Here is a 72089-nt window from a genome sequence, read left to right as displayed (position 1 = left end):
GAAGGTTATGAAGGGTACCGACATCCAACCATGCCCAGGAGACGATGGCGAACAACAGGGCTTCCTGATATCATAATCAAAATAAGGAACAAGAAATACTCAAAGCCATTGCAAACCCATTGTAATTTCAGTCACAACAGGCCATTAAAAACTAACAATACTTCCATAATAAAATTAAATAAAAAAATCCCCTTAATCTAAACAAAAGGCACACGCATACAATCTCCCATCATTCTACAAGCTTCACCTCTTAGCCCTAGCTAAGAGGTTTTAGCCTGACATGGATGGACTAAACAAAACAAATGATAATAGAGAAAAGAAAGAAAAGAACGAGAAGGGAAAAAAACAGCTTAAAAAACTTCACATCCTCCTTTCCTGTCTTCTCTATTTCTTCTCTCAAACCCAACCTCTTGCTCACGTCCACCTGCCTCCAGCCACACAGCTTCCCTCCTTCTTTTCTTCCTCGTTTTCCTCCTGCCCTTCAACCCAAACCGAGACCTCTCCTTTTATCTTTCTTCTCACCTCCCTGCTGTGGAGTCCTGGCAGGACTCGGCTGCAGAAGCTGGAGACTCCTGTATGTAGAGCAGGAGGTCCGTGCGAAAGGCCGGAGTCCGCGGACGAGTTGGTTGCGGAGACGTCTTCACGCACAGCAGCCAAACTCGGAGTCTTCTCCTCTTCTTCTTCTTTGCTTTCCTTCCAAAAGGACAACGTCCTCTGGGAGCTTTCTGGCCCACCTATATGATGAACGGTTCAAATCAGCTGTCCGACCGCGCCCAAGGGCGTACAATCCGCCGTAAAAACTGGACGGCTTCCGGTTGCGAAAACAGGGTAGCGTCATTGACGCTGTGACGATGGTGGGCCCCATTTCACTGTCTTTTTGAAAAATCCGAGCCGTCCACTGCGTTCTACTCGAAAAATCAGGTGGGAAGCACTACTTTTGGATTAAATTCCATGTGACCCACGTTATCTTTCAAGTCACCGTTAATCATCCGTTTTAACAGCTGAAATTCACTCTCCATTATCTTCCGAGATTACGCCACCTAGGCGATGTTCACGCCCACCCTCTTGATACAATGGACGGTTCGGATCATCACTCCAGGTGTCGAGTGGGCCCCACTGAGGAGGACCGGCGGACGACAGCGAAAACGCTGTTGCGTTTTTGAAGAGGATGCGGGTCAGCGGTGACTGACCCTTTTGTAGGAATTCGGTGCACCACAGGAGTGCACCGTCTATGCACTCGCATGCTCCTTATGGGGTCCATCATGATGTATATATGAAATCCACTCCGTCCATCCATTCTGTCACATCATTTAGACCGTGGAGACCGGAGATGAAGCAGATCCAAACAGCAGGTGGGCCCAGAATCATGATTCCGAGGGATGATCTATCCATTAGGCCACTTCCACCAGGATACAACGGCCGAAATTCTGCATGTACGGTTAATTTATGTTCTTCAGGTCGTGTATGAAATTTCGGGACAAACGGGTGGTGAGAAACCTATGATCTTGTATTCTGGCTGACTTTCGGGCCACTTGAGCTTCAGTTTCTCGATTTTTTCCGGATCTCGGCTGTGTAAAATCGTCGATCCCAATCCCCAGGAGTCCGTCCCCTGCTTTTGTGACATCGGAGTGCCGAATCCACGCTTTTAATACCCAATTTCAGTTTAAGCTCCTGATTGCATCCTGCAACAAAACATAATTAAAACCGGGCGTTAAACAGAGTCATGCTCATAAATCCAGGTAATAAATGGGGTCTGATATGCAATATTTGACCCTCAACAATTCTCTTGGATATTTTTACTCCGAAGTCGCGGTCGGAATCTAAGTTCAAGGTTAGATAAATAGCCTGGTCGAGATGGTCAGGTCGGTTGATAAATCTTATTGCCAAGCTTGAAGATTGACGGACTCAGGTCAACAAACGGATCCTTCATTGGAGCTTAGACCGGCTTCTCCAGTGGTAGCCACATCGATGGCTCGAGGAGTTAGCCCTGTCGGTCTTTTACCATGTGTCTCATATGGTTGGTCAGTTCGATTTTTCCCATAACATTTGCCCCATACTTCCGAGTTCCATGTATATGAGCTCGAAAGTACGGATTTGAGTTGATGCATGAGAATTTTGAAATTTTAACTGTGGGTGGTTAGCTTGTTTCGTTAGTCTTTCTTGATTTTGCCGCCTAGTATTTTGCCGCCTAGTGTGAGCGCGGGAATTGAAAATGACGGCACCTATCGCGGGGATTGAAAAAGGTATTATGATAGTTTTGTAGTATGAGGAGTCGTGCACAGAGAGACGAGTGTTGATTCGTCTTCCAGGTGACTCACAAGCAGACACTTGTCTTTGCTTCATTAATGTCACTTTCGAGCGAACCCTATGTTGCCACGTGGTGGAGATCGTGTGTCAAGGCATCTCTTCATGCCCTCATGAATGATGATTAAAGGCATTACCCCCTGAGATGCTTATAAATAGAGGCTTCTCCCTCATTCTTCACCCACCAATCTAAAGAGTCCAAGCTGTGCCGACCTGTTTCTTTCTTCCTCTGTCCTGGTTCTTCTCTATTTACTTATATAGTTTGTCCGAAGACTTGATTTTTTCGGTACGTTTCTTCTGTGTCTCTCCCTCTTCTCCTTTCCTCTCCTTTTCCGGCTTTTCCTCTTGTTGTCATGTCCTCCGAGGATCTTTTAAGGAGCGTTTCTGTGTTAGGAGCCTTCTACGGGAGTCCGTCCGTGATAGTACGGATTCTAGGTTAGCCACATCTTCGAGGGAAACATCGTCGGCGATGGTACCTCACGATGAAAAGGCTTCTCCGCCTCAACCGGATGTGACTTCCTCGTCTTCTCATGGAGCGGCCTTATCGGCCAACATTTTTTGCTTCTCAACTGCGCCAAAGGATTTACAAGCCCTTCGGTCAGAGTTTGTGATTCCTGACTTGGTGGGGCTACGGTTACACCGGGTTAGGAAACTTTCGAGTCAACTTTTTACGGGGAGGTGGCCTTTTATCCAATTTTCTTTTCTTGCGGTTGCCTTTCCATCCCATGGTGAGAGAGATGTTACACCGCTTGAGGCTTGCCCAAAGACAGCTTAACCCTAACGTGTGGCGAGCTGTCTTTGGATGCTATATATCTTATGGCACCAGGTCGGCCATTTTGAGCTCTTTGTAGACTAGCTCTTATGCTTGTACCAGACCAAGAGCAGCCCGGGCTCTTGCAGCTGGTATTATTGTTCCTCCTGGCCAAGTAAATATTAGGCCATTATTACCAACAACCCCTCTTCCAATAAGAACTGGAAGGACAAGTGGTTTTTTACTACAGGAGAGTGGGAGGCCCCTGCATCGGATCTGGGTAGGTTGCGGGCTCGAGTTTCCACCGTATTTGCTTCCCAAGTTGTGTAACGTCTTGAAAAATCCGTACAAGGACCCGAGTACCACCTCAGGCAGAAATCACCCAGGACCAAAACCTTTAGAAATTAGGTTAATGTTAGCAAGTGCTAAACTAGAGTGCTTATGAAATTAACACTAATCACTTTAAATATGATCTGCAAAACCCAAACCGTGCAGCATCATTGACGCTACGTTACCCTGAAATCTAGAATCCATCTCAAAACCCACCGAAACTCCGTATCGGACCTGGACCGCACATCGAAAGTCCGATTACCCCGAAACTATACGGATAGGACTGCATTACTGGACTTGACAACCCCCTTGGAAATCAAGTCCTAATTGTGTCTAGAAATGCACAACTTGAGACCGGAGCAAAGTATGTGAGAAACGTGAAAATATTTAGAAATAAAATTCGAATTTAAGTAATCTGAGTCGTGTCGCCTGTGGGCCAAATATAAGGATTTAGACTGTCAGAATTTGACCCAAACTCACCCTCGGATCAGGAGAAATGTCCCACACATGTCGGTGTACTTGTGACCCTGATCGAGTGACCGTGACCGTTGAACTGAAACTGTTCCGCCACGGCTGACCTACAAACCCTATGGGAACAAAAACTCAGCCTAACCTAGATCCATGGTCAAGGAACTTAAGTCCTTCCGCACATGGAAAAGGGGCCACCAGAAGTGCTCCGTTGGACTGGAACAGTCCGTATTTAGATATAACCTAAGTATACCTTGGCCCTGGGGCCATTTCCATCAAACCTAGGCCTATATAAGGACCTTAAACCTTCACTCTCTCACCTCATACGAATTTGAGAAACCCTAGGAGAGAGAGAAGAGGAAAAAGAAAGGAAAAGAGAGAAAGTGAGAGTGAGAGTTGGAAATACTTCCTGGGATTCGATCCCGCTACTCCACGCACTCAACCGCCACTCCTGTATCGCTATACATGCGATTTCGACTTCGTATGTAGGTAAGAAAGCCTAACCCTAACTTGTCTTAGGGTTTCTAACTATTGTAATAGATGAAATAGCTGACCTATTCCCTGATATAGGTTATTGTGGTGCCGTAGACAAAGACTTAGCTTTAAAACTGAGTTCGTTACGAGTCTACTGGCGAAAGGTACAGACTATAAATGTATATGTTATGGTTTTCAAGGCTTTCAATGTCGGTTAATGGTTTATTACTGATGTGGGTACTATTTCATATGCTAAATGCGATGTTTGTTTCGCGTTTCAAATATGTATGAACTATGTGGAGTTTAGTGTATTCCATGTATTTGTAGAAAAGACCGTATACGTATGGAATTTGAAATTATGTTTGCCATGATTAATTATCATGTGATTATGCTAGTTGTATGTGTAACAACTCTTTGATGAAAGGATTTGCCCAAATACATGTTATCCCAACATACGTTGTGTATGTTAAAAAGGTGTAGTCTAAGTGTTCGTGAAAATGTCTGAATGAGCAAGTACTTGGCATCAGGTACTTTATTTGGGTGTTGAGATAAGATTCTTAACTACCTTGACTATGTGTATGATTTCCTCTATGCAACTTATATTATATCGTCTGTTTTACTTATCAAATGCGCATGTGTGAATTCCTATGTATGTTGTACTTCATAACATGCTCAAATGGTTGTAGGATTGGAATTATATGTTTATTACTGCTTTGACTATTTCATACGAATACTTGTTATAATTGAATGTGTTTGGGCCTGTAATATAGTCCAGGCAATCGGTAACAGGCCATGATTTGGTGGATGAGGTTGTTTTCACCACATAGGACATGATCGATGAATCCGAGCTGTACTTCAGTTGTCGACAGTGGTTAGGCCACACGAAGTACTCGTGCATTTCATGTCGATCAACTCAACGTGCGCTCGTACTAGTCGAGCTTGTCAAGTAACCCGATTGACCCGATGTATGTTCACCATGTATGGACGCTACTACTTGAATCTAAGGTACCAAACTCACCAGTGAAAACCCATTTAACCTTAGTACCTCGATCCGCTAAGACTCATGAGCCGGGCATGGTGGTATGGATACCGTGGTCGAGCTATCGGCCCGTAGTGTCCAGTGAGCAACAAAGCCTCGTGAGCCAAATACGGTGGTATGAGACACTGTATTTGAGCTGTCGACTTACACTGATAAGGTGACGAGCCCTTTGTAGTGACCTCGAGTATACTCTAAGACTGCGTAGAGGCGACGAGCCCTTACGCAATAACAAGAGTACACTAGGCCTGCACTGATAAGGTGACGAGCCCTTTGCAGTGACCTAGAACCGTATCATCGTATGAGATTTACTAGGACTGATGACCCTAGAATGGATCATTATTTGAGAATTGATACAAGGGATGTATCTTAGCTTCCTAATCCTGCTGTATGAAAAGGACTAATAAGAACTTGGTAATCACGTTCATGCACCGCACTGCATATGCCATTTGGCGTTGGGCAGAGCACTGAGGAAGTGACTGACATGCACGACCGTTAGTTGAAGATGGCAGAGGGAGTGCAGGCGAGGGCATGCATCATTTATTCATACCATTCTTGCATTAATCAGAGTACTTAGGAATGTTTGATTGTATTGTTTTATCATTACTGCTTGACTTAATTAAGAACATGTTAACCTTTGCTTTATTGTTCCACTGAGTTAGTCACTCACTCCCACGTTACGGGACAATGTTGTACACACCAACCAGACTCTGTCTTAGCTGCAGATGGAGACCCGACTGATGAGGCAGAGGCGGACTTCGTAGACGATGAGGATGCCTTCTCATATATACAGTATTCAGGCGGATTTGCATAGATCGTTCTGATCGGCGGGGCTTCAGGGTTATACTTATCGTGGACGATTACCTTTTTGACATTTTTATAATTTGAAACAATACATATAATTATTGACTTGGCAATGCATACATACTTTGGGGACCTATACTGAGTTATAACGCTATACATATTTGAGTAAGTCTTCCGCTTGCGTATTACAACTGTCCATGGATTATGTTTTGCTGATTTGGCTTAATCTTATTCATGTTTTATGCACTAATACAGACAACATTTAATCATCATTAAATATGTTGCATAAGTGATGCATTGGAACTCGAGAGTTGGACTTCTACTCGACCCCTGATTTTCAGGGCGTTACAAGTTGGGTCCTAAGTTGTGGGTTATATATTTGTAGTCTGTCTTTAATTCCTCATTTCGTATTTTTTAACTTGTCTGATGACTCTTTTTTTTGCAACTCTTCCTCGATCTTGACCTGATCTCTTAGAGGCCCTCCTTCGCCAAGTTAGGATCGCTCGAGAGCATCCTGCAGCCCAGCGGGATTGTAGGAGGTTGATCACTTCGACTGTCTTGGAGTAGGTCCACTTATCAGTAGTCAGGTCATCAAGTATATATTTTTCCTGACAAGTTTTTTGTATGTGTATGTGCATTTTTCTTTACTTATTATTACACACACATTTCTTTGGCAAAAATGGCAGATCGTCCCCGGGCAAAGAGGTTGAAGCTCCCCTCTGCAGCGGAGATGGAGTGACCAAAGGCTGCTACTAGGAAGATCGCTCCTCCAGCACCTACGGTTGAGGTTGCGGAGATCTCAGCAAAGAGGTTGGCAATGGAGCACGCCCTCAAGATTCTCCCCTCGACTATGTAGGCAGAGGCGAACGCTGTGGCAGGAGTTGTCATGGAGGTAGATCACATGGTGCTCCAAAAAGTTGCCCTGGTTGCGATTGCATAGAGCTCTCCTCTCCCGAGCATGCCCTCAAGGGAGGTAGTAGACTTAGAGTCATCTCCCTCCCGTATTGAGAAGGAATGGGCGAAGGGTGCTGTTGGGGATGCTTCTGAGCACCAGAGCTCTTCCCCTAAGGGGGTTGTGGGTGCTGGGATGTCGGGGACGACGATCCATGCACGTCTCCCATGACACACGGTCGTGCTGGCTAACTGGGGCCATAGTCATGTGCCCAAGGAGGAGGTCAATGCGATGCTCTCCCTACACCCTGAACTCCTATTAGGCATGATGGTGTCGATGCAGATTAAGGTAATATCATCAGTACTCTTTTATATATTCTCTCTTTTTTTTTGCACTTCCTGACCTCTGTCCGTTTACTGTTCGCAGAGAGCCATTAGGGCTCTTGCCACCTGCCACCTTTTGACCGACCTGAGGGACCGCATGGGAAAAGCAATCCGGAGGCTCGAGTCCACTAGGGTCGAGCTCCAGGCCAAAACTAGGAGATAGAAGCAGTTGCAGAGGCCCGGGGGGGGCATGCAGAGGTTAAGGCCCTCCATGAGGCCTTAAGGGTCTCCAGGGAGGACCAGGCCACCAACGCCTCTTTGCTAGCCATGGAGTAGCGGGAGAAGGTCAACCTGATAGCCCATGTGGTTGTGGTGGAGGTGAGGACCTCTGAAGTGGAGACCCACCTTGTCGAGGTGGGACTTCAGGTGGCCAAAGCGAAGGCCAAGCCGGTAGAAGTCGAGGCCACGATTCCTATGAGGGAAGCAGATGTAGTGGAGGCCTTCAAGGCATTTGAGGATCATGTGGCTGAACTGGAGGAGACGTTCAACATTAGTTTCCATTGTTGCCAGGAAGATGTCTAGCACCAGTACCCTGATCTCAACTTAGGGTGCCTCAATGACCCTCCAAGGCTGCTGCTCCTAGGGCCGAGGAACTCCCCTAGGGATAGGCTCTTTTTTGTAAGTGTAGATTTTATTTATTTTTTGTTGAATAGTTATATAAACTCTCCCTTATAAATAAGAAGAATTCTTTTTCTCTAGCTTGGTGTCTTTAATTTTTTATGGATGTGCATGATTACTTAGTAAATAAGATAGTCGTCTTAACTTAGTGACCTGATTGTCAAGCATGTGAACTTTAGTTACGAAGTTAGTAAAAAAAAAGTCTTATTCCTTCATAAATGGAATCTTTTAGATGTAGCAATTGCTCGATGGTCGGTATCTTGCTCCTGAGGTGAGCAGTCGATGCAATGTAGATTCCCTCAGGTTCGCCCTTATTGATAATAGATTTTCAAGTGCTTGGCATTCCATGGATAGGGTAAGAGCTGACCCTGCATGTCTTCTATTCAATATGTCCCTAGGTGGACCATATTGGCTAGCTTGTATGGTCCTTCCTAGTTTGGTCCTAAGGCTCCTGAATCGGATTCCTTGGCATTCTAGAAGATTTCTCGGAGGACCAAGTCCCCTGCTTAGAATCTGCGCACTTTGACCCTTGTGTTGTAGTGCTAAGCAGCCCTATGTTAATAAGCGGCGAACTTTGGTTGTGCCTTTTCCCTTAGTTCTTTGATCAGATCTAGACCCAAAGTTAGTTGCGCGTCATTCTCTTCCATGTTGAACAGCTCGGTCCATCCCGAGCTCAACTGGGACCACTGCTTCTACGCCAAAGGCTAGGGAGAATGGGGTTTTCCCTTTGTTGTATGTGTCGTGGTTTGGTACGCCAATAGGACATGTGACAGCTTGTCAGCCTAGTCTCCTTTGAACTTTTCGAGCTTGGTTTTTAAGTGGATTTTTATGATTTTATTGATAGCTTCCACTTGTTCGTTAGTCTGGGGGTGTCGAGGTGAAGCGAAGGCATTGCGAAGCTGAGCTTTTCACACAGTCCCTAGAAACAAGCAATGTCGAATTATCTATCATTATTAGTAACAATGGCGTGGGGGATACCGAACCTGGAAATGATATTCTTCTAGATGAAGTCGGTGGTCTTCTACTCGGTAATCTTTCCTAGGGGCTTAGCCTCGACCCACTTGGTGAAGTAGTCAACAACGACGATGACGAATTCAGTCTGTCCCCTGCCCATTGGCATCCATCCTATGATGTTGACCCCCCACTACGCGAAGGGTCAAGGACCACTCATTGGGGTCATTTGCTCAAGTGGTTGTCGCGGTACTGCAGTGAAGCATTGGCACTTTTTGTACTTCCTTGTATATTTCTTTGCGTTTTCATGGATGGTCGGCCAATACTATCCTTGTCGAATCACCTTGTGAGATGGGGCCCTTCTGCCTGAATGGTTTCCACAAATGCCTTTATGGACTTCCCTTACGATACATTCAACTTCATCATATTGTAAGCATCTCAGATACGACAATGAGAATCCTCCCTTATATAAGACATCTCCTAGAATCGTGTACTAAGCAGACTGATTTTTTATTTTGTGGGTTTCTAGCTTGTCCTCAAGTAGCTCGCCCTATTACAGATAGCGTACGATGGGGTCCATCCAGCTCGGTGATTGGTTTATCGGGAGGGTCTCCTTTTTGGTCAAGTTGGCTAATACTGGGCTCGGGCAAGAATTTGATTGGCACAGTCTTGGCAAGGTTGTCGTCGAACGCCACAACTAACTTAACTAGGGCATTTGCCTTGGAGTTTTCTAACCTGAGGACCATGATGACCTCGTACTTGTCGAATTCTTTGAACAAGTCCTGTGCCTTTTGCAGATTGGTGATCATTCTCTCTCCTCTGGCTTGATATTCCATAGTGACCTGGTTAACTATGAGCTAGGAGTCATTGTAGATTTTCAATGCTCGGGCTCCCATCACCTTGGCTAGTCTAAGCTCGGTAAGGAGTGCTTCGTATTTTGCTTCATTGTTGGAAGCTGGATACCCAAACCTCATGGTGTACTCTATATTGGACTAGTTAGGTGTGGCGAGGATCAATCCTTCCCCGCTTCCCCGGGAGTTTGATGACACGTCCACGTGAAGGGTCCATTCTTACAGGTTGACATCCTACTCATCTTGTCTCCTGCGGAGGAACAATGTAAGTAAATTCGGCGATGAAGTCGGCAACAACTTGGCCCTTGATCTCTGTCATTGGTCAATATATGATGTCAAACTCACCGATCTCGATTGCCCACTTTACCATCCTTCCTGATACCTCAGGTTTCTGCAAAACTTAGTGGAATGTTCGATCAGTTAGAACCATAATAGTGTGAGCCTGAAAGTATGGTCGGAGACGTCTAGATGATAGGAACAGTGCTAGCGCTAACTTTTCTATGTCTAGGTATCGCTCCTCGGCTTGGACCATAGCTTTGCTCATGTAATAGACTGGTAGCTGCTTGTTTTTCACGTCGCATATTAGGGCTAAGCTGACCATTATGGTCAACACTGCCAGGAATAGTAGTAGTGGCTCCCCTAGCTCTAGCTTGGAGAATAGTGGGGGGCACCCTGAATACTCCTTGAGTTGTTGAAACGCTTGCTCGCACTCATTCATACAGGTCGGCTTTGTATTTCTCTTAACTTGTTTGAAAAATGGTAAGCATATGTCCATGGCCCTAGACACGAACTTGTTTAAAACTGCTACCCTGCCTGTCAGGCATTGAATCTCTTTTGTTGTTTTTGGGGAGCTCATCATTAGGAGAGCTCGAATCTTATCGGGGTTTGCTTTTATTCCTCTCTAGTTGGCCAGGAAACCTAAGAGTTTTCCCAAGCTGACGCCAAAGGCGCACTTGTTCGGGCTCACTTCATTCAATACTTCTTTAGGATCGCGAACATTTTCTTCTAATTTGCCATGTGGTCTCTTGCTTTGATACTTTTAATGAGCATGTTTTTGACATAGACTTCCATCGTGTTGTCGATCTGTTTAGCAAACATTTTGTTGACCGAGCGTTGGTAGGTTGCTTTGGCATTTTTCAGCCCGAAGGGCATTACTCGATAACAATATAGCCCTTTGTCAGTGAAAAGGCCATTTTTTGCTTATCGTGTTTGTGCATGACGATTTGATTATATCCCTAATATACATCCATGAAGTTGAGGAGCGCATGCCCGGCAGTACTATCCACAAACTGGTTAATCATCGGGAGGGAAAAACTATCTTTTAGACATGTCATATTCGGGCAGGTGTAATCTACACAGACCAACTATTTTTCGATGGCCTTTTCTACCAGCACAACGTTGGCCAGCTAGTCGAGATAAACCCGGCCTCAAGGAGTTTATTGACTTCCTTGCTAATGGTTCGACCTCTCAGGGTTGAACACTTGCCTTTTTTGCCTTATTGGTTTGTGGTCGGGGGCCACATTCAGTCGATGGACCATAACTTTTAGCTCCATCCCAGGCATATCCTGGTGGGACCAAGCAAAGACATCAACATGTTGTCTTAGTAGGTCAGTTATCTTCGTTTGACATCCTAGATTGATTAATGATCTGACCTGAATGGTGCGAGATGGGTCGGACTTGGAGAGTTATATTGCGACGAGGTCTTCCACCGACGAACCTCTTTCGACAGTCTCTCCTCGTGGGTCCAGGGAGGTAATTTACATTGCCTGTTATCATTGTTCTTTTGCTCGAAGCGCTATTGAGTAGCATTTTTGGGCTTCATGCCGATCACCCTTGACCTAGTTAGCCCCGTGTTCGGTTAAAAATTTCATGGCGAGATGATAAGTGGACACTGCAACCCTCATGGTATTCAAGGATGCCTTGCCCATAATCATATTGTAAACTGAGGGGCAGTCTACCATAAGAAAATTGACCATGGTGGTGGTCTGGTTAGCACCCTCGCCAACAATTACATGTAGTAAGATGCTTCCTTTAGAGGTCACCTTCTCCTCCGCGAAGCCGAGCAACGACGTTTGGATCAGTCGCGGTATGGATCTTCCGACCCCCATCTTGTCAAATGTCGTGGCAAATAGAATGTTGACTGATCTGCCAGTGTCGACCAATATCCGATGTACCTTGTGATTGGCCATGGTCATTGTGACTACTAGGGCGTCATCGTGTGAGTGGTGGAGTTCTCAGACACACTCTTTAGTGAAGGTAAGGCTGTATGAGTTCAACATTGGTTCATTAATGGATCTGCCAGCAAGGTAAACATGATGCTCTCTTTCGTTGTTGGTCGTGCTTCGAGCATGAGCTCGGTGTGCCCGATTTTAGTCTCCACCTTTGGTGGGTCCGCCAAAGATGGTGCGTATTTCACCCGTCGCTTCGTTGTTGTTTTGTTGATTGTGTCGCTTTGGTTGCCTAGCCGGTTGATCTTCCCTTTCTTTGTCGATGAATTCGTATAGATGTCCCTTACAAATAAGGGACTCAATTTCTTCCTTCAAGTCAAAGCACTCATCCGTATTATGAACATGATCTCGATGAAAATGATAGCACTTCCTCTTATCTCTCTTCTCGGAGTTGGCCTTCATCTTGCTCAACCATCTTAAGATCATTTTGTCTCGTACTTCCATAAGTACTTGTTCCGGCATGGTGTTCAAGGGAGTGTGTTTTGAACAAGAAACAAATGCATTCAATTTGGAGGATTTCATTCAATGATAATAAAGAAAGAATGAGAGAACAATGATCATAAAGTATTCTATTTATTCTGAGTTCATTTACATCCTTTGATTTTCCTTGATTCTAAGATAGATTATAATGAATAGACATAATGAATGAAAGAGAAAGATAGTTCAATGACAATTTTAGTAGCATTTTGACGCTTTTTTATTCATTGTAAAGGCAGATGAGTCATGAAGACTTAAAGCCCTTGATTTGGTTGTGCAATAGGCATTGATCGTTCTTTCACTTATCATTTCAGTTATACGGACGTACTCTTCTTTCTCCTAAAGCTCTTTCTCTGTGCTTCATATTTCCTTTACTTTCCCTTTATGAATCCGGCAACTGGCGCACTTAATCAAGGAAAGGGCATTTTGGGCAAGCATACTGGTGCACAATCTAAGAAGAGATTGAAACTTCATGAACTTGGGTTGTGTCATAATTCCGTTGTGCCATAATTCCGTTGTGTTATAATTCCGTTGTGCTATCCATTGTGATATAATTCCATTGTACCATAATTCCGTTGTGCCATAATTCCGTTGTGCCATAATTCTGTTGTGCTATAATTCTGTTGTGCCATAATTCTGTTATGTTATAATTCCGTTGTGCGGATCTTCCATCATGCTCCACTTTTCTCTCTCCTCTGGGAGTTCCTTGAGACTCTCCAACTTCTATCTGTCCAAATGAAGATGGGAGAGGGGTATTTATAGGCGTCTCACACGTGTGAGAGGGCTAATTGCGCACAACAGCTTTCGGCGCGCAACAGCTTTGCACAGCAGCTTCCAGCGCACAGTAGGTCTTCAGCAGGGGTGGCACGCAACAGGAGTCCAAGCAGGGGCACACAACAGGAATCCAGGTAGGGACGCACAACAGGAATCTAGGTAGGGGCGCTCAACAGGAATCTAGGTAAGGGCGCACAACAGGAATCTAGGCAGGGGGTGCACAACCAGGAATCTAAGCAGGGGCGCAAAACAGGAGTCCAGGCAGGGGGCGCACAACAGGAGTCCAAGCAGGGTCGCACAACCCCGGACGCATAACAAGGAATCTAGGCAGGGGTGCACAACAGGAGTCTAGGTAGGGGCGCACAACAGGAATCTAGGTAGGGGGCGCACAACCCTGGGTGCACAACCAGGGGCTTCTCAGCAAGAGCCTCTTCACTCTAACAAGCATCACAATGGAATTTCCACATTGAGGCAATGGATGCGCAATGAGACTTCTAGAGAGAAATATATATATATTTGTGCCCCAACAGAGTGTACCTGTGGAAGCAACTTGCCGGACGTCGGATGGGCCGTTGGCCGCTGCTCTGGTCGTTTTCCTTTTTCTTCATGGAGTTTGTAATGGGCGGCTCTCTCTCTTCCTTTTGCTTCCTATCTCTTGCCGACCTATTTCCGCCTTGAGTAGCATTCCGCGCACTAAACAACTCTGCATTCAATACTTTTGAGCTCGGTTGAGCAGGTCAGTGAGAGCAGTTGGAGGATTCTTCTCGATTGAGAAAAAGAAATTTTCCTTGTTTAAGGCCAACCATCATGGCGGTAAGAGCTATATGATCGGAGTAGCTGTCCTCTTCAACAACTTCAACGTTGAAGCGCACAATGTAGTCCCTTAAAAGCTCATCCTCTCTAAGTGTTATCATGAGGATGTGAGTTGTAGGCTTCATCATGTCCTTTTCGCTGATGAATTGAGTAATGAAAGCTTTACTGAGCTAGGTAAACGAGCTGATGGATTTGGGCTTCATGTGTCTATACCATTTCCGTGCAACCCCTGTCAATGTCAGGGAATTCACTCTACATATTACAGGTCTGGAAGCATCGTGGAGTTCCATCCATTCGCAGAAGGACTCTAAATGCTCAGGTGGATCCCCTAATCCTGAGTATGAAGTTATTTGGCACATTCATAATCTAGATGGTAACTGGGACTTCATAATGTCATCCGTAAAATGGAGGCTCGATTTCTTCAAGTAGGGCATCCATGGAGGCAAGAGCCTTAGCATGAAAAGCCTGTTGAATGTCCCTGAGTGATCTAGGATTTTTTTTCAGTTCTGTCCCCCATGGGACCTCATTCTTTGTTGTGACTTTTGGGACTTTTCCTCGGCCTCACCTTCTTTTCTCCAGTGTATGTTGCAGATCTGACTCAACAAGTTCGTGGTTCCCACAGTTTGCATGGGAATGCACATGCTTCTCATCGGCCAATCTTTTTCTACATATGATTCAGGAGGCACAAGCTGGGGGTGAGATTGCTCGGACGCTACCCCAAACTCTATGTTTTGGCTATCGGGGAGAGGATGCTGTCTTTCCAGTATTCTCATGATACAATCGATATTGCCAATTAGAGCTTCGACTTAATTTTTTAAAGAGACAAGCTGACTTCCCCTATTTTAGGATCTCTGTGCGATCACCGGGGAGGAGGCTCGAGTTGAGAGTTTGATTGTGAGGCCTAAGGGTTTTTAGGTTGTTCTTCCAGTATTGGCTCGGCGGCGGCTTCCAATGTTCTTCTTCTTCCCTTAGCTATTAAAATGGGAGAAATAAAATGGTGGTTAGGCTCGTTGATATTAGGGGGAACTTTTTATGTCTTTACTGTCGTTTCCACAAACGACGCCAAACTGTTATATCATGAATCTAGTTGAACCCGCGGCTTCACTTGTAGGCTGCTGGATACATGCACTTAATGGAAAAATGATGGACAATGGGGGCACTGGTTGTGGTTGGGGACCCTCTGATGCCTGAGTTAGGTTAACGTACCTAGGGTAGATGTGGCTAGAACCGGGATTCTTATGCATATCTTTTCCCCAATGTGGAGTGGTGTATTTATAGGATTTCTCCACATATGAGTAGATCCATTAGATACGCTGGAGGAGCCCATATTGGAGTTAGAATCTTATCTCGAGAACATCTCTAATTTTACGTCGATTGGCGTGATTTTCGGCTAGGATCTCGTCGAATCGATCCTGATCTCATACGATACGAGATTCTCTTGGATATTTTCACTCCAAGGTCGAGGTCGGTATTTGCGGTCGAAGTTGGATAAATAGTCTGGTCGAGATGGTCAAATGGGTTGATGAATCTTATTATCGAACTCGGAGATTCAGGTCGACAAATAGGTTTTTCATCAGAGCTCAGTCTGGCTTCTCTGGTGGTAGCCAGATCGGTGGCTCAGGGAGTTAGCGTTGTTAGTCTTTTACCACATGCCTAACGTGTCTCATATGACTGATCAGTTCGAGCTTTCTCATAACATAGATCACAAAATTTTTAGATTAATATGATCCCTGTATTTTCCATTCCTTCGTATCTTCTCATTGTTAGGTAGGATGACAAATACGCATCACGAAAACCTCACCATGTGCCCTTTGGAAATTTTAACACTGATGCATTCAATCAACACTATTTCCTGTGGTGTGGTCTACCTGATATTTGTATTGCTTAATTTTTGGGAATCCATCCTTAACCGGGCTGAAGAAACGGACGGATGGTGTGGATATAAAACACGTTATCAAGGTGGGCCGCACGGTATGGATAACACCCGCTAAGCTGTTACCCGGGTAACACATAATCCGCACCCTATAAGACGATTGGGTAACTAGTAACTGCTTCACCTGAGATATACCTGATTCGAAACGACCGCATGGATGGCAACTTATTTATTGAGCCTGTGGCGACGGAGCAGAAGCAGATGATGATGCAGGAGAGGTCCGGTGGCGGAGAGGGAAGCGTCTTGCGTACTGTGTAACTAAGTGTACTCGGAAAACTCTGTGAGCCCACGATGATATATGTATTTTATGCGCTCCGTCGTCCACATTACCAGATAATTTCAGGGCTTGAACAAAAAATGACGCATATCCAAAACTCAACTGGACCACACTACAGTAAACAACGAGGATTGAACTTCTATTTTTGCGACCACATGAGGTTTGGATCGAGTTTATATTTGTCTTTTCCCTTCATCATGCCGGTGTGGCCTAGGATGGTTTCAATGCTGGAAATCATTACTCCCACTGTTTCCTATGGTGTGGTCCACTTGAGCATTCGAAATGCTTCCATCTTAGGATCAATCCCTAAAATGGGAAGGGGATTGCGTATCGAGTAAACTTTGTGGGGTCCACCATAATTTTTATATTTTATCTATTCCGTTCATACATTTTAAAAGATAATTTAATGGCTTTAGCCAAAAAATGAAATATATCCAAATAACAAGTGGACCACACCAAGGGAAACAGTACGAATAGAAATTCTACCGTTGAAAATTTCTTGGGGCCCACAGAATTTTTGGATCAAGCTGATATTTCTGTTTTCCCTTCATCCATGTCCGTATGATCTTATGAATAGGTTGGATGACAAATAAACATCACTGTGGGCCCTAGCAAGGTTTCCACGGTGGAAGTCATTATTCCCTCTGTTTTCTTTGCTGCGGTGAACTTGGGCTTTGTGCGTATTTTTATTTTGGACTCAATCAGTAAAATTATCTGGAAAAACCGATGGACGGCGTGGATAACCTACCTACATTCATAGTAGGCCTAGCTGAGTTTACTCAGTACGATAAAAGCGCACTGAGTTACTCAGTATGCAATCCTATTTCCCTAAAATGATCGGGAAAAACGAATGGACGGCGTGTATAAACCAGATACGTTCAAGGTGGGCTCAATAGAGTTTACTCAGTACGATAATGCGTACCGAATCCGATTTCGTGAAGAGAGATGATCGTGGGATGGTTGTACGACTGGAAGAGGGAGATCTTTTGAAACGGGAAGATGGATTTCTGAGTGTGGCAGGGGTTTAGATAAGAAGAAGCAACCGCGACTACCGGTTAGCATGGTCCGCAGGAGTACCGGAAGTCGAACAGTCGCCTCAACCGGGAGCCGATTAGGTGCGACCCCGGCCTCATCCAACACGGTGCAACCCTTACCGTGGGGCCCACCTTGATGTATGCACTGTATATCCATGCTGTCCATCTATTTTTCGAGATAATTTTGGGGCATGAGCCCAAACATGAGATGAAGCAGATCCAAATCTTAAGGGGGATACACCACAGGAAACAGTGGTGATTGATCATTAAAAACCAATTCTCGTGGGCTACGAAAGTTTTGGATGAAGCTGATATTTTATATTGACATTAATCCAGGTCTTTGTGACATTATCAACAGGTTGGATGGAAAATAAATATTACTTTGGGTATTACAGTGGCCCCATGGAATTTTTAATGGTGAGTGTTAATTCAATATTTTTCTTATGGTGTGGCCCACCTGAGATTATTAATTTCTTAATATTTGGGATAATTCTAGAAAATGATCTTAAAAAACAAATGGAAGGCATGGATATACAATATGTAGATCAAGGTGGGCCCCAGAGCAAGGGCCACACCCGTTGGCTAAGGCCGGGGTCGCACCAATCTTTCCCGCCTAAAATACAAGAATATGTTGATGATTTCCTCGGGAATCGTGTACTGTCATTTTCAGCTGAGATTGACAAACCAAACAGGCCCTTACAATAAGTTTACTCAACGAGTCAGTGGCATCGGATAAGAGGCGGAAAGAAGAAAGTAGAAGTTGAAATGGCAGAGAAAACAGTGCAGTATTCTGTGGTAAATCGCACACTTACGCTTCTCGTTATTTGAGAGAGAGAGAGAATCTCATTCCATTCGCTTTCATTGTTTTTTTATGCCATAAACTCTCTTCAGATTCTGTAATTTGGTTTTTCTCAGTTTCTTCTTCTTTCTATCATGACTGTCGATTTCTCCATCAGATCGATGCATTCACCCAATCTCCCTTCAAGGGGAATCCGGCCGCTGTCTGCCTCTTGGAAGAAGAGAGAGATGATGCGTGGATGCGGTCGGTTGCGCTGGAATTCAACATAGCACTTACCGCTTTCCTGACACGGATTACCCCATCCGTCGATTCGGAGAACCACGATCGGAATCAGAGATTCGGTCTCAGATGGTTCACTCGGGGCACAGAGGTCAGTCCTTAGTTTTACCAAACACGATTGGCAGGTTTCAAATCTCTGGGAATTCAAATCGTGGATTTGGCCTCTCAAGTATTTTTCCAATTCCAGGTTGCCAAACGGCCACATGTAAACTGTTTCGCTGGTATAGAGTTTCATCTATCGTGTTGGGGTAAATTCTGTTGGCTGTACTAAGCCTTAGTACCGTACACGCACCACAAAGAGAAAGAGAATACTAAAACACTATCTGCATTGAATTGTCCAGCTGCTTGCTTACATACAACGTGCAACACTACAACCCTTTATATAGATATTTGCTACCTTACGAAAAGACCAAAATGCCCTCATTCTGGATGAGTCTATGTGAGGCAAGGGCAATAAAATTAATTACTTATTACAAAACAAAAAAAAATGCCTATTTCCAAAGCATTGGAAAACCAACAGCTTCCATTCTTAGCTACAGGGAGAATGGATCTGGATGAATCTGGAAAATACCAGGGAGAATGGATTTGGATGAATCTGGACTGGTTTGGTTTGGACATTCCAACAAATTCTCACTTATAATATAAGCATTTGACTGTGTTTGAGTGGTGGTAAAGGCGGCATGAACGAATAGAGTTCTCTCCAAAGAAAAAAAGGGCTGTCAGTTGGTACTGTAGTTAAAAGACTCGGTGACTTGAAGGGACTCGTTCTTTCCTAAGTCGCTGATGTAGGACGTGGAGCAAGCATGTTCCTATCACAAATGGACTAGAAGAACAAAGGGAAATCAACAAAATTTCAGCATAGTTTGATCAATCAAGGTCAATCAATCAATCAACCGATTGGGTCGGTCGATCGATGGAAGATTTAGGTGAAAGCTTACTGGATATATATATATATATATATATATATATATATATATATATATATATATATATATATATATATATATATATATATATATATATTGCTCAGTTCGACGGTCGAAACAAATAAAATTTTTGGGATTTAGTCTCTGACATTTTTGTGCCCTTTTGATCGATCGATCGACGATCTGATCGATTGATGACGGAAATTTGCGTGTTTTTCAATTTTTGTTTCCATATTTGTTTGGGTCTTTTCTAATTGCGTCTTAGGGCTTGTTTAAGAGTATTTAAGCATGCAAACTCATTTATTTTGATAGTTTTTCAATAAAAATTTTCTAAAATTCTAATTTCTCTTGTGGATTCGAGAAAATTCTCTTGTGGATTCAAGAGGGCCTTATGGATTCAAGGTGTTTATTTTTCGAGGAAAACGGTGGTCATCCTCATCACGCCATTCCCCACGTCAGTTTGGTATCAGAGTGAGGCTTTTCCTTGGATTGATGGCTTCTAACGACGGATTGGGCAACAATAGCATGGATGGTGCTTCAAGGAATTATCCTGTATAGCGGTGGCTTTCGAGGTGGCACAACGGGAGAATCGACAAGTCTTGTAAGGGCTACAGGCTGCTCTCGACCGCTTGATGAAGGCCTTAGGGCAACTCCGTGTTTGTGGCGATGATTTGCCTCTTGTAGGTGTTGGAATTCGCAATCGTGTTGGTTGTGGGGCAATGCTAGTAGTGAATAATAGAATCATGCTTGAGGAGATGGGATCCAACGATGAAGACATTGATGATATGATCCTCCAACACCCCGGACGAGGTAGCAATCGGGTATATCGGATGGATCGGGCAACAATCCCATGGACGGTGCTCCAAGGAATTATCCTGTAACAGTGGCGGCTTTTGAAGTGGCGCAGTGGGAGAATCGACAAATCATGTAAAGGCTACAGGCTGCTCTCGACTGCTTGATGAAGGCCTTAGGGAAACTTCGTGTTCGTGGCGATAATCCGCCTCTCTTAGGTGCTAGAATTCACAATCATGCTGGTCGCGGGGCAATGCCAGTGGTGAATTGCAAAATCACGCTAGAGGAGATGGGATCCAACGACCAAGACATTGACGACATAATGCTCCAAACCCCCGGATGAGGCGACAATAAGGTATATTGGACGGATTGAGAATTCAAGATGAAAGTCGATCTTCTCAGCTTTAACAATCAACTCCACATCGAGGACTTCCTTGATTGGCTACTTGAAGTTGAGTACTTCTTCAACTATATGGACATCCTTGAGGAGAAGAAAGTTAAACTTGTGGCTTACAAGTTAAAGCGTGGAGCTTTGGCTTGGTGGGAACAACTTTAGCTTGCGCGGAGAAGATAAATGAAGGCACTAATCTGCACGTGACAGCGGATGAAACAACTGATGCGTGCACGATTCCTGCCCAGCGATTACGATCAGGTATTGATCTAACAATACCAAAATTGTCAGCAGGGTAGTCAATTGGTGAGAGATTTCATAGAGGAATTCTACAGTTTGGCGGCGCGAAATGATTTAGTTAAGATTGAATCGCAGCAAGTCACTCGATTCAACAGTGGTTTGTGTGCTGTGATCTAGGATCGGGTTTAGATCCAACTCGTTTGGACGATGAATAAAGTGATTAAGCTGGCCACCCGAGTGGAAGTGCAGCTTGAGCGATCCAACACATGGGCCTATCCTGCTAATAGATTAGCCACTGCGGGTCCTTCGTAGGGAACATCACAGGCCAAGGGGAAAGAACTTGTAGTGGGCGCCCTTAACCTCCTACACTCGCTAACTGAGAGTATGCGAGCTGACAAGCGAGACTCCAAAGAGCAGCGACTATGATTGCTTGTCCAAGCAGGATCCCAAACCCCTATAGTTGGCCAAGGCTAAACCATTGTTACCGATGTGGCTGGCCGGGTCACCTATCAAACATGTGTCCTCAGTGGCAAGTGGCTAACCTCACTATTAATGATGGAAACACTGAAAATACAGAGGAAGACTTGGGGATTGATGAAGAACATGTCGTGAATGATGAAGTAGATGAAGAAAATTGGGTTCCACAAGATCACGGTGAATCTCTAATAGTGAGTCGGCTATTGTATACGCCTAAGAAGGAGATACACTCATAGTGACATAACATTTTTTGAATAAGGTGTACTATGAATCAGAAAGTCTGTGATGTGATCATAGATAGTCAGAGCAACGAGAGTATCGTCTCTAAAGCCATGATGGAGAAGTTGCAACTGAAAACAGAAAGACATCCTTCCTTATACACAATTGGCTGGATTAAGAAGGTCAGCGAGATGAAGGTAACTAAAAAATGCATTATCTCTTTCTCAATTGGTAAACATTATAAGGACTGAATAATATGTGATGTAGTTGACATGAAGGCTTGTCATATATTACTTGGTTGGCTATGGCAATCAGGTCGTGACACCACTCATAGAGGACGAGATAATATATACATTTTTGTTAAGGATGGTCGAAAAACCATATTTGCCTCCATGGACCCGGATGAACAACCCGAAGCTTCTAAAGGAGAGAGGCGTTCTCTCCTAGCCATATGAGGCTTTGTGGAGGAATCTAAGGAAACAGAACAAGTTTATGCATTGGTTGTGAAAGGTAAAGAGGCAGAGCCTATGATTATTCTTGAAACACTGAAACTGTTGTTACGAGAATTTAAGGCAATTTGGCCCAATGACCTTCCTAATGGGTTGCCTCATGATATACAATAGCATATTGACATTGTCCCAGGGTCTAGCTTACCTAATCGGTCTCATTATTAGATGAGTCCAAAAGAGTGCGATATTTTGCAAGGACAAGTGGAGGAATTGATCCATAAGGGTCTAGTGCGAGAGATAATGAGCCCATGTGTTGTACCAACTCTATTGATACCTAAGAATAAGGTGTACCGTTGCGATAACAGTGGGTGTAACGGTGCCCACCCTTACCATACGGTTACGGGCTGTATTGGCCATTACGACCGATACGGGCCCTATAACGCTCTCTCTCTCTCTCTCTATATATATATATATTTGTTCTAAAAAAATTTGAAAAAATATCCATTAAATTCAAAAAATTATAAATATTCCAAATATTCATTGATTTATAATTCTGAACGTGTTTATGGTGGTGTAATGGTCTACTTTTCGGTTAGAAAGCTGTATCAGGTGGTTTAATGAATTTATGAACCTAATAGCCTAGAATTAACTGCAAAACTCGTACATTTAATTTTCTAACTATCTAATACTAATGATAGATATATTAGAATAACTTAATATCAAAATATCTCATGTGTAAGTGTTTTCTAATTTTTAAAAATTGACAGAAAATAGGTAGGAAAAAAAAGAAAATAGAAAATCAGTTGCATAATATGTAAAATGCACATACATATGTTCTAATTTGAATAATGCATCATATTCAACCATAACAACGGATATTAAAAAAATGTATAAATACCAATTTTTATTTTTTTTAGAAAATGGCCTAAGAAGCTTCGATTCAACAAAATCCTTGAAATAATTTGTTTTGATCTTCAAATTCAAGATAAGAGTGATCGGAATTTGCAGTAGAATAGTTTAGGAAAGAATTTGGAAGGAAAAAGTGCTAAAAAATGAGAAAACTTGCAACTTAAAAAGATAAAAAAAACTAGTTATTTATGACTGTTATGGGATGTATCGGCCGTTACGGTTGATCTAAGCCAAAAATTGGAGGGTTATCGTTTCGATCCTTGTTTTGCGTAACGGACTCGTCCGTAATCTTTACGTATTGCCCGATACATAACCGATTTAGTACACCTTGCCGAAGAAGGATGGGAGTTGGTGCATGTGTATTGACAACTGAGCAATAAATAAAATAACTGTAAAGTTCAGATTTTCTATACCACGACTGGACGATTTATTGGATACGGTAGAGGGGGGAAAACGAATTTCTAAACTGGATTTGAGGTGCGGCTACCATCAGATCCGTATTTGGTCGGGGGAAGGGGGGTCTGCATAAATGGTTGGTCATGCCCTTCGGACTTTCGAATGTGCCAGTACGTTTATGAGGTTGATGAACTAGGTTCTGAAACCATTCATTGGGCGATTCATGGTGGTTTATTTCGATGATATCTTGATATACAGTTAGAACGAGGCAGACCATGTGGGGCATCTCAGACAGCTGCTTCAAGTGCTCGTAGAGGACAAGTTTTACCTCAATCTAAAGAAGTGCAACTTTTTGACAGAGAGCCTCTTGTTTTTGGACTTTGTCGTGACTTCCACGGGCATCCGTGTGGACGAAGAGAATGTGAAAGCCATCAGAGAATGGCCGGTTCCGACAAACATTCATGAAGTGCGAAGTTTTCATGGGTTGACGACGTTCTATCGTCGGTTCGCGAGGAACTTCAATACCATCTTGGCATTGATCATCGACTGGATGAAGAAGGAACATTTTTAGTGGATTGACGAGGCCGACAAAAGTTTTGCTGAAATTAAGCGGAGGTTGTCCACTACTCCGGTCCTTGTACTTATCAACTTTGATAAATTATTTTAAGTTGAATGCGATGCTTCATATGTTAGCATTGGGGGTATGTTGTCTTAAGAGGGCAGGCCGGTAGGCGGTAGCCTTCTACAACAAGGAACTTAGTGATGCTCGGAAGAAATGGTCAACGTATGAGCTAGAATTCTAGGCAGTGGTTTAGGCTTTGTGGCATTGGAGGCATTATTTGATTCAGTGGAAATTTGTACTCTATACGGACCAGTAGGCCCTAAAGTTTATTAACAGCCATGCTAATTTTAACTGTGTGCATGCTAGGTGGATTTCTTTCTTGCTGGTATTTACATTCGTGCCGAAGCATGAGGCCGGGCAACAGAACAAGGTAGCTGATGCACTTAGCTGGTGTGTAGCCTTGTTAATCACCATGAATAACAATGTTGTCAGTTTCGAATACCTCAAGGGCCTATATGCTGATGACGACAACTTCAAGGATGCGTGGATTAGATGTCAAGAGGGTCAATCCAGTGACCTCCATATTTAGGATGATTTCCTTTTCAATGGAAATCAGTTGTGCATTCCACACAGTTCGTTACGAGAACATGTCATCCAAGAGGTACATGTTGGTGGCCTCGGTGGGAACCTAGGGCGAGATAAGACGATAACTCTCTTGGAGGAGCGTTATTATTGGTCACAGTTGAAAGGAGATGTTGGAAAAGCGGTGCAGTGACGCCATACGTGTCGGGCCTCCAAGGGACGATCACGGGACACGGGCCTATACACTCCATTGCCGGTCCCTGACGATCCTTTGGAGGATTTGTCCATAGACTTTGTGCTAGGTCTTTCGCGGACCCAACGTGGAATGGATTCAATGTTTGTTGTGGTTTCTAGATTCTCCAAGATGGCTCATTTTGTACTGTGCAAGAAGACTCTTGATGCTACACAAGTCGCAAATTTGTTCTTCCGAGATGTTGTACGACTACATGGTGTCCCAAAATCTATCACCTTAGATCATGACACTAAGTTCCTCAGTCACTTTTGGAGAACCTTGTGGAGGCGATTCGACACTAAGCTACAATTCAGTAGTGCATATCATCCACAAATAGGAGAGCAAACCGAAGTGGTGAATCGTACACTTGGGAACCTTATACAATGCATCTCGGGTGATAAGCCCAAATAGTGGGATTTTGCCCTGGCTTAGGCGGAATTCGTGTTCAACAATATGCGAAACTGTTCCACCAGCAAGTCCCCATTTAAAGTTGTGTACGGACAAGTACCTAAGCATATTCTTGATTTGCTTCCATTGCCCAAGCTTGCAGGCGTGGGCATTGCTACAAAACACATGGCGGACCGAATCATAAGCATACAAGCTGATGTTCAGGCCAAGTTGCAAGCATTTAACGACAAATACAAGTAAATGGCTGATGCACATCATCGTCTGAAAGTGTTCAATGTGGGCGATAACGTCATGGTTCACCTCCGCAAGGAGAGATTCCCGATTGAGACGTATAACATATTGAAGAATAAGAAGATCAAGCCGGTACCTATACTCCGTAAGATCAATGACAATGCCTATGTTGCTAATCTTCCTGAAGATATGGAGATCTCATGCACGTTCAATATAGCGAACATGTACGAGTATCATGAATCGGAGCCGGAGCATGATTCAGGGATGAGTTTTTTTTTTTCCAAGTGGATGATGTGGAGCAAGCATGTTTCTGTCACAAATGGACCAGAAGAAGTCCAAAGGGAAATCAACAAAATTTCAGCATAGTTCGATTGATCGAAGTCAATCGAGCAGATTGATTGAGTCATTCGATTGATGGCAATTCGGATTTAGGTGAAAGCTTATTGGACGTTTTTTGCTCAGTTCGATCGATCGACTGATCGGGTCGATTGATTGGATTTTTTTTTTTTTTTTTTTTGGGATTTAGCCTTTGGACATTTTTGTGCCATTCCGATCGATCAATCGATTGACGGACAACGGAAATTTGCCTATTTTTTAGTTTTTGTTTCCGTATTTGTTTTGGGTTTGTTTAAGAGTATTTAAGCATGCAAACTCGTTTATTTTGATAGCTTTTCAATAAAATTTCTCTAGATTTCTTATTTCTCTTGTGGATTCGAGAAAATCCTCTTGTGGATTTAAGAGGGTCTTGTGGATTCAAGGCGTTTATTGTTCGAGGAAGACGGTGATGAGGACATCGTGCACACGCACGCCCGCACACCACCACCCCTACGCACGTACGTACGCAGAAGGACTCCACCATCGATCTAGCTTGATGACAACATCCAGGGAGGGCCTACTAGCTAGAAGACAAGTTTTGGTTTAAAAAAAGTGGGCCCGATAGTCAAGAAAAGCCCATAGTCAAGAAAAGCCCATCATGGGATCTCATGATCGTGGCCCACTCGTCGGATTGATTTCATATTTTAGGTTTTGCTTATTGTTATTATTTAGAGCATCGTGAACGCTTTAGTTTTCTTTGTTTGGTTTTTATTTTAGTTTACTTCATCGTAAGTAATAGGTTGCGCACATGGTGCGAGTTTTTGGGGTACAGGGTTTTTCCTATAAATAGGCACCCCTTGTAGTTCTTTTCATTCATTCAAGTTTAATAAAAATTCCTGCATTATTTTTCTGCTCTCTTCGTGAGTTGTGGAAGAATTCAAGAGTGGGTGTGAAGCCCTCCCTTTTCGAAGGGCTAACTACGTGGTGTGAAGCCACATCTATCCCCACTCATCCCTACCCTATCCCATCCATATATCTCATCTTCTATCATTATTATTGTTTTGAATTTCTCAGCTTTTGCAGCTATTTATCCCCCTACAGCCGGTTTCCAGAATCTGGACCTGTAGGAGGGCTGAAACTTTGGCGGAGCACTACACCTCGACCTTACATCGGATTGTCGTCAAACTTGGAGGGATTGGAGGTCTCCCCTGGCCGACCAAGGCTTAGGTGTCACTTTAGGGAGACGGGCTTCCATCACACGTGGGACCAGCCCACCCGCGCACGTTCGTTAGCCCTGGGCCACCATCTGCACGCAGGAGCTTTCTCTGGGTCAGGTTTTCCTCTGGTTTTCATCTTTTCATTCCTATTTCCTAAACCCTAGCCTTAGTTTGCATTAACCCTAGTTTATTTGCCCATTTTTTCATCCTAGGGTTCCTTGAATTGAAATTGGGGAATCCCTTGGATTAGGGACTGATTTTTATGCATGTGTGGTTGATTTCTATTTCCCTTTGACATCGTTTGGTTTAAAATTTTTTATTGGTCCAGTCCTAGCTTGTGTCGGCCTGGACCCGCATAGATTCCCCTTTTAATTGAATGATCTGGACTGTCATGTGGGATGTGGAATTTGTGTAACTGTTTCTGAATTGGTATTATCTAAGCCTGAATTCTTGCATCTCATACTTTAATTTCATGTCCTGCATCAGACGGTGATCATCCTCATCACGCCCTTCCCTGCATCAGTTGAGTCGGGATTTGCACTAGTTAGGGCTGAGTTGGTGTTAAGGACATGACTCATGTGTTGCATGTAACCAATTTCTTTATTTATTTCTGTCTCCTTAATTAGAGTTTGTTGGCTAGAAGTGAGGAGGTTATTAGCTATATGTTATCTCCAAGAATAGCATGTCATTTAGGATTGTAATATCTATATATTGTTTGATTGAGAATGAGAATCATATGTTGAATTATTCCTAAACTATGTATCTCTACATAAGAGGATGCCCTTCCCCTCTTTCACGTGGGCATTGGTAGGGTTGGTATCGGAGCCACGTCTTCATGAGCATGCCAAGGAAGACCAAGAAGACCATGTAGATGGAGTGACATTGGAGAACTTGGAAGAAACCATGGGCTAGGTAAGCACCAGGCTTGACTTGATCCATTCCTCTCGCCAATAATAGGGACGACATAGGGACTAGAGACTCAGGTATTGGGAACTTAAACGTGCAGAGTGACAGAAGATTCAGCCATTTTTTATGAATTGATTTTCCAAACTTTGATGGGCATGATCCATTAGAGCTCATCTATAAATTTGAACAATTCTTTTTACTATCATCGTATGGTCGAGAATTAGATGGTTCTCTTCGTCTCATTCCACATGGACATGGTATCATTAAGGTGATTTCAATGGTACTGCTGTACCAACCTGGATCTCATGTGGAGAAACATGACAAAGTCTTATTGGTCTGCTTTGGACCAATTGATTACGAGAATCTAGGTGGAATGTTGGCAAAGTTGTAACAAGGAACATGGTCTATTCAAAGCTTGGTGAGGAATTTAAACTCCTCGCTAATCATGTCAATGGGTGGTTGGATAGGGCCCTGGTGGGCATGTTTATTCAAGTCCTTTGTGATGAGATTGGCCAAGAAGTCCAGATGTTTTAGCCCATGACATAATAGGAGGCAATGGGGTTGTCATGATGACGAGGAGAAACTTGCTCAACTGTGGCTGGTGGACAAACCATTGTCCAATTGATTGCTTCCCTCAATCATGGGGTCTAACGTAGTGGACAGATTGGGATCTATTATTACCGCCCATGTGCTACCACCTTTCAATCCAAGGGCCCATGGGAGGCAAGGTGTTCCATAATGGTAACGGTGGTGTAACGACCACCATCGTTATCATTATGATACAGGTCGTAATGACCATTATGGCTCCCATATTGGTTGTTACGACCTTTTTTTTTTTTTGGTTGAAAAAACTGTTTTCGGACCGTTAGGGGCCATAATAGACTGTTACGGGACCGTTATAGGGCCTTTATGACCTATTTTTTGTAACGGGCATTTCGGCCTTGTAACGCATAATGATTATGACCGTTACGGTTACGTAATGGCCATTACAGCCGTTACATAGCCGATTTCGAATACCTTGATGGGAGGTGATCATGGCACCCACTAAGAGAGTTTCGTTGGACAAGATGAAGGCCTGACGTGAAATAGGGAAAATGCGTACTCTTGTGTAGAGATGTACAGTTCAAGAATAATTTAGTTGATGATTCTCATCGCCACCCCCATCACCATCACCATCACCATCACCATCGCCAGCGCCAGCGCCAGCGCCATCACCATCGCCAGCGCCATCACCATCGCCATCGCCATCAAGCCCATCATACATCCATCACTCTTCATATAGATATTGGTGTCGAATAGAGTGTGGCCACCATGTGTCCAATGAGATAGTAATTGTTGTTGGCTACCTCTCACATTCCACATCAATGTGTCGAAAGCTTCAGAGGGAGCTCTAGCCTCCTCTAAAATTGTGTTAATGTCAATGCCTTATAACGCTGCCTCCTTTGTTATATCCGGCTTGGGTCGGCAATCTGCTCGATCTAGGTCATTGGACTTAACCCACTCGTAAATTGGGTCCTCTACATCTTTGTGATATGCATGATGATTGATTATCATTAGATCCAACAGCTCCTCTTTTGCTTTTTTTGTGAAGCTTCATATTGTAGTGGCAGAACACTAGCTTCTGAAGTCTCTCATAACCCAATATGTTTCGCTTCTTCGTGTGTATAAGAGAATGTGCTCCAATTTTGCTTACATGGTAATGAAGACATTGTCCATGCAAGCGCATGGATAGCTAGTCACTGCAATGTCTTGCGGTTTCTCCCGTACATGGCCTACAATTCATCTTCGAAGTTGATCATTTTTTTTGTTAGTTCTACATGTAATTTTAGAACTTAAGAAGTAACTTTTAAAATTTAACTAACGTAACAACTCACATGGTATCATCGTCTTCCTTGACGATTTCACAGCCTCACATCCAAACATGTGCATTGCATCTCGAAAGGCGACAGCTTGTTGATGGCATTTAATAATACTTTTCAGTGTAAAATGTTGCAAGAAGCTAGGAACTTAGACAAGAGATAAATGCAAACCATGCTTATCTTGTTTCCAAAATTGGCTTTTCCTGGATAGCTGCGAAATAACTTCTCATAGACATCGTGCAATGCTCTCTTTAAGCTGTTATTCTTGTTAAATTTATAATAGTAGTACTACTTGGGGTTCAGGAAGTATGCTGAAACCAGGGTGTCCCAAAACGGTTACGGGGTGTCCCAAAAGGTAACGGTGGTACCCGTTACGCGATACCGGGCCGTATCGGCCGAGTCCCTTTTTTGTACATGTAACGGCCGTTACGGGCGTAACGGCCGTTACTGACCCGTAACGGCTGTTATGGGCCTTGGAAAAAAAAAAAAAAAGAAAGAAAGAAAAAAAAACCTTACCTTTTCCCTCTTCTTCGTCTCTTTCTTCTTCTTCTTCTTCTTCTTCTTCCTCTTCTCGGCCTGCTGTCCTCCTCCTCCTCCTCCTTCTTCTTCTTCTCTCTCTCTCTCTCTCTCTCTCTCTCTCTCTCTGTTCTTTCCCTCTTTCCCTCTTTTTTCTTCTCTTCTTTCCCTCTTTTTTCTTTTCGGTTTCCCTCTCTCCTTTTTTTTTTTTTGCAGGCATAAGCTGCTGTAGGTACGTGTCACGCTGAGACGAGCGCTGACACTCCTTGAGCTCCGAGTTGTACGAACGGTTCAAAGGAGATCAAAGTTTTATGGGCTCCACAGTGATGTATTTATTATATCTACACCGTTCATCTATTTTTAAATATTATTTTAGAGCATTACCTAAAAAATGAATCGTATCCAAAGATCGTCTGGACCACACCAAAATAGCAGCGGAGATGATGATTTTCACCATTAAACAATTCGTAGGCCCACTGCAACATTTATTTTCCATCCAATCTGTTCATAAGGTCAAAAAGACCTGAATGAAGAGGAAAAACAAATTTCATATTGATCTAAAAATTCTGTGATCCTAAAAAAGTTTTCAATGGTAGACGTTCAATCCCCCACTGCTTTTTGCAGTGTGGTCCACTTGATAATTAGATCTGTATTATTTTTCGTGTCAAGCCTTAAGACGATCTCGTCAAATGAATGGACGGTTTAGATATAATACATTCATCATGGGTGGGGCCCAAAAAACTTTGACATGCGTGCTACACTTCACAATCCGAGTCCCACCTAATTTGAGCCCTTAAAAAATTATATGAAAGACATATTAACTTAAAATTTACCAATTAAATTATAAACTGCAATTGCTAACTCACAATGCCAAAATCAAATTATTTGAATAGTTTTAATTGCTATTTTATGTATTCTTATTTTTTTAAATAGGGCCCTTTGATTTTTTTCATGATTCACTATCCAATAAATGTCCACTAATACCTAAGTGGGATAATGACAATAAATTGCATGAATTTGAGGCTAATTTGGGGTATAGATTGGTCCTCCAAGTCAGCCCGAAATTGGCAACGCCATCTACCTAAATTTAATTTCATTTTTTTAAAGTACTACTGGGAGAAAGATATTAAATTGTTAAATATATAAATTAGATATTTAGAAAATTAAATATATACATTTTGTAGTCAAATTCAGGTTACCTGGTTCAAAAATTAATCAGACAGTCTGATTCAGCTTCTCACCAAAGAGTGGACCGTTACACCACCGTAAACATGTTCCAATTTATAAACGAATGCATATTTGGAATGCTTAGAATATTCCGGATTTAATACATATATTTTTATATTTTTTTGACAAAAAAAAAAATTTACGCCGTTATGGGCCGTTACGCCCCTGTATCGTCGTTACGACCCCGTATCCGTATCGGTTTTGGAGGTCACCGTTACGCCAACCGATACCGATACGGGACACCTTGGCTGAAACCTAACACGATGCACATATTCATATATTAGTACAAGAAAATAACCATAGAAGTCTATATTATGCAAACAACCAGTAAAGTATTGAAAGACGGAGAAAATTAAATCTAATTACTTACCAGCCTTCTGAAGTGGGTGCAGTGGGTGCTTGAGAGTCTTTTCCCAGCAGTCATCAATTATTTTGTGCATCTATTTATATGAGTTAATGGCTTTAGCCTTTATGGTATCTTTCATTACCCACATGGAGTCATACATGGAACCACTCGATGGATATGTTTTATTATCCACCATCCTTAGTATAATATATATGAGTTCCAAGATACCTTGTTATGCACGTGGTCACAGAAGGAGCTGTTCAAAACAATCTCGTCAATCTTCCATGCTGCTTTTTTGCTGCTCTAGTTCCACTACGTATACTCTCTAAAGCTAAAAAGCTCTCTCAGTCCTTGTCTATGTTTTAGGAGACCATCCAAGGCAATTGAATTTATGGCGAACCGTGTCACCCTAGGTCGTACTTGATCCCCACCACACATCCCAGGCATCTTGGCCAATAGCCATGTGTGGTTGTAGATGAAATTTGCCCAAGAATCGACAATCACACTCTTCACTATAGTCCTATCTCTTATTGTCTCAAGCATCTAATTAACTCAATCCGCTGCACATGGGGTCTAGTACAGGTTGTACTTCTTCATTAACTCCTTCCCTACCTTCATAAATGCACTCTTATTGTCTGTGACAAACTACACCATGCTTTTTCTCGCAAAATCCTTCATCAGCCCATAGATGTAACTTAAGCTTTTGATCTCATTACTTGCATCAATGGACTTTAAGAACATGGTCCGCCCCCTACAATAGACCATAAAATTTATGACGAACATCTTGGTCGATCCCATCCACCAATCACACATCAGCGTGACCCTCATATGTCTTCAAAGATGGTTTCAACTTGCTAATATAATGACGCATATCAGCAACCTCATTGTCTAAGTACTAACTCATAATCTCATGTAGTGTATTTGGCTTTACACTCTTGCCTCCACACTGAACTTTAACCCAGCCCCACCCCCCCGGTGTAGACTCCTCAAAAGTGAGCCTACTCACCTTCCACCGCCTCGTATGATCCATAATTCCATATCCCAGTGCTGTGCTCCTGTAATGATTCATCAATAGTGTATCTATAGTCAGGATCATCCTCACACTCGTCTACTTGCTCTACATTTTCAAGGCTCTATTCTGGCTATGCCAACTCTGTAAACTCACTCTCATGCACAATACGATTATCTCTAATCTTCACTCCTTTCCTCAACACCCCCCTCATCTTCGCTCTCACCTCATTCGGAACACTCGGGCAATCGACAACATTCTGATGCCCCCTTCGAAGTGTTCCTCCAAGTGGGACACCCCCCTGCTCTTTGACACGTGCATACAATAGTTGCACCTTGACTTGAATCGATTGTTGGGAAGCGAGGTCTCGTGTTGCCAACCAATGTCAATCTGTCTCCCTTTTTTGTACATTTTCTACTTGCAAAAGAAGGTTAAGCAAACAAGATGTTGGCACATTTAATGTAATAAATACATAAATATTAAGCCTAAGTAACCATTCATCAATCTAAGTATATATATTTTAAATATCTTTAATTAAAAATATATATTTTTCAAAAAATTCAAACACCTCCATCAATTTGTAGATCATCATAATGTGATTTTTCCATACTTTAATTGTCATTTAACAATTTAAGTTGGTGAAATGGAGGAAATTTCTTTTTTTTTTTTTTTTTTTTTCAATTTCCCCACATTTTTCCAAATTCACAAATTGGAGTATGACTGCTATTAATATCAACAAACACTTGTAATGCCTACAAATTAAGGCTAAATAACTGTTGATTGAACTGGATTTAAAGAAATTATTTCAACTATTATATATATTTTAAATTAAAAAAATATTTTCATTTCCAAAAAATTGATAAACCTTCATCAATCTGTAAGTCAGCATCTAACATGTCCAACATGATTTTTCCATAGTTTATAATTATATGGCTGAAATGGGAGAAATTTCGTATTTCCCCCAATTTTCCCCAAATCACCAAATCGGAGGTTGAAATCCATGATTAAGCATGCAAAACATAGTTTTCTGTCTTAGTTCTACTGATTCCAAGTGATTATACAAAGAATAAAATGAAAAACTCATTGTTGGAAAATTGGCCCGCCCGCTATCCGATCATGAAAAAAAAGAAACTGGTTTTTTCTCCAAATAATTGAAGAGGGTTAGTCGGATTTACCTCAAGAAAGGATTAAATGTGGAAGATTTTACAAAAAAAGATGGGATTCGTTTTTTAAATTTTTTCCCACCTCCTTGCGTTGGTATCGATGTATTGATTGTATCATTGATATATCGTGATATTCATGATATTATCATCAACGCCATAAAACTGATGCACTTCAGTTGGGTTTCGTATCAGTCAGGTATGATATCGATAATATCGGCTGATATTATTGATATTGCAATCATTGTAAACAACTAAATCATGTATCATTTGCAAGAATAGTTGGAAAGCATAGAGAATAAGAAAAACACAGTCAAAAATCAGCAAAAATAGGTTAAAAGATGAAAATTTAGAAAAATAAATGAAATTGGTTCTAATTGAACACAAACCAAGCATGATGGTGGATTCAGGTCCACTAGGTTGAGAAACAACAAAAAGAAAAAAAGGATGGTTTAACTGTTTTTCAAACTTTCCCAAAATACGTCTGGATATTATTTGTTAAATCACCCTTAAATCTTGTGTTTTGATTGTCAAAATATGCATTTGATTTGGTCTAAAACCCCACTCTGTCCTCACAAACATACCTCCCACATGTGTGGGCTACTGTTTAGGTCTTCTGGCCTACAGATCTGGCTGTTTCACTCAGGCAAAGTGTGCAAGACAAACGTGCAACTAGAAGTATTTTTTCTAGCCATCCTTGTGTTTTCTACACTATTGGCAACTGAATGGAATGTCCTGATTTTTAGGCCAGAAGTTCAAAATAGTTTGGCCCAACTGATGGAAAGCTAAGATCTCGTACATGTTTTCAATTTTGCATGCGCAGTTGCCTATGGATGGGCTATGGCTCCACAAATGTGTGGTTTTTTTTTTTTTTTTTCAGCGAACTTCTATTGTCACCCACATATGATGTATTGTTTTCATCTTCCTTGCATTTCTAAATCCTACATTATCCTTGTTTGCAGGTGAAAATATGCGGCCATGCAACCTTAGCAGCTGCACATTTTCTTTTTACATCTGGATTAGCAACAACCAACACAATTGAGTTTCTCACAAAATCTGGACTACTGACTGCCAGAAGAGTCGATGGATTTAAGCAACCGGGCACCTTGGCTTCTTTGAATGAGAATGCAGAAGAACTCTTCTCCATTGAATTGGATTTTCCAACAATCCCATTGATTGAATGCAATCCTGAAGAGCACCCATCCATTCCTAGGACACTGAATGGTGTTCCAATGATCAATATAAAGAAAGCGGCTATTCTTGACGACCTTGTTGTACTTCCTCTTTCCCATATCTTTTTGAGGACTTTGTTAGATAAATAAGTATGCACCTTTTGCATTCAAAATAGAGCTTTTCTAACATGCTCTTTTACAGAGCAGCTCATGCTGACTGACAAGTGTGTAGTAGGACCTGGAAATTTGAGCTTTTCATCAGGTCAGTCCCAGTTCGTAGATGACCTGGCCTGGAAATCAGGCCAGTCAACTCATTAAGCGGGCCACAGGTGCACATTGACCGTAGATCGCTGGCAATTTTGAGATTCATCCATTGTTTTCTCACATGTGTCCACCCTGATGGGTTAACCAGGCCGATTTCTGGGCCAGGTGATCTATGTGCCAGGGCTCACCTGATCATGGTTCGATCTCCCACACTTGTCAGATTTTGACCTGTAGCGGATTTATTATTGAGATGTTTTAATCAAAGGATATATTTCTTTCTTCCTCATTTCTAGTTATATCTTTCTTATATTTTGATGATGCATCACTTCAATTTGCTTTTTTACATTTTGATGATGCATCACTTCAATTGGTAACCTTTTCAACTCATTTACCGGGTTCTTGTTCTGTTCATAATTAAGGAAAAAGAAAAGAAACAAACTTTCATTCTTTTCCAATAGGTAGAACTCTCATCAGGGAATGCTGTGGCAGAACTACAACCACAGTTCGATGAGCTACAAGAATGTGCTGGAAGAGGGGTTATCATCACAGGGCTTGCTCCCCCTGGATCTGGATTTGATTTTTGCACCCGCTTCTTCTGCCCAAAGTTGGGTGTCAATGAGGTAATATGCTTGGCATGTACGATAAGCCTTTAAAAAAAAAAAAATTCAAAATGGGCTCATATTAAACGCTTATGTGGTAGAAAATGTAAACCTTTTAAAGCTCAAGCCTCAAGCCCCCAAACATCATTTTTTTTTTTTTTTTTTTTTTTTTTTTTGCTTTTTTCTCTTGTTATAGTGAAACGACTAAACACATGTTACAGTGAAGTTGTAGTTGCTTATTCTAGCTATAGGGACCGGATCCACTACAAAACTTTGTAGATAAGGCATTTTGGTCCAATGCAAAATATCTCTTTCCCTTTTGCATTTGCAAGTAGGATTTTCTTTACCTGTTTTGAATCATATCTTCCCACCTGGCACTCTCACTTTGTGGGGTCCACCTGTAATGTGTATGTAGAATCCAAACCATGAATATGGTGAATCACCTCATCGTCACCATACATCCCAAAAATAATCATGACACAAAATTAATCTAGAGTGACTCATCACATGGGGAAGTTTCTATGGTAGGTGTCACCCTTCCCAACATGTTCATTGTTCACTTTAGTATGGCGCACTTGAGCTATGGATGAGGTTGGATTTTGGAATGTATGCCTAACATGGCAGGAAAGCCCATATGTGTGGTTTGGATTCCACTTACACAAGACGGTTGGCTCCATGCAACTTGGATACTTGTAGGTATGAGTTAAAATGATTAACACTTAGTTTCACCCACTTACACCCGTTGATACCTATTAACACCTAAAAACACATAAACACCCACGGACACCTCTTAACACAAAAAAACACTAACAAACACCCACATACACCAAGAAAGATCCCCAAACACCAAGAAACACCTACAAATATAAATAAACACAAAAAAAACTCCCCACGAACACCAAGAAATACCAAGAAGTACTAAGAAACACTAAGAAATACCCACAAACACTAAGAAATGCCAAGAAATACCTGCAGGCACCCACAAACCAAGCAACACCAAGAAGTACCCATAGACAATAAGCAACACCAAGAAGCACCCATAGACGATAAGCAACACCAAGAAATGCTCACAAACACCCACAAACACTAAGAAACACCTACAAATACAAAGAGGCACCAAGAAACACCAAGAAGGGGACGATTTTGAAGATGAACAATCTATTTGAAGCAATCTTGAAGATCTAAAAAACTCCAAGAAACACGAAGATGGGGACAGTGTTACCCATCAAATCTAGCGCCTGGATACACACGCAATCCCAACTCTGAGCACGAAGGTGCGACTTGGTTAATCAGTACAACATTCAGCTAATAGTAACCAGCATCAACCTCGTTTGATAATCATTCGAGCTTGTAAACAATACTTGTTCTCAATACAAATATTACAATAAATGCTTTAAAAAATAAACTAAGCAAAATACTTCAGGCGCATGCCAAGCTATCACTGCGGGTTAACTTTTCTCTAAGATTAAAAAAACTTGGGTGAACTTAATAAGCCTAGTGAATACATCTTTATGCATGCTTACGAATGCAATAATCATCACATCTCAGTACATTTATCTTCATTGAACAACCGGGGCCTTTTTTCATCAGTTGGCCAAAACATTCTCCAATCACTATCTGACCTTAGTGGTGGAAACTTGTTGCACACCTAACGTGCTCACCCAACTCGGCTCGACGATAGGGAACCTGTTTTATTGCAACATATGTTGTAGGCTCATTACACCTCTTCTCCATCCGACCTCGGCAAAGGGGACATCTTGCAACATGCGTTCTCTCCACCTGGCCTGACAATGGAGGTCCCAATTGGGGTTTAAGGCCTCTCACCCATGGGATCCCTCGATGTTCCATTTTATTTGGCTTTAGGGATTTTCAACGCAGGGGACTCATTTGTCCCTCCTGAATTTTCTGGCGTTTCAAAACATTCTTGTGGTTCTAACCATCCACATGTATTGGGTACATGAGTTCACTATTCCAAATCATCTCAAGGTTCTAACCATTCACTTGAGCTCACAAATCTGAACCATCACAAGGTTCAACTATACACATGAGCTCACAAGTCCGAACCATTTCAAGGTTCTAGCTATTCACATGAGTGGTGCACATGCATGAGTTCTTATGCATGATTCGAGAGGAAGTTCTTTCAAGTTAACAAGTTATTGAATGGTATATTTACACATGATTTATTACTTTAGTGAAGGGCTAGTTTACACAGGATTCCCCATTCAACAAGAGGTCTAATTTGCACACACTTGTACATGCACCATTATCTAGTTTGTTGCATTTGTACACTTAAGCAAGAGTCTAAGTTGTACACACACATAGTGTGCACCTCATGGGTCTAACTTGCAACACTAATACACTTGAACATTGTTCTATCTTGCACGCACATCACATTTGAATAGTGGACTGTTTAGTCACCACCACATAAGGTTGAGTGGGCTGATTTGTGCGCTACTAACCAATGGTCAAGCGACCAACATAGGCACCATACACTTATGCTCAAGTGAACCAAGTCAAGCATCATTTACACATGTTCAAGAGAACTAAGTCAAACATTATTCACACATGTTCAAGTGGACTGATTTAAGTATCATAGACATGTTCCAATGGACTGAATTAAGCAAAGTAAACACATATCCAAGTGGATTGATTTAAGCATCATTAACACGTGTTCTAGTGGGCTGATCGTAGCATCACTACTACAAATCCAAGTGGATTGATTTAAGCATTATAAACATATATTCTGGTGGGCTTATCTTAGCATCATTACCACGCATCTAAGTGGATTAATTTAAAGCATCATAAACCCAAGTTCTAGTAGGCTGATCTTAACATCATTACCACACATCCGAGTGGATGGATTTAAGCATTGTAAACACATGTTCTAGTGAACTGATCGTAGCATCATGACTGCACGTTCAAGTGGATTGTTTTGGGCTCAATAGGCCGTGCACCTGCTGCCTTAGATCATGCAAGGAGGAGAAGAAAAGAACAGGGAAGAATGAGTGAAATGTACTCACTCGTTTCCTCTTGTGCAATGTCTCTTTGATGAATGTTTTGGGTGGCTCCTCTCTCTCTCTCTTCCAAGTTTGAGTGTGTCAGAGGCATTGGCCTTGCTTGGTCAAGGTGAAGGGGTGATGTGAAAGTATATGTGGCATTTGGGTCCCATTGTCAAAGTCAAGGGTCAATGGAGGTGTGTATAAGTTTAGAGTATGAGTAGCATTGTGTAATGGGTGTGTGTGTGTGTGTGGCATGTGGGTGAGAGTAGGTGTGTTGGTGGATGCACATGTGTGTGGATGTGTAGGTGAATGCACATGTGTGAAAGTATGCATGTGTTGTAAAATTCAAGGTTATTACAGACGGTTTCCAAAAAACACCTGTACTCACCCACAAACTAAACAACACCAAAAAACACCCACAAGCATCAAGCAAAACCAAGATATACTCACAAACACCCAGAAACACTAAGAAACACCTACTAATATCGAGACGCCAAGAAACACCAACAAGCACTAATAAAAAACCAGGATGGGGATTGTCTTGAAGATGAGCAATCTATTTGAACCAATCTTGAAGATCTAAAAAATGAACATTTTGATTCGACCAATTTCAAGCATCAACTGTCAAATTGGTCAGATCTTAAAATATGAATGGTTTGATTGAACACATTTCGACGATCAATCAATGTTTGCTGTGAGCGGTCTTGAAGATCAATGGTCAACTTGGTTAGATCTTAATGATGAGTGGTCTCACTAAATGTTTTTTGACGATTAATGGTTTGTTTGGACTAATTCCAAAGGTCAACAGACAAACTAAATAGTTCAGAAAGACAGATAGTCTGATTAGACCAATCTTGAAGTTCAATAGCATCTTTTTACCGACTAGAAGTTCAAAGATATGATTTGATAGAATATTTAGACTGTTGATTCGACTAATGTCAAGCTTCAATGGTGAAATTGGTCAAATCTCAAAGACAAGTAATATAATTGAATTGATTTTGATGGTCAACTGTTAGATTGGATAGCTCACAAAGACAAACGGTGTGTGATGGGAACATCATGCTCACACGCACACGCACGCCGCCCCCTCTACGGACATACGTACGAAGGAGGGCCCCACCGTCGATCTGGCTCGATGACGACGTCCAGGGAGGGCCTCCTAGTTAGAAGACAGAGTTTTGGTTCAAGAGAGTGGACCTGATAATCAAGTAAAGCCCATCATGGGATCTCATGATCGGGGCCCACTGGTCGGATTGATTTCATATTTTAGGTTTTGAGTATTTATGTTATTTAGAACATCATGAACGCTTTAGATTTTTTTTATTAGTTTTTATTTTGGTTTACTTCATTACCAAGTAACAGGTTGCGCACATGGCGTGAGTTTTAGGGTATAGGATTTTCCTATAAATAGGCACCCCTTGTAGCTCTTTTTTTTTTTTTTTTCCATTGGGGTTGAATAAAATTCCTGCGTGTTTTTCTGCTCTTTGAGTTTCTAAGTTGTGGAAAAATTCAAGTGGGTGCGAAGCCCTCCCTTTTCGAAGGGCTAACTACCGTGGTGCGAAGCCACGTTCATCCCGATCCGCCCCTCCATCTTATTTCATCTATTCCACGACCATCCTCGCCTCAAATCCGCTTATTTTGCAGTTGTTCGTCTCTTTACAACTAGTTTCCAGAATCTTGCCTTGTAGGAGGGCCGAAACTTCGACGGAGCACTGCGCCTCGACCGTACGTCGGATCGTTACAAAACTTGGAGAGTTTGGAGACCTCCCCTGGCCGACCAAGGCCAAGGAGTCTGTTTTGGGAAACGGGCCCCACTCACATGTGCGCCAGGCCCTGCCGCTGTTCGCACGCATGGACGTTTGTTGATTCAGGTTTTCCTTCATATATCCTCTCTTTTATACCAGTTTTCATAAACCCTAACCCTAGATTGCATTATTCCTAATTTATTTGCCCATTTTCTCACCCTAGGATTCCTTGAATTGAAATTGAGGAATCCTTTGGATTAGGGGTTGATTACTATGCATGTGTGGCTAATTTCTATTTCCCTTTGAGTATCTTTTGGTCCATAATTTTATTGATCCAGTCCTAGCCTGTGTAGGCGTGGACCCGTGTAGATTCCCCTTGAATGTTTGAGCTTTTTGTGTGGGATGTGGAATTATTATGTGATTGTTTTGAATTAGTATGATCTAAGCTTAAAATCTTGCATATCATATTTAAATTTCATGTCCTGCATCAAATTTGGTATCAGAGCTTAGGGTTTTTATAGGGGAATACATTACTTGTTTAGGGTTAGGGTTTAGAGTCCTTCATGCATCCAGTCCATCACATGTAGCTTTTAGGAGTCCATAGTCCCTTTTTTTTTACAACTATATTGCTGGATTTTAGTAACACTGCATAGTTCCCTCATATAGAGTCTCATAGGATCATTTAGTCCTATTTAGTTACATATAGTCGTCCTAGAAAGACCTTAGGTGGAGTTAGTAAGTGTATGCCCACATGTACGGGTCATGGTTTCGGTTTGCACCCCACACTAAAGATGGAGCAACTGCAAGAAACAGTGGCTAAGTTAACCCAATAGGTTGATTCCCTGAGTAAGCGCTTGGAACAACGCATATATCAGCGCCTTGACCAAATAAAGGCCTCTCTTGGGGCAAACCCTACCATTAGGGAAGATGTCCAATTTCAGGCAGGTGGTCAGGAGGTTAGACCAAGGAATGGGGGTAGCCAAGGAGTTGGTCATGGGCGCACACTTGTGCACCACCATGTGAGGGACATCATGATCAATATGACCCAGATGTACAACTCCTCAAGGGAGTTAGAGTAGGTGCCCCTACATTTGATGACCATTTGGACCCTAAAGCCTTTCTAGATTAGTTGGCTAATATGGACCATTATTTTGAGTGGTATGACATGTCGGATACTCGATGAGTCCGATTCGTCAAGATGAAGCTTGTGGGCCAAACAAAGAGGTTTTGAGCGACGGTTGAGCGAAAGAAAGAAAGAGCGAGGGAACTCCCAATAGTCCATTGGGGAGAAATGAAAGAAACACTTAAAGAGAAGTACCTCCCTTTCTCTTATCGCTTACGGTTGATTGAGGAGTGACAATCTCTTCGAGAGGGTTCCATGAGTGTTGCGTACTATATCGAGAAATTCTAGGAGTACTCGACTTGCTGTGAGGTTGATGAGGACCCAGTACTCACTCTTGCTCGTTTTAAAACGGGCCTCCATCTTAACGTTAGGAGAGAATTGCTCGCCAAAGACATAGACACTATTGAACAGTTGTACCAAGTAGTGTTGGACGTCGAGCAATACCTTAAAGTATCTGTGGGAAGGCGGTTTGACTTTCGCGAGTCTGGTGTTAAGGCCAACCCTTCTGGGGCTAAACCTAACACGAGATTCCAAAACAAACCTTCCAATTATGTTCAGCCCAGGCCCAAGGATAATAAGGGTAAAGAGATTGCCAGGTCTAGTTCACATGGCAGTGGGACCACTAGGTGTTTTAGGTGTCAGGGGTTTGATCATTTTGCTCACCAGTGCGGCACGAGAGAGGGCACCAAAGTATTATTCATTGATGGGCAAGTAGAAGTAGTGCCCTCAGAGAGTGATGACGAAGAGGAAGAATATGAGCCCGTAGAGACCTCTAGTGATGAGGAAGAGGGAGCGCAAGAGTCTGCGACCCTCGCAATTGTGCGTTGCGCTTTGGCTCAAGTCAAGAGCACTGATGATTGACAATACAACACGATCTTCTGTACTTATGCAAAATGTGGGGAAAAGAGTTGCAAGTTGATCGTGGATAGTGGTAGTTGTGCCAATGTGGCATCAACTAGCACTGTGAGCCGTTTGAGCTTAAAGCTAGAAGCCCATCCGCAACCCTATAGAGTTTCCTGGGTTGACGAAACTTCTATTCTAGTCTCGCACCGTTGTCTTATTCCTATTCAGTTTGGATCATATAAAGACACTTTGTGGTGCGATGTTGTTCCTATGGATGTTGGTCATATCATTCTGGGCAGACCATGGCTCTATGACAGGGATGTCACCATATTTGGTCATTCAAATGTGTGTACATTTTGGTTTGAGGGCAAGAAGGTCAAGCTAAATTCTCTGCCACCCAAGAATACGATTGGAAAAGAGTTCACTACACAGTGGTGTGAACAGTTCAAAAGAAGTGAAAGAGTCGAAGTCCAAGTCCAAACCTCTCCATATCCTGAATGTCAAAAATTTTGAGCGAGAAACGGAGGCGGACTCAATGGTATACACCCTTGTAGCTAGGGAGTGTACCAGAGGCTAGTATAGACTTACACACCGAGGCCATTCAGGTAGTGCATGAGTTTCGTGATGTCTTCCCTGATGATCTAACGAATGAGCTTCCCCCTATGAGGGATATACAATATGCCATTAATTTAATCCCTGGGGCGACTCTACCAAACCTCTCGCATTACAGAATGAACCCAAAGGAGTACGATGAGTTGAAGAGGCAGATTGACGAGCTCTTAGAGAAATGTTTCATTCGAGAGAGCATGAGCCCATGTGCCGTGCCCGCCTAAGAAGGATGACACATGAAAGATGTGTGTTGATAGTAGAGCCATCAACAAAATCACAGTCAAGTATCGGTTTCCTATACCACGTCTTAATGACATGTTGGATATGATGGCCAATGCTATTATCTTCTTAAAAATTGACCTCAAAAGTGGTTATCACCAAATCTGTGTACTCCCTAGTGATGAGTGGAAGACGACGTTCAAAACAAAGGATGGGCTATACGAGTGGCTAGTTATGCCTTTTGGGTTAACTAAAGCCCCAAGCACTTCCATGCGTGTGATGACCCAAGTGTTGAAGCCCTTCATGGGGAAGTTCCTGGTAGTATACTTTAATGATATCTTGATTTATAACATGACCAAGGAGCAACACCTCGACCATTTGAGGCAGGTTTGTGGGATCCTTAGGGCCGAGAAGTTATATGCAAACCTTAAGAAGTGCGCGTTTTTGTCTAGTAGTGTGATCTTCTTAGGTTTTATTGCATTAGCTGAGGGCGTATCGGCGGATCCCGAGAAGGTCAAGGCCATCGTCAATTGGCCTGAACCCCGCAATATTTATGAGGTGCACAACTTTCACGGCTTAGCCACCTTTTGTAGGCAGTTCATTCGAGGTTTCAGTTCTATTATGGCTCCCATCATGGACTGCATAAAAAAGGGAGAGTTTCAATGGACAAAGGCAGCCTCGAAGGCCTTCAAGGAGATAAGGTCAAGATGACCGAAGCTCCAGTCACGAGGCTTCCTGATTTCTCAAAAGCTGTTGAAGTCGCATGTGATGTGTCAGGAGTCGGCATAGGAGTACTTAGTCAGGAAGGGCACCCTGTCGCATTTTTTAGTGAGAAACTGAATGAGGCGAAACAAAGATATTCCACCTATGACAAAGAATTCTATGCGGTAGTGCAATCACTGCGCCATTGGTGTCTTATCTATTACCGCAAGAATTCGTCTTATTCTCAGATCATGAGGCCTTGAGATATCTGAACTCTTAGAAGAAATTAAATCTTAGGCATGCCAAGTGGGTCCAATTCTTTCAAGAGTACACTTTTGTGCTTAAGCACAAGGCCGGTGTAGAGAATAAACTTGCCGACGCGTTGAGTCGTCGAGTCGCATTACTCAACTCCATGAGCGTTGAAGTTACGGGCCTCGAGCGTATCAAAGAAGAGTATTCAGAGTGTCCAGTCTTCGGAGTTGTGTATGCGTCGTTGTTAGAGAGTCCGTCAGGAGCCAGTGGTGAGTACTTGATTGTCGACGGATATTTGTTTAGGAGTGACCGCTTGTGCATACCACGTACCTCCCTCCGCGATTTTCTTTTCTGAGAATTATATTCAAGAGTGATTGCAGGTTATTTTGGTCGAGACAAGAACATTGCCCCAGTGGAGGATATGTTTCATTAGCCAAGCCTCAAGCAAGACGTGGCCAAAATTATTGGGCAGTGTCGTACTTGTCAACTGGCAAAGCAAAAGAAACAAAATACAGGATTATATACTCCTTTGTTGGTTCCATTCATCCCTTGGCAAGACATCAGTATGGACTTCGTGCTTGGACTTCCCAAGACTATCCGTAAACATGATTCCATATTTATTGTCGTAGACCGTTTCTCTAAGATGGGCCGCTTCATTCCTTGTTCTAAGACCTCCGACACATCTCATGTTGCCAAGCTGTTCTTTAGTGAGGTCGTCAAATTGCATGGGTTACCAAAAACCGTAGTGTCTGACCGTGACGTGCGATTCATGAGTTATTTTTGGAAGACACTATGGCACATAATGAATACTAGGCTCCAATTTTCTTCTGCCTACCACCCTCAGACTGATGGCCAGACTGAGGTGGTTAATCAGAGCCTAGGGAGTTTACTTCGATGTTTAGTGGGGGAGCATACCAGGACATGAAACACCGTATTACCGATAGCCGAGTTTGCATTCAATAGTTCTCTCAAGAGGTCCACAGGTCTAAGTTCTTTTGAAGTCGTTACTGGTTACAAGCCTAAGAAGCCTATTGATCTTGTCCCTATGTCATTGTCCTATAGGCCATCAGAGTCTGTAGAGTCTTTTGCGCATCACATACATTCATTGAATTAAGAAATCAGGCGAAAGATCACTACTAGTAATGAACATTACAAATTTTCTGCAGACCACCATAGATGTTTCAAAGAATTCAATATTGGGGACTCTGTGATGGTCCGCATTAGGCTTGAGCGGTACCCTCCAGGGGCCGTTCGTAAGTTACACGCGCGTAACGCTGAGCCTTTCAAAATTATAAAGCGAAATGGTCTCAATGCGTATGAGGTAGATCTTCTACCTTTTATGGGAATTAGTTCCACATTCAATGTGGATGATCTAGTTGCTTTTTAGGGACCCACTGATACTTTGTCTGGTCCTTCGCCCATCCATCCTCATTCCTCAGATTTACCCCTTGATCCATGGCCTCTTCCCGACCTTTCATCCCAGCCTTTACCTCTCATACCTAGCATTCACACACCCAGAGAGGAAATAGAGGATATTCTGGACCATGAGATAGTTTCAACGTCGGACGACGGGTTTCAGAAGTACCTAATTAAATGGAAGTCACGCCCCACTTCAGACAGCACGTGACTTACTGAGGAAGAGCTTCAAAGACTTAATCCTGACATCCTGAAGTGGTTCAGGAGTTTTATTTCGTCAGTGGCGAAATCTTTGCAATTAGGGGGAGTTGATAGGGACATCATGCGCATACGCGCATGCATGCCGCCCCCTATGTACGTACATATGAAGGAGAGCCCCACCGTCGATCTGGTTTGATGACGACGTCCAGTGAGGGCCTCCTAATTAGAAGACGGAGTTTTGGTTCAAGAGAGTGGGCCTAATAATCAAGTAAAGCCTATCATGGGATCTCATGATTGGGGCCCACTCGTCGGATTGATTTCATATTTTAGGTTTTGAGTATTTATATTATTTAGAACATCATGAACACTTTAGATTTCTTTGATTAGTTTTTATTTTGGTTTACTTCATCGCCAAGTAATAGGTTGCGCACATGGCACGAGTTTTGGGGTATAGGGTTTTCCTATAAATAGGCACACCTTGTTTTTTTTTTTTTCCATTGAGGTTGAATAAAATTCCTGCGTGTTTTTTTGCTCTATGAGTTTCTAAGTTATGGAAAAATTCAAGTAGGTGTGAAGCCTTCCCTTTTCGAATGGCTAAATTTAAGTGGGTGCAAAGCCCTCCCTTTTTGAAGGGCTAACTACCGTGGTGCGAAGCCACGTTTATCCCAATCCTTCCCTCCATCTTATTTCATCCATTCCACGACCATCCTCGCTTCAAATCTGCTTGTTTTGCAGCTGTTCGTCTTTTTACAACAAGTTTTCAGAATCTGGCCCTGCAGGAGGGCCGAAACTTCGACAGAGCGCGCCTCGACCGTACGTCGGATCGTTACAAAACTTGGAGGGTTTAGAGACCTCCCTTGACTGGCCAAGGCCAATGAGTGTTTTGGGAAATGGGCCCTACTCGCACATGGGGCCAGGCTCGTGCGCACGTGCCAGGCCTTACCGCTGTCCGCACACGTGGACGTTTGCTGATTCAGGTTTTTCTTTTTATTTCCTTTCTTTTATACCAGTTTTCATAAACTCTAGCCCTAGATTGCATTATCCCTAATTTATTTGCCTACTTTCTCACCCTAGGGTTCCTTGAATTGAAATTTGGGAATCCCTTAGATTAGGGACTGATTACTATGCATGTATGGCTGATTTCTATTTTCCTTTGAGTATCTTTTGGTCCATAATTTTATTGATTCAGTCCTAACCTGTGTAGGCCTAGACCCGTGTAGATTCCCCTTTACTTGAATGTCTGAGCTTTTTGTGTGGGATGTGGAATTATTATGTGATTGTTCTGAATTAGTATGATCTAAGCCTGAAATCTTGCATATCATATTTAAATTTCATGTCCTGCATCAGTTTGATTTATCCAATCCTGAAGTTCAACAATCTCATTCAATTGATTTTCATGTTTGAAGATTTGATTGGATGGATCTAGATATATGAACGGCATGATTCGACCAATGTCAAGCATGAACGGTTTGATCGTTCAAGAATACAAACAGTTTGATTCGACCAATGTCAAGCACGAACGGTTTGATTGAGCTGATTTGGACGATCAATGGTTAATTGGACAAATCTCAAAGACAAACAATTTGATTGGACCCATAAATAGTCAGAAACACCAAGAAAAACCAAGAAACGCCCACAAACACTAAAAAATAGTAAGAAACACTCACAAACACCAAGAAACAAGTACAAACACCAACAAACACAAAGAAGCACCCACAAACACACACACACACACACACACACACACACACACACACACAAAAGAAGAAACACTTAAAAACACCAATAAAAATCCATCATTTGATAGTGTTTTAACTTGATTCATCTCTCTCTCTCTCTTTCTCATTTAATTCATTGGTTATCATTTAATTCATCTCTCCTGTCGTTTGTAATTCAGGATGCTGTTTGCGGGAGTGCACATTGTGCCTTGGCACCTTACTGGAGCAAGAAATTGGGAAAACATGACCTTATTGCATACATGGTACTCTCTTCCCTTGATATGTAAGCATGCCTATACAACTATACATGCATGCATGCTTATCTGACTATATTTACTTGAGCCAGGCATCTCCAAGAGGTGGAAGATTGGATCTGCATCTAGAAGAGACGACCCAGCGAGTACTCATTCGAGGCGAAGCTGTTACTATTATGTCGGGTCTGATTTTGGTTTAGTTTTTGGGAAGCTTGCTATCCAACTTGTGGGTGGCATTCCCACTCAAGGATGATTATTTGTTTGATCATAGGAATATATTCAAGTGCGCGTTATTGATAAACTGTTGTGTTGATGCATGCATACTTGTCTGCAACTATCCATGGTCATTGCAATGCATAGATATCATATGAACATGTATTCAAGGGCATGCATAGCCCTTAGTAGCTACTTCTCGAGTGAGTGCTTTTGCTTGTTGGACATGTTATAAGATATTTATTTTTGGATTAGGCCTCGCTTTTTTCTTTTTTTTTAATAAAATAAAATTGGGTGGTCTCCACAGCCTGTATGAACCTCTCCACACACCTTTACATGCGACATGTGTAAACCCGGAAAGTGTGTGTAGCATCTAAGCTGTGAAGAAGGTCGTTACCTTTGTGAGTATGTCCATTCTTATCTAAAATAGAAATTTGATGATTAGTCAAAGAATATAAATTTCTGTTGCAAAATTCAGTGGCACAGGCGTGGCTTCCCACCTGATGTGAGTTGTCATGAAAATCCAATATGGCATTGCCTGATTGCCTGAGATGATGATGGTGTTGTTGATGTCTTAAATCTGTAAATCAACAGCTCTGTCGATGCCATTGAACTGAGTTTGATGTTATTGAACAGGTGCTCAATGCCATTGGAAAAATTCAGAAAATCTATGTATAGTCGCCGGAACGTTTTGGTGTTTAGTTCGATGACATCAATGACGTTTGATGCCATCAATTAATAGTCTGTCGATGCTATCGAAGTGCCATTGAACAATCGTGCAGAGTTACGCAGTATTGCGTAAGTGTGAGATTTATTTCCTATTTCAATTGTGATTCTCATAGAGCTTATATATATGGGTGTAATCGAGAATATTGGGTATCTTAGAGCTTTTTAATTCATTTAAAAGGGTTTCCAAGGCTTGTAAGGGTGATTCGAGGGTTGTTCGAATTGGGTAATCTCTATCTATTGTAATTTCGGCTTTCATAGTGCATTATTGTCACTTTGTACTATTGTTTTTTTTTTTTTTTCGCAAGGATTTTTCCACGTTAAAATCAGATTGTTTGTATTTGAACTTGATTGTGCGATTGGAGTACTTTGCTTGATTCATTTTTGTGCGCTTCTGTGGTTCCTTAATAGGTGGAGCTGTGATGGTTCCCATCCAAATGGCCTTGTTCAAAATGCAAGATGAACTAGTGAGGAAATCGGTGATGGTGTATATAGAAATTTGACATTTTTACTCAGTTTATTTTTATTTTTATTTTTTATTTTTTATTTTTTATTTTAATTTGAACATCAGATTGTCATTTTCTTCTCCTTTTGTCATTACATGTACTTGATAAGTTTCAATGTTATGAAATTTTATAGTTTATTAGTTTCTATATTGGAATGGAACAGATTTAATTGATCAGAAAAGAAAAGGGGAAAATATAACAGATCGGTACTTGATGTGGCTGGATATCTATTTCAAAAAGAAATGGAGCAGATAATTCAATGTGGCTGGATATGTTTTTAGAAAAAAACCGAAAAAATGGAACAGGTTGATGTTCAAAATGGTTGGATATTTGTCCTGAACAGATGGGAAAAATAAGAATGAAAATGAGAATAATATCCATATTGGGAGTGAATATCAATGTTTTAAACTCTGCCGAGTTACTCAAGCTGAATAGGATTTCGAGCTGAGCCAGTATGAAACACGGTTGTAAGCTTGACTTGGCCTCCACTTGGCGTGACTCATCTACCCAACTTGAACTCTGCCGAGTTACTCAAGCTGAATAGGATTTCGAGCTGAGCCAGTATGAAACACGGTTGTAAGCTTGACTTGGCCTCCACTTGGCGTGACTCATCTAGCCAACTTGAACTCGACTCGATATGAAGTGAGTTGTGATTTTTTGTTTTTTTGGTTATTATAGGAAATGGTGGGAAGAGGTTTCAAACCCAAGACCTAGCAGAAGCAATGTCTCTAACAAAAAGCTAAAGCACTACAAGTTTGCAATCCTTCCATTCTTTTAATATTTTATCTCACGTAACTATGGTACAGGATAGTGGAAGGCACCCGTAGGGATGCGGCAAAAAGGTGAAAAGGGTTTATATGAAATTGCCACTAGCTAAAATATCGGAATCTATAATAGGCTAGAGACTAGCACCAGGATGACCAAGGATGAATATGTGAGGTTTGGATTTGAATAGCTCCCCTTGACTACATCACAAATTCCTAGCCCACTTGGACTAAGTTTTCAGATTCCAAGGGTCTCGGTTACCGAGAATGAAGATGTGAGATATCATTTTCTGCCCATACAAATGTACGGTCTCTATTTTACAGTATTTGACATTGTTGGTATCTTTTCCTCTAGATTATTGCTTGAAAATAAATGAATGAATATAAGAAAAATAAAGTAAAATTATAGGAAATGGGTGTCTAAGAAGGAAAATGTAACAATGCAAAAAGTAAAAGACAATGTAAAAGAAAACAGTAAATGAGCCACTTGGATTAGCTAAAGGCCTAGAGATATGTGGAAACGAAAGAATTTCGATGCTCCGAGAAAAGAAATAATTGGAGCTCTTAGATCTCCAGCTCTACTATGCAAAATCTTCAATTGAAAGATGGTGAGGCTTGATTAGAGGTGTAAGTGGAGAAGGAACACTAGCACTTCTCAATTAGTGAAGATAATTGGAGCTCTTCGATTCGCACTTTACCTTAAGACCATCTCACACGTAGCTTCGGTGTGAAGAAGACCTCAAAAGAGGGAACATTTCACCCATGCTCTTCAAGGCTTCCTTACCTAGACTTGGGAACCTGGGTTGGCCAGTCCTCAGAGAGAGGAACATTTCACTTTTTTCTCTAAATCTTCCTTCCACTAGGGCTTGTAGGTGTGTTTAAAAGAGGACTATTTATAGGTGAGAGATAACATTTTAGTTATTAGTTAGTAGGTGATGGGCAAAATACTATATAACTTATGATTGGTTCTTGGAAGCTCTTGGACACTTGACATATTTTTCATTTGGTGGTTGGGATGGTGAGACCTTTAATTTGGTTTAAGTTCATGGGTGGAGGTGTAAACCATAATTCAGAGCTAAACCTTAGCCTAAACTTAAACTCAGAACCAAACCTTAGCTTAAACCTTGATCTGGAGCCATACCTGCCTAACCCTAACTTAAATTGAAACCCCAAAACCTGCAATCTTATTACTCTATATAATCTTGTATAAGTCCCTATAGGTCAACAAGAAACTCGCTCAAATCAATCCAAATCGAACCAGGGCCTTATTTGGACCATATAAATCCTAAAACAAGGCATTCTACACTATGAACAGTATCAATTATGCACAAGCAACCTACATAAATGCATGCCTTTACACATAAAACTTAGAAACTATCATAGTGAGTGTAGCACAACATACAAAGTAACCACTACATAATGGAATGATTCATGAACTTGGTATGCTCTACATCCCATAACTATGGAGAGAATGACGATGTGTCATACGCTACCATGAATTTATGTGAATACTAGGGCTGAAACTTGGGTGGGTTGGGTCGGATTGGTGCTCAACCCTAGCCCAATCCAAGGTTCCTATACCTTAACCCTAACCCAACCCAACCCAACTTCAGGTTGGGAATTCTCAAACCAAGCAGGCTCAGTCGGGTTGGTCAGGTGGATACATGTTAATATTTTCGTTATTACATTAGTCTATTATATTTCAATATAGGTCTTATTTTTTGTACCTATGATTTCATTAATTATATGTGGTTATTTATCGTAAAGAACTTCATTTGTTTTTTTATAAACAAACAAGATAAAATATAGGACAATTACTCATTTAAAAGTCATGTTGTGTAGTACGCAATTTATCTGGGAGAGAGAAATCTGGTGTATCTTGTTAGCTTGAGTCATCGGAAATGACATGGACCAATGAGACCGGATGACACTAGAATTTCCTGTGCCTTCAACAAAGACAATGCCTTCAACATAAACAATCCGCATTCAATTATAATTTATAACTTATATATCAATCGGGTTCGGGTTGGGTTAGGCAACCCAAGACCCCAACCTAAACCAGACCTAAGTTTTATCAGATTGGTGTTTGTATAGCCTAAGCCCGAAACCAAACCCGATACATCCTGCCCGAGCCCAACCCAATGTCGGGTCGGTCATGGGTCGGTCGAGTTGAATCCACCTGACTTTCAGTCCTAGTGAATACCCTTATATGACACTACACATGGATTGGTAGATTTACGTGACACGATTTGTTTGTGGAGTTACGACATCCAAATCCCCAGAATGATGTACCACGACAATGTGAATTACGTACATCGAAGTGTAACACTATTGTTGCCCTAATGAATTATGCGCCGAACAAGAGGGCCACTACCCAGAGTGCATTACAAACATGACGTATAAACAAGTCACTAAGATGTGAGGCTTTAAATACATCACATGCATTAATAGGAAATTAAATCAAACTATGAGGGTTATGGAATCCAATGACACACACGCAAGCCATAAGATAAATAAGAAGAGTTGCACCAAGTTAACTCAATAAAATAGAATAAAGGAAGAGTAGCATAAGCTAATTCAATACATAAAGCAAAAACACGCATTGCTCTCAAAGTTGACGAAGGGCAAGTCTTGGATATATTATTCATCGTAAGTTCGTTAAAAGACCAGCGATGTTTTCATTGACAAATTGATATAGAATTTCAATAAAATAAACCCTAATAGGGTAAAAAGTAATCCATATACATCAGGGTGTACCGAAAAATACAATAGTATGATTTTGGGTCAGACGGGTCAACCTAATAGGTCTAAAATGTCCAAAAGTGGGTCCCGCTATCAAAAGGTTTAAAATATAGAATTTAAATTAGATTATTATGAAAAAACCTTAAGGTTTGTTGACTTAAACATCTGGTCCAAAAGATGCATAAACTACGCACTGTTCAGAGCTCGAATACGTGTAGCTTCACAGAATAAGTGTAGTTTTGTGATCCATATCACAAAATCTTTCCAACATGATTAATATCACATATTAAACATAATTTCTACATAAACAAACCATTCATCGCAGATCAACGAATCAATAACATGAAAATCGTAATAACAATCAAGTTATTCGCAATTATACATAAAAAAATATGAGAAGCTATACATAAATTAATCTTAAATTGATGACAGCTTAAAGGAATCTCTCACATGAGTTGTGGGTTTCATTAGGGCTGATCGAAGGAAAAATTTAAAGCTGTAAAGTAAAAAAATTCAAGTTTACACGATTTAGATTACACGTGTACGGTGTAGATCAAAACTAGGGTTTTGTTTGAGCGTTATAAAAACTAGAAATTAAATTTTTTTCTACATCACCTAAATAATGACATACCTTTAATGGATAATGATGAAGAAGAAAGTAGAAGAAGAAAATGCCTTTATAAGAGATAGGGATGGCCATACCCCTCTCTCTCTCTCTCTCCCTTTTTTTTTTCTCTCTCTCTCTCTCTCTTTAAAATGCAATAGGGGGTAGGGTGTGCAGCCCTTTTGTCTTATTGAGGAAGGCTAGGACAGCCCCCTTGCTCGGTTAAATGGGGGAGTAAGTGTGATCCACTTGTTGTATTCAGGATCCAAAACATTTGCAAAATTAGGTTTTTCGATCCCTTTCCAAGGTATATTTTTGTGTAACCATAGGACCATCCAAGGTCCACCTTCTAACCAAGGTTTATCTAGGCTTTTGATATAGATGGCCCACCTAGGTTATAGTTCACTTAGATTTTTAATATACCGGGTAGTTTCGATGAAGTAGTGGTAGTGTATGGAGTAGATTTGACACTATGTAAGAGGGGGACCCATTTTGAGTGTTTGACCAATCCCTTGGAAGGCTTCACGTGCCCAAGGGCTAGCTTGCTCATCAGGCAACTCTTTGAGTCAAGGCGTAACTCGATTTTTGTCTCATTCGTGTGGTGTTTCCACCATCCAATGTGTTGTCTTGTATAGTTTTGACGAATGACAACTAAAGATATAAATTTCATGATGGATGGACACATAGGATGTGTTTTAGACCAATCATGAAATGTACAGTCCATCCTCGATGACCGGATTCTAAAACTTGTACAAACTCATAGTTGGACGATCCTAGAGATTACATGAATTTTTATCGCAAATGGATGGTGGAAAATGGTCCAACTTGACATCCCACTCCAAGTTACTTAGGGCTTAAGCTAACTAGTTTTAAATGGATTAGGAAACTTTTACTTATGTAGATTTTGAACTAAACCAAAGTGCACTCATAGATTTCCATGATCGGCCCATAAAGGTGGCGATCTAATACCTTCATTAAATTAAGTCCATTGCCCGGAGTCTAGGAAAAATAATTTTATGATCATGGGACACTGATGAAGGTTTAGGGGTTGATTTGTTAGTTTGGGTATTTTTACGATGATCTAAGCATGGAGGTTTGATTTATATAGTTAAATCATTCCCAATAGCTTAGGTTTAAAATTTGGATTCGATCGGATCATCGGAAGTAATCCATTTAACCATTATAGGTCTAGGTTAATGTGAACCATTCTTGGGTCACTTTTGAAATCACATTTATACCTCTCTGTTTATAATTCCGACGATGTGTTTAGGGTTTATTAATGTGGTGAAGAGAATAGTTAGTTTAACTTCGGGACCACATTTCATGATCGATGGTTACGATGAGTTGATATACTAGATCTCATTGTTTGGTTTGAAAATGTGATTGGTCCATAAGGGCATTTTTTGTAATTTTCATAATTTATGCTCATTTTTGAAAGATAACTTATTTTGATTGGACTATATGTTCTGAGAAAATTTTATAAAAGATGTTCCTCTTAATACCTAACAATGAAGGTTATATACGCCATCTTTCATACTGATGGAAGTGAAAACATTTTATAGTGTATTTAAGTGAAAAATTTCTACGTAATAATTTAGACTTTTCCAGACCCGAGTATGGAAATTTTTGGTTATTGCAATGGGGAGAGAAGGAGAGAAAAAAAGGAAAAAGAGAAGGGGGAAGAGAGAGAGAGAGAGAGAGAGAGAGAGAGAGAGAGAGAGAGAGAGAGAGGAGTTTCCAACCCATGAGTTAACCATACACCCAACCAACTCAAAATACCATAATGGTCTAAATCAAGCATAGTAGGGTCAGGATCTAAGATCGCTGACTAGATTTTTTCTAAAAGATTGTCGGGGTTCTTCATTACTTTCTCACATCTCTAACGTGCACAGATACCCTAGGCGGTTCAATCATTACCATTCATTAAATTTATTTTATGATATAACATTTTCTTTATCATACACCCTTGCTACATTTTCTTTTGTTGATCCACCTGATGATGCTCCATGTCTTGCAAAGAAGTTGGATCCTGACACATTAGAAATTAGGAATTATTTCTTATGACACCATGGATGCTGGACCGCGGATGGGTTATGCGTACATGTGTCTTTTTTAGGAGGCACGTGTGATTTGATTGAAAGTGCATGGGTATAATGTTTGATTAGAGTCGCCACTAGCTAATTACTCTGCCTCCACAGTCGGCTAGGTATCGTAGAAATGTTAGAATAGAGAATCCGAAGGTTCTCTGCCCTTAAATGACTCCTTGATCTGTGACAAAAAATTTAGGGTAAGGGACTTTGGTAACAAAGAGGGAATGTGTTAAGCATGTTATGACAACCCCGAGTGCAGGACTGCGATATAGTAATGACTCAGTGAGACCGAGGTCGTACCCAGAGGGAATTGCAATTGTGCGATTTCTGAAACACTTTAGAATTAGAACTAGAACTAAACTAACTATTGGAATTTGTTTTACAGAGTAATTGTGAGAGAAATTATTAAGGATAAAACACTAAAACGCCAAGGATCCACTTATAGCTATATCTTAATGTTAATTCACCTGATTCAATTAAATTACTCAATAGGAATCGAGGTTCTATCCTATCCATCTGGATAATAGAGCGGTTAAATCATTATTCATAACTCAAAACATATTTGAACTTTAATTGAATTGGTTCCCACATCATGCACCAAAGTATTGATCATAGGGAATTTAAAGCATCTATCGTGCTCGGAATCTACGATAGATCAATGGATTTTATAGGTCAATCCCTTGCAAAATATATAAGAAACAGTTTTTTGCTTTCCTAAGCATCCAATGTGCCCGAAGTCAACAAGAGATCAACGTAAACTAAAGATATATATTTATTTAAACTAAGTATCAATGAATTATTCAACAATTAAATCAAATAACTTAAATCAATGTAAACTAAACATTAAGAATAACCACAAGCTTCACCTCTTAGCCCTATCTAAGAGATTAACCAATTATGATTGAACTAAAACTCAAAAAGAAAAACATAAAAACTAATTAAAGCCGAAGTGTCACGCCCCAAACCCAGAAATCGGATTCACAAAATTTTCGATTGCCGAATCCGGTGCCGACAGCCTCCGTAGTACCCCATTCTTGGCTCCCAGCGTCGATACGCCAGATTCCAATCTTGGGATCCTACAAGGAGGAATATTTTTTTTTGTACATTTAACTCGAAATAAGCACAACCACAAGATTACCCAATTCACAAAAGCAATATCAACATCACATATCCACTAATATAATCAGTTGAGTACAATGCTATAAGGAAATACATAAATCAAAAATCAAGCTCCAGAAGACCACTGCACGCTCCAAGCTCAACAATGCTGCAACCTAACATCTCCTGCACGCATCTATCGTGCATAAGCTTATAGAAAGCTTAGAGGGTGGTGTAAGTGTGTGCACAAGATAAGTGTCAAGTATTCAATACAATGCCATCATCATACAAGACCGGAAGTACTGATGATCCATAAAAGATTGACAAGATCATGAATTATCAAAGTAAGCAGAAATACTGACGAGATCATAAATCATAAGATAACAGAGTAAGCAATATAGAATAGCTATGCAAATAAGGAGTCATAAAAAGTCAAATGTCAGATGCCAAGAATGCGATGCAATATACAATTCCTGAAGAGTTCATGAATAACATCAGCCGTATCTAGACCATATAAATGTCATATACGGTGTGAATGAAATGACCATGCCGGAGTGTGAGGTCGGGATGATAGTACGTAGTGTCGCAAGCTATGGGGTCCATCACAAGGGACTTCTATCCAAACCAGTCCCATACCTAAATTTGGATAGTCAGACTCAATGTGGTAAACTCCTGATCTCAGGTTAGTCGCGCGCCCCAACCGAAATCATGGCCATTGCAAAGGCACACGTAACAAATAGTTACGCACCACTAACCCGAGTGGATAGTGAATGAATGAATGCATGAATGAGTATGCAACTCCTGCTCACTAAATCCACATATCAGTACAGTTCATCTCTGGGATCATCACCGGGGTCTATTACACTACGCCAGCTTGTCGCCCCTATCCGAGCGCACAACTAGGTAAGTGGAAGAGACCTCACTATCCACCTGCCAATATCGAGCCCAGCTCGTCGATAGCGGACCCATTCCTCAAGCTGGTCAAACTCAGCCTGGCTATGTCCCCTACTCTTGGGTGGGTAAGGCCACACTCCCTCCCAACCGACTATGACACAGTGGGAGACGAGGCCTCCCGGTATTTGGCACTCAGGCGATCATGTATCCACTCGGTCTCGACGTTGGGGCGTCTCCTGACCACGGAGGTTTAGAAATTTTCACCCAAGGACATCTATGGCGCCCGTATGCTAAAACTAAACATTTTCGGTGTCCCATTTGGACATCCACGATACGCCTGTGAAGGCTACGGCTCTGGTGTCATTATGGCGTACAGTAATCATAATGCAAGATGCATGAGTCATACAATCCAGTCATGCATCAATCCTGTGCATACTGCGTGCTCATGAGAGATAACCTCCGCCTATCGGGAGTCTCATAACAACATGCTCAATGACATATGCAATGATCAACCACATCTCATAACAAACATACGGATGATGCATATGGGCATGCATCATGATGCTATACTATCACATACTCATAACCGGTATCAACACCCGGCATCGACAAATCAGAATCGGTAATCAGCCTCGATCGGTAATCAGCCTCGATCGGTATTAGGCAATCGGCCAAGACAAATCAGAATCGGTAATCAGCCTCGATCGGTATTAGGCAATCGGCTGATCAAGGCCTAAGGGAAGGCCACAGTGTGGACATCTAATCAATATTGCTCCCAACGAGTGGCCCACATAGGGCCAAACATATAATAGGCCCATGGCCTTACAGAATGGTCTCATAAATCAAGTGGGTCGCATCACATGGGCCTAATGCACATCGCTATGGGCCGCATCATATGAGCCAGAAATACATCTCGATGGGCCTAATCACATGAGCAGGAACATTTCACAATGGCCTTACTAAATGGGTCGGAAACACATCTCAATGGGCCACGATGTATGGGCCGAGTATACATCACAATGGGCCACGACCCATGGGCCGCAGCCCGTGGGCCTCAATTACAAGTGGGCCACATTAATGGGGCCCATATATAAACCTCAGGTGGGCCCTGCTCATGGGCTTCAAATACATAACATGCGGGCCCTGCCCATGGGTCTTATACGCATCAAATGGGTCACGCGTCATGGGCCCAATACATGTCTCAATAGGCCTTGCATCAATGGGTCGCACTAATGGGCCGCGTACACATCAAGTGGGTTGCATCAAATGGCAGCACAAATACACAATAGGTAGGCCCTGTACATGCAGCAGATGGGCCCCACTAGATGGTTAGTGTGGATATAACATGCATACATCTAGTGGGTCACTCGTCCCACAGACGGTGTAGATAAAACATACATCGAAGCCAGTCCTCTATGATTTGGACGGTTAGGATGGAATATATGAGGTGGGCTCTACTCATGGGCTCTAAATACATTTCGATGGGCCTTAACCCAAGGGCCTTGAATACATCTCAATGGGCCTCAGCCCATGGGCCCTGATATATATCATAATGGGCTGCCTACCCTGGATGACGTGGATAAAAATACATCTTGGTGCATCCTGTCCAAATAGTTGGACAGTATGGATATAAAAACATATATATCATGTGGGATCCATGTGTACAACGGATGCATCAAGGTGGGTCTCACATAGATGGACTGCATGGAACGAAATACATATGTCACACGGGTTCCACATCCCACGGCTAGAGATTGGGCGGTGAGGATAAATAAATACATCATGTTGGCCCACACTGCATATGGACAGTATGCTTATACAATACATATAATAAACGTATAATAGGGAGGGTCCCACTATCCAGTAGCTGCTGGACGATGTGAATAAGGAGTGCATGCATCAAGATGGGCACCTCGAATGGACCACAAAATACATCAAAGTGGGCCCAACAAATAGGCCACAAAATACATCACAGTGGGCCCGACAATTGGGCCACAAAATACATTAAAGTGGGCCCAACAATTGGGCCACAAAATACATCAAAGTGGGCCCAACAATTGGGCCACAAAATACATTAAAGTGGGCCCGACAATTGGGCCACAAAATACATTAAAGTGGGCCCAACAATTGGGCCACAAAATACATCAAAGTGGGCCCAACAATTGGGCCACAAAATACATCACAGTGGGCCCGACAATTGGGCCACAAAATACATTAAAGTGGGCCCAACAATTGGGCCACAAAATACATCAAAGTGGGCCCAACAATTGGGCCACAAAATACATTAAAGTGGGCCCAACAATTGGGCCACAAAATACATTAAAGTGGGCCCGACAAATGGGCCACATAATACATCACAGTGGGCCTCATAACATGGGCCTCCTATACATTAAGGTGGGCCCCCACTGGACGGGCCACAACACATCAAGATGGCCTCCCCCTCACATGGTCATATGTACATCAAATGGGCCACACCAATGGGCCCCATGTATATCAAACGGGCCACACCCAAATAAAAGTGGTGGTAATGATTTCCACCATTTAAGTTCCTAATGTCCACCATAACATATGTTTCCCATCCAACATGTTCATAAATTAACGTAATGATAGATGAAGTGGAACAAATATCAACTTAATAGGAAACTCCCATGGCCCTTAGAAATTTTGAACGGTGGACGTCGTTGTCCACTACCTTAAATGGTGGGGTTCACTTGAACTTTAGATCTAACTTATTTTTTTTTTTAGCCTCAAGCCGTGTTAAGACAAGCTTGCCAAATAGTTGGACGGTTTGGATGCAACACATGCATCAAGGGCGGGGTCCACATGAGTTATGGATCTGACTCATTCTTTAGCTCACGCCATGAAATGAGCTTTCAAAATGGATGGACAACTTGGATGCAACACATGCATTAGGGTGGGTCCCATGAAGGCCCACAATCATGTACATATAATATAATGTAATATAAAATCTATATATAAAATTTTTAATATATACAATAATATATATATATATATATATATATACACACACACACACACACACACATCAGCCCCAGACGTGGGGTGGTCCCACCGTCCAGGTGTGGACAGTGGAAGCCAAACATATACATCATCGGTGGGTTCCACATGGGGCCCACTATAACGTCTATATGCCATCCAACCCGTTGATAAGGTCCACAGACCTTGATGAAGAGTAAAAACAAATTTGATATTGATTCCAAAACATCTGTGGACCCAAAATGGGTTTCAATAGTATACGTTCAGTCCCACTGTTTCCTCTGACGTGGGCCACCTGAGCATTGGATGAGGTTGATTTTTAGAGGGGGCCCGCTGTTGGAAGTGGCCCACCATATGAGCGGGTTGGATGACAAATATACATCATGGTGGGGCCCATGGCTGGAGCCGTGGGTCCCTGCCCGTTTTCGCGCTGACGCCAGCAGCGTCTGCTGCACAGCAGCAGGCGCTGCACCCTTTGTTTTTTTTTTTTTTTTTTTTGAAAATCTCATTTTTCTGAGTTTTTTCATACATGGGACCCACATCGGAAGAATCCACCCCGTCCATTGATTTCAACAGCCCATGACAAGTCCATCAAGTCTAATATTGGACATCTTCAAGCGTATAGGAAAAATTGAGTGAATTTAAACGGTGAAAGACACTGTTTGATATGGTATGGCCCATCAGTAAGTCGGTTTGGCCTCATTTTTCGGCTCAACGCCTAAAATGAAGTGGGAAACATGATGGACAGTGTGGATCAAAGCCCTACCTTAAGGTGGGGCCTGCATGAGCAACCCACCCTAAAGTTACATTCAAAATTTATTTTGCATTTCCATTGGTTGGACGTCGGTTCACACTTCACTCTTCAGCCACGTCTAGCGTCCCTGGACGCTGGACGGTTTGGGAAACACATACATATAAGGTGGACCCCACCTACAAATGTGCCACATGGGGGCCACCAAATGGCTTGATGTTGTGGATACAACACATATATAAAGTGGATCCCACCTACATATGGCTTGGATAGAATACATACTTCATGATGGGATCCATCCGAGTGGGCCACACGGCCACATCATCACACAAAACAGTAGACAGAGGGAGAGAGAGGAAGAGAAAGAAGCACCCACCTATGATTTTCTCCTCCTTCTTCCGCCAAAGCATGCTAGATCTATAAAGGATGGACTTCAACGGTTGAGATGGGCTTAAGGTGGTGGGATTGGGTGGTAGGAAGGTGGGCCACACTAGCTCACTCCCATGGAGCTTGAACGTGGGTTCTCTCATGAGATTTGCTTGAAATGAGAAAATGAGAAAGAGAGAGGAGATGTGAGGGAGATGGGATGAAAGGTATGGTTTCTTTGACTTTTGGTAAAAGGGGATGGTTAGGCATGGGTATTGTTGACTTGGTGAAGAAAGAGGTATGGGTGAGTGATGACTTGTGATGGAATGTACTTGATTTGTACATTGATTGATTGATGGGATTGATGTGATGGATTCTCGGGATTGCAACGCGCGGCGTTTTCCTCGAACTGAACGCAGGCCCACATATCCTGGCATGGGTATCACCTCAGCGAGCGAGACGCGGCGTCAGAACCGCGGCGACGGCGCGGTCGCACTGGTATAAGTCTCGGGTCGATCCGACTCAAACATACAGGACACATCTCAGGGTCGCGCGCAAACGCCGATAACCGATCGCAGATCGCTGAAATTCGACCGGGATGACTGCGGAAGCCTACAGAATAGTACAGGCTAGGATACGGGTCTTACACGAAGGATTGGAGGAGGACTACACGGAGACTCCACAACTCCTTGCTTTACACCTTCTACCCTAATTTGTATTTAAGAAAGCCTAAATATTCCTTTAAATAGAAAAAATTGCAACCGACTTCAATTTACGTACTTTTGTTACACTTCGGCTGCAGCCGACGATGAGCTTTGGTCACATCGAACATGGCCTTCGATCGTACTGAATTAATTATTGTTGCAGCCGAATTTCTTCGATTTGCATATGAAGTCTGTCTTCCTTAGGTCGCACCGAACATCACTTTGGTGGCACCGAACTTGGCTTTGGTGCACCGAACCTGGCTTCGGTCACACTGAAGTGGTCTTCTCTTGTAGCCAAATTAACTCTGAAAATCACAGTTTGTTGCCGAACTGTTTTGTGCACATTCGGTCAGACCAAATCGACATTAGGTGGGACCGAACAATTTGTTTATTCTATTATTGAACTTGTGATTCAGCTAGTCTTTTCTCTCTCCTTTGCACTTGATTTTCTTGGATCTTTGGCACTTGAATTCTTCATTAATCACCTCTAAATCTCTAAATCTTCTTTTGGTCATTCTTTGAGCATTAAATCTTCTGTTTAAGCGTCCCTTTTATCTTAGCTCTACAAATCACTTTGCATAGGAAAACATACATAATGAGATTGATTAAATGCATCTATGCTTATAAAACTAATACATAATAATGGAAAAATATATAATATTTCACACTCAACAAAGCACCCTCTTTGCCCATACAATTGTACAAGGACTGTCACTTTATGGTTAATGGTTGTGATCGAGATTGTTTTTAGATATTTTTTGGAATATTTTGAATGTGGATTCAGTCGGTTAGGTTGCAATTGATGGTCGCGATCGAGACCGATTTTTATTAAAATATTTTTGGGATTTTTGAAATATGATCTGATCTGTCGAATTGTGAATCGACAATCATGATTGAGGCCAATTATATATATATATATATATATATATATATATATATATATAATTTTTAAAAGATGATTCGGTCCATCGGATCATGAATCAACAGTCATGATCGAGGCTGACTTTTATTGAATATTTTTATTTTATTTTTAAAAAGATAATCCAATCCTACGGATCGCGAATTAACGGTTGCAATCGAGGCTGATTTTTTTTTTAAATTTTAAAAGATGATCCAGTTTGATTAGATTGATGGTTGCAATTAAGGTTAGTTTTTATTGAAATTTTTAAAAGATGATCCGGTCTGATCGAATTGATGGTCGTGATCCAGGCTGTTTTTTAGTGAAATATTTGGAAGATGATTTTGTTCGATCGGATCGACGGTCATGATCGAGGCCGCTTTTTAGTGAGAAATATTTTTGCAAATTTTGAATTTCTCTCCTCCATGATCCTCTCTCCACTTCTCTTCATTTTTTCACCAATTATCATTTTCTCCTCAATTTCACACCATTTTCTCTCTCTTACCTTTTCCATCCCATTATTCTTACATTCTTACAAGATTCTCTTTACAAAACTCTCCCTAAAGCTCCTCTTTTTAAAAGAGGAGTGTGCTAGGCCGAGTCCCATCATGGGGAATGCCTTGAGTGGTGCCTAGGATGCCACCGACCACTCTTTTACGCTTCGGTTTTTTCGAGTGATGGTTCAAATGGTGCTCCATAGTTTTCTATATAATGCCCCTCAATTTAGGTTCACTCCAGCCTATAATCCCTCTTCAAAGTTTTCATTTCTCTCTTTGAAGCTTCTCTCTTTTCTTGCCTTCCAAATCCCTTTCTTGTTTTGTTTTTGTAAGTGCTATGATGTTAAGCACGCATAGATTGTTAAATTTCGTGAGACAAAAGCGTTTCAAGGTAGGACCTAAAGATCAGCTTATGGTCAGGAAAAGATCAGCACATCTTTTCAAAGAAATCGTCGCTCTTATTCAAGAAAAAGTTTAAGACAAAGTTCAAGACAAAGTTCAAGTCAAAGTGATTCTGATAGTTGATATATCTTAGGTGGTATAACCCTAGAAAGACTTTAGAACTAGGTGCTTTCAAAATTTTTTTATCATGGGTTTTTACAAGTGTTTTTGCCATGGAATTCAGCTAGCCTAACTTCTGGTTCGACCAACCTAAGCTTCCTCGGCCATCCCAACTTCAAGTCCGAGCAAAATAACAACTTCTGTTTAGAATTTGACTAGCCCGAGTTTTGGTTCGGCTAGCCCAAGCTTGAAATTTGGCCAGTTCGAGAAAGTTTGGGTGAATTCCCAATAATACAAACTTTTGAATTCGAGGAATTTGGCCAGCCGAATTTGACCTTGGGCCAGATGAATTTTGGATAATTCTTTTCTCGCGTGATACAAAATCCGTTAAACTGAATCCGGTGAACTTGGGCTAGTCGAAACCTATCTCAGGTTAGCTGAAGTTCTAACTTATTTGCTTATAAATTGAGTCTTTCTCTCATTCCAAATGACATCAAAAATTACTATAATTCTTTTGCAAGAGAGAGAGAAGCTCAAGTTCTCGTGTAAGACCCCGTCTATTCTGTACAATTTTCTATGCTTATGCGCACGATGATCGATGCCCTTGGCTAGACCTGGATTAGCCATGCATAGTGCACACCCGACTGACCGGAACCCCAAGGCTTCGAAACCGATTTTATATCGACTGCCCCATTGCCGCGATCGCGTAGGTACCACCCGTGCGTCTGTATAACGCTCCATTAGTGAGATATGCTACGAAGAATCGTTAGTGTATCATGTGCACATGGCGCCATATACTCCATTCCACACATGTGCATAACACATACCATGCACACATGTACATGGCACATATGGGTGAGAGAATCTCTACCCATGTGTGTAATGTCACCCTCCCATGCCATCCCTCTCTCATGTGCTCCCCAAAGTCAACTTCTCTCCATACCATACCCTATGCATGACATCATCACACCATGCCATCCCATGCCCCTTTAATCCACCATTAATTCTTAATCATGCACAATTTCCCATAATCCTAGCCTAAGCTAACATTAATCACATTAGCCTAACCAAACCAAAATTTTATTTATTTCTCTACAAATACCCCTCCATCCCTTAGCATTTTCACTATTTCCTACAAGAGAGAGAGAGAGAGAGAGAGAGAGAGAGAGAGAGAGGAGTGATTTTGGTGGGCCATCAACTCCATCAATCCCATCCCTTCCATCCATCTCAACCATCCATCTAGTCCATCAAGGTGAGTACACCCCCTCCACTCTTATGGTTTGTTTTCTTTCTTAATTAATCAGATGATTAATTTGGTGATGATGTGAGAATAATGATAATGATGATGTAGGACCCATTGATGGTAGGGCCCATTACATGCATATAGATGATGGGATGAAACAAATATTAGCATGATCTAAAGCTTATGTGGGACCCACTAGCCGTGGGCCCATTGTGATGTTTACTAACCATTATAAATGGGTATACAGTCACAATGATCTAGGTGAGGAGAAAACATAAATACCAGCTTATTTAGGACCAAGGTCCACTATGATGTCCAGGCACAATCTAAGCCGTCTATCCATTTTCCCTGATCATTTTAGGTGAGACACACTAAAAACAAAGCCAATCAAAGGCTCAGTTGAGCCACACTTTAAAAATAGTAGGGACAGTGGCACCACTGTTGGAACCATGGGAACCCACCTTGTTATTTGCCAAAAAAAACATATAATATATATATATATATAAAATAAATAAAATAAATATGTGGACACTGCTACCAGCGTCCAAAGGACACTGCAGTAAGCAGCGTCCCAGCTGCTTCTTACCAGGGGTTGGGACTATGGGTCCACAACGGGCCGCACCCATGATGTACATATTTAATCCACACTGTCCATCCAATTTTCCAGCTCATTTTAGGCATTGAGCCGAAAAATAAAGCCAAACCAAATCTCTGGTAGGCCACACCATCAAAAAGATTATTTTAATAGTAATGATCTGTTAGGGCCCGTTGTGATGTTTCTGCACGTAAAAAAATGTTAAATATTGGGGTTGTTAGATCTGTCTCGGGCCATAAAATCCAACAAATGGAGTGGATCGTCCTGATGTGGGCCCCACCTATGAAAAACCATGATAAGACAAAAAAAGGCTAGACGCTGATAGTTGCCGGCGTCCAAAGGTTACTTTGTAAGAGGGCAGGGACCATGGGTCCTAGCCATAGGCCCCACCATGATGTATGTTGAACATCAGCACCATGTATTTGATGGGTCTCCTTTAAATGATGGGATTCCCCAAAAATCAGCCGTACACGGAACTCAGGTGGCCCACACCATCGAAAATCATGTGAAGACATGCTAAAACATATAAAAGTACTTACTAGGGCCCACCTGAAATTTGGATGCATCTGAAACTTGGACTGACCCCTCAACCAAGTGGGACACACATAATGGATGGGCTGGATTTGTGAACCACGTCCCGGTGGCCCAACAAATGATTATGAATGTTTTAATGGAGGATAACCCTCTCAACCTTTGTGTGTGGTGTGGCCCACAAGAGCCATAGATTGACTTGATTTTAAGCCCCAGGCCCCACCATGATATATTTGCTAAATCCACACTGTTCATCCACCTTACCAGCCCCATTCATTGCATGATATCAAAAATCAGGCCCATTAGAAGCTCATGCAGGCCATGCCACTTGGACAGTGGAAATTGTACTCAAAACGCTCAGGTTTTTCTAGGGCCTACCTTGGTGATGAAAAGCATATCTGGGCCATTCATCCACTCCTTCAAACTATTTTAAGACATGAGTAAAAGAATGAGGTAGATCCACACCTTAGGTGGACCATACTATAATAAATAGTGGGAATAAAAATCCCTACCATTAAATCCCTTGAGTTCTACCATGATGTGTAACTGCGACCAAATTTGGGTTGGTCATTGGACAGCGGAGCCAACTCGTTACATGTATTTTATATCTGGGTCGTCCATCATTTTAGACCATTCATGTATTGTGGGCCCCAACCAAAGTATGTACCTTATAGCCATGCCATTCATCTAGTGTGTGGTATTAACTATGATGTTGTTTGTTATACAAACTGTTCATGGGGTGGACCCCACCATGTCAATGGGACCCATAATTATACAAAATATAATAATAATAATAATAAGGAAAGGGAATTGCATGCTTACCAATGAAAACTTCCCTGGACATAACTTGATGCATGTGGAGCCCACCTAGGTGCATGTGTTGTATACCCACACTACCTATATTTTTCGGTCACTTGGGAAGTGGGCCCACCTCCAGCCCGTGGACACAAGATGAAGTAGAACTCAATTTTAGGTGGGTTATGCTACAAGTAGAAACAGTGGTAACAACCATTGAAAATTCTTAGGCTCTAATGTGCCCCCTATATGCTGGGACGCTTCCTTGACCATGGACTCCACCTTGTAGTATGATGTAGATCCATGCCATTCATCGTTTTATCCTTATCATTTTAGGGTACGGTCCCATAGGCTAGTCAGATCCAAATCTCATGCCATGGGAGAAATATTGATCACTTTTCCATCGTTAAATATTTCCTAGAGTTGCAGTAATGTTTGTGAGAAATCTATCCATCTATTCTTTTTTTAACCGATCATGGGCCACCTAATATACATGTTTTACCAGCCATTTATTTATTTTGATTAGATCATTTTAGAGTGTGGGGCTTCCTGTATATTTACTGGAATCTAAGTCATTTTCATGGTACCCATTGTAATGGTTATTCCTCATTTACACCGTCAGTTGGTGGGAATCATGTGGATCACTACACTATAGGAATTTGAGATTTTGGGTGGGTCAACTAGTCGTGTGAATTGGTGGAAGTTGTGTGGGCCACCACACCATGTGAGTGCGTGATTTTTATAGCCTACCTAACTGTATGAAATTGGGGCAATTGAGTGACTACTTGCCTAAGTGGATTTATGATTGTTGTGGTCCTTAACCATATGATCACTGACGGGATGAATGACAGCTAGATTTGGCAAAATGGTGTTGAATATGTAGCTCATAAATCTTGTGACCATGCGTGACGTGGATAGTCATAAATCATGTGGGTATGTGGGGAATATGTGGCCCAACCATATGATCATGTGGTGATTAGGTGACTGCTAAACTATGTGAAATTGTGGTACTGGCCGCCTGACTATGTGAAAGTTTAGTAAAGCGGTTGCCCCATTATGCGAGATATGGTATAATGGAAAAAATAAAAATAAATAAGTAACTATCTCAGCTTAAGTCCCTTATTATGACAAGTAGAGTGACATTTGTGTGGCCACTCAAGCATATAGACTTCTGATAATGAAGTGGCCATAAGACCATGTGGGCATATGAGAATTGTGTGATTATTCAGACTCGTGGACTATGCTGATGGCGTAACCTCTTGGGTATGTGAACTTAGGACGTGTGTCAGATTGATTATGGACCCTACCTTGATGTAAGTATTGCATATTTCACCATTTATCCATTAGGCTAGCTAATTCTAGACATGATTCCAAAATGACCTAGATCTAATTCCAAAATAAGTCAGATGATATGAAACAGCATTAATTGAACATATAACTTTCGAACACTTGTGAACCCACTCAAGTACGTATTTTATCTCCACTATTCAATTGTTTTGCTAACCAAACAGTTCGATCATGGAGCCCGCTGACGTGTGCCTTATGCATCTGAACTGTTCTTCCTTATACTACCTTAATGTATGTGAGTTACCATACCGTCTACTTGTTGGGACCCACCATAATGTTTGTGTGTGGACCCATCTACTTGCAGTACCACTTGGAAGTAGGACCAACTACGTTGTATGAAACAAACCCACGTAATCCAACCATGACTAACTTTTATGTGTATATTCTATACCCAAGTAGTTCAACTTAGGGATCACTGTATCTTATGAGGTTTACCAGTGCCTTCCAAACCATTGTAGAACTACTATGATAATTATTTACAAATCCAACCTACTAATAACCTACTTGAAGGTGAAGCCCACTACATTATATGAGTTTCACTAGTACTATCCATCTTGTGTCTCATTTACTATATGTTATATTTATGCCTTTTATCTCATAACCACTTAGTGCATGTACTTTGCATCATCACCACTTATTAACCATAAGGCCCAGTTAGGGTATAACCATGCGGTCTCAATAGAAGAAAATAATGTTGGGCCAAAGCCGCTACTGGAATATCTATCTTGCGAAGGATATGGTGTAATTCTGAATAAAATTAATGCTCATGATTATGATAGTTATGGATGATATTAGTGATGTTAGTGATTATAGTTAATAGAAGTATGTGATTTAATATCTTAATTAATGTTGTTCCACTTCCTAGCATACTAAATTCATCTACTTAACCATGTTGATATTGATCATATTCATGCACTATAGAATGATGGGATGTGCAAGTGTACTTCAATACATTTGTTCATGTGTAAGATATGTCCTCTTCAGTTTAGTCACATGACCATGGATTGATATAGTTGGTAGTGGCACATGATGATTATATGGCATTTTTGGCTTAAAGGTTAAGTAGACCATAAACTTATGGCATTATATGCATACCACATACACTTAAACGTATGTCTTATCATAATTGCGTGAATTCATGCATAATCATGACATACATGATGATCGAAATACCACAGTCGTGCCGTATAACATGAGTTGGATCTTGACAACAAAATGCACAATTATGATGATGACTTGGGTTATCCCTGAAAATGAATGGGACACCAGAAGTATGGAAATAGTAGGAGATGATGTGCCCCTTGGGTTGAAAGTCCCTAAACCCCGATGCTAGCTAGGGATACCTCACCGTTGGTCCGGTGGAAGTCCACTGCAGGACAGGTATACGAGGTCGATTACTGGTGTCTAGTGCATGGGTGTCGACCACGGTGTTTTCTCGAGATATACAGTTATGATATGTCATGAAAATATGATGATGATGATGAGATTATGGATGCGTGTAATATGATTATGGCTATCGTATAGGAAAAATAAAAATATGACTTAGTGATGCTGGTAGCATTAACTTGGAGTGTTCCTATGTTGCATATGCATTGTATTGGCATTGGCATCATACCTTATATACTACACGCCTTTCCCCATACATGATTTTTTTTTGTGGCATATTTATCTTGCTTGCATGTAGGACACATTACACACACAAGTGTACTTACTAGGCTTTTTGCCTAAGCTTCCTATTTTTCATTTTTTCAGGGCTGGAATAGCTTGGAAGACGTAGTTTTCTTAATGCATTGCATCTATTTTTCGATTTGGGAATGTTGACGTTGTGTACCTTTTGGAAAGCATTGTACTTGTAACTATCAAGATTTATAATGGAGAGAATTGCTTGGTATTTTGATCATGGATCTTCATGCTCAGGTATTATATTATATGCATATAAAAAAATTTCATTTAAAAATCTTCCTTGTGGTGCACTGAACTCGGGACTTGGTGTATGGAAGTCGAGTACTGGATCCGGGGCATCACGGAAGCTGTCCGTCCCTGGATTTGGGGCGTGACACATCGACAATCTATTTGTTGGTATTTATAAATTAAATTTAATAGCTTATTCAATTCCCTTTTTTCTCAAGATCATTTTAGTCTTAATTTAAGAGAGTAAACTATACTCCTCTTTTAGATCTAAGAGAATTGAATCAAGTAGCATTTGGGTTTTTCATTTTAAAAATATATAGAACCCTAGACTCTTTCTGTCTGATTGAACACTGCACCATCTACGTTCAAGAAATAAGTCCTTTTGCTACAAGCTTCTACTACGTCTTCTACATTTGAAGATAAGTATACATTTTAAAACTCTGTTTATGTTTTTCTTAGATATCCTATGAAAATCTCAATTGAGGTTTTGTCTGAGATAACCTGTGAAAATCTTAGTTGTGTTTTTATTGTGATAACCCGTGAAAATCACAAGGAACTGTATCAGGTTATTAAGGTGACCCTATGAAAACCTTTTTATAGTGAAAGCCAAAATTACGAGGGTAGTAATTTTGGGAGTGGGGTATGTGTGGTTGTTTTAAGCACCGAACCACTATAACTCCTTGTGCCATGTGATGATTGCCTTATTATTTTTTGTGATTAGATGTATTTTATTATTTCATTCTAGTGGTGAATGTTATAATCCTTTTATAGACTCTTGTAAGTTTGAAAGATTGATTTCAAAAGTCATTCATAAAATAAGGTTGTCCTGCCTAATATTTTAGGTGAAGGTTGTCCTACGAATTATTTGGAATTAAGGTTTCAATACTCGAGCAATTGAGATTTTTCTAATATTTACATATTTTTCATTTATTTCGATTATTTGGCATTGTCCTATACACCCCTCCTATAGGACATCGCGACCTCTCCATTTCAGTTTTCTTTCCTTCTTGGGAGCTTAAGGCAGCAAGCTTGAGGTGTTTCGCTAAGTTTGTGCAAAGTAAGTTCATCTTTTCCTTAACTTCTTCCATTCTTTCCTTCACTTCTTCTTCCTTTCCCAATTTTCTTACATGTTCTTTCTTTCTTCTCAAAGGTACTAATACAACCCATGAATTGCACAACCCCAAGTGCACGACCGTGAAGTAATATATTCTCGATAAGACCAAGGTTGATTCACAGGGACTATAATATGGATAAGAGCATAATAGGATTGAGCCAATTCTAAACTAAAATCTAGCGAATGGTTTAAGATAAAATAATAATAAGAATGCACTAAGGATCCAGAGATCCACTTTTAG

General features: G+C 41.6%; 1 protein-coding gene across 1 annotated transcript; it reads left to right on the top strand.

The window, feature by feature from the left end:
* Nucleotides 1-18163: 18163 nt before the first annotated feature.
* On the top strand, nucleotides 18164-48244 carry LOC131231678 (uncharacterized). The gene is made up of 6 exons (XM_058227963.1): nucleotides 18164-18193; nucleotides 18355-18567; nucleotides 34808-35119; nucleotides 35740-35901; nucleotides 47887-47970; nucleotides 48054-48244. The coding sequence occupies exons 1-6, from the start codon at nucleotides 18164-18166 to the stop codon at nucleotides 48159-48161; spliced, it is 909 nt and encodes a 302-aa protein (XP_058083946.1). The 3' UTR covers nucleotides 48162-48244.
* The last annotated feature ends 23845 nt before the right edge of the window (nucleotides 48245-72089 follow it).

Source organism: Magnolia sinica, chromosome 17, assembly GCF_029962835.1.
Source record: "Magnolia sinica isolate HGM2019 chromosome 17, MsV1, whole genome shotgun sequence".
In the NCBI taxonomy this organism is placed as follows: domain Eukaryota; kingdom Viridiplantae; phylum Streptophyta; class Magnoliopsida; order Magnoliales; family Magnoliaceae; genus Magnolia; species Magnolia sinica.
The sequence above is the reverse complement of the archived record's forward strand: the minus strand, read 5'-3'. Positions and strand labels throughout refer to the sequence as shown.

Coding starts and splice junctions, on each gene's coding strand:
- LOC131231678 (XM_058227963.1), top strand. CDS start 18,164: ATGGCAGAGAAAACAGTGCAGTATTCTGTG. Junction 35,902..47,886: donor CAAAGTTGGGTGTCAATGAG/GTAATATGCTTG, acceptor TTTGTAATTCAG/GATGCTGTTTGCGGGAGTGC. Junction 47,971..48,053: donor ATGACCTTATTGCATACATG/GTACTCTCTTCC, acceptor TACTTGAGCCAG/GCATCTCCAAGAGGTGGAAG.